Below are 72,089 nucleotides of genomic sequence, written 5' to 3'. Positions count from 1 at the left end.
AAATCCGTTTATTTTGACTCTACACTTTCTATGCTGGAGAAAATTTTTAACAAATTTTTTAATTTTTTGGCCCACTTTCCAAGCGTCAAGTTGTTTCAAAACTATGTGTATGCCGATTCTATCGAATGCTTTTTGAAAGTCTATCGCTAATAAAGACACGTCGTTTTTGGAGGATAAAGCGTTTGAAATAAAGTAGTCTAGATGTAGGAGTGCATCCATGGTGCCAAATCCCTTTCTGTATGCAACTTGATTAGGGCTTATAAGGTTTTTCACTTCAGCATACCACGCTAAGCGATTGACAATAATTTTTTCTAATAATTTTCCAAGACATGATAGGAGCGAAATTGGTCTATAACTGTTTAGATCTGAAGGGGGTTTGTTGGGTTTTAGTATTGGAACAATACATGCAGTTTTCCAAAATTGTGGGTAGGGGCCACTATCAAAAATGGAATTGTAAAGCTTGAGTAGGAGGATGGGGTCATGTGTAGAAGTTCACGCAAGTGAGGAAAGTTCTCTGATCGCCATTCACTTGGGAGTGGCCAGAAACGATTCTTTTACATATGACTCAAGCAGCTCACGACTTCCGGTCTTTGACCAAGTATCCTCTGGGTAGCCTAAGAACATCCGTTCGAAGGTGAGCTAAAGTGAGAAGACGAAACACCCCTGCATAGGGTTGTGCGCTGGGTTTGGGACCCGCCACGTAAAAACCTCACCCCAATGAAAAAAAAAAAAAAAACAGCAGCCTCGGATGAGAGACCCCCCTTTTGATGACGACCATGGCAAACGAAAGAAGGACTACGAATTAAGGGCATGCACCTGGAATGTCCGGTCCCTTAATTGGGAAGGTGCCGCTGCCCAGCTGGTTGATGTCCTCGTAAAAACAAAGGCTGACATCATCGCCGTCCAAGAAATGCGATGGACGGGACAATGACAGAGACGAGTAGGTCCTTGTGACATTTACACAGTTTGGTGGTGGGATTCGTGGTGGGAGAGAGACTCCGTCGCCGAGTACTATCATTCACTCCGGTGAATGAACGTCTAGCCACAATCCGCATCAAAGCGAGGTTCTTCAACTTATCGCTGATCTGCGCCCACGCTCCGACGGATGAGAAGGACGATGTGACCAAAGATGCCTTTTATGAGTGCTTGGAACGCTCTTATGAGAGATGCCCCCGCCACGATGTCAAAATCGTGCTTGGCGACTTCAACGCCAGGGTGGGCAAAGAAGGTATCTTTGGCACTACGGTCGGTAAATTCAGCCTCCACGAGGAAACATCCCCAAATGGGTTGAGGCTGATCGACTTCGCCGGGGCCCGAAATATGGTTATCTGTAGTACTAGATTCCAGCACAAAAAAATTCATCAAGCTACCTGGCTGTCTCCGGATCGAAAAACTACCAACCAGATCGATCATGTTGTGATAGACGGAAGACACGTCTCCAGTGTTTTAGATGGGCGTGCGCCCCGAGGTCCTAACATCGACTCGGACCACTATCTTGTTGCAGCCAAGATTCGCACCCGCCTCTGTGCAGCAAAAAACGCACGCCAACAAACACAAGGAAGGTTCGACGTCGAAAAGCTGCAATCACAACAGACTGCCGAACGATTTTCTACTCGGCTTGCACTCCTGCTCTCTGAGAGCACTCATCAACAACTCTGTATAAGGGAACTGTGGTACGGCATTTCAAACTCCTTACGTACAGCTGCATCCGAAACCATTGGTTTTCGGAAAGTGCAAAAGAACACCTGGTACGACGAGGAGTGCCGCGCCGCAGCGGAGAGAAAACAGGCTGCCTACCTCGCAACGTTACGATCGACCACAACACGTGCGGGATGGGATAGATACCGAGAATTGAAGAAGGAAGCGAGACGCATCTGCAGACAGAAAAAGAAAGAGGCCGAAATGCGTGAGTATGAAGAGCTTGATAAGCTGGCCGACAGGGGTAATGCTCGAAAATTCTACGAAAAAATGCGGCGGCTTACAGAAGGTTTCAAGACCGGAGCATACTCTTGTAGAACCCCCAAAGGTGATCTAGTCACTGATGCCCAGAGTATACTTAAATTATGGAGGGAACACTTCTCCAGCCTGCTGAATGGCAGTGAACGCACAACACCAGGAGAAGGAGAACCCGATTCCCCAATCGATGACGATGGAACAGACGTACCATTACCCGACCATGAAGAAGTTCGAATAGCAATTGCCCGCCTCAAGAACAACAAAGCGGCAGGGGCCGACGGATTGCCGGCCGAGCTATTCAAACACGGCGGCGAAGAACTGATAAAGAGCATGCATCAGCTTCTTTGTAAAATATGGTCGGACGAAAGCATGCCCAACGATTGGAATTTAAGTGTGCTATGCCCAATCCATAAAAAAGGAGACCCCACAATCTGCGCCAACTACCGTGAGATTAGCCTCCTCAACATCGCATATAAGGTTCTATCGAGCGTATTGTGTGAAAGATTAAAGCCCACCGTCAACAAACTGATTGGACCTTATCAGTGTGGCTTTAGACCTGGAAAATCAACAACCGACCAGATATTCACCATGCGCCAAATCTTGGAAAAAACCCGTGAAAGGAGAATCGACACACACCACCTCTTCGTCGATTTCAAAGCTGCTTTCGACAGCACGAAAACGGAGCTGCCTTTATGCCGCGATGTCTGAAATTGGTATCACCGCAAAACTAATACGGCTGTGTAAACTGACGTTGAGCAACACGAAAAGCTCCGTCAGGATCGGGAAGGACCTCTCCGAGCCGTTCGATACCAAACGAGGTTTCAGACAAGGCGACTCCCTATCGTGCGACTTCTTCAACCTGCTTCTGGAGAAAATAGTACGAGCTGCAGAACTAAACAGAGAAGGTACCATCTTCTATAAGAGTGTACAGCTGCTGGCGTATGCCGACGATATTGATATCATCGGCCTCAACACCCGCGCCGTTAGTTCTGCTTTCTCCAGGCTGGACAAGGAAGCACAGAAAATGGGTCTGGCAGTGAACGAGGGCAAGACGAAATATCTCCTGTCATCAAACAAACAGTCGTCGCACTCGCGACTTGGCTCTCACGTCACTGTTGACAGTCATAACTTTGAAGTCGTAGATAATTTCGTCTATCTTGGAACCAGCGTAAACACCACCAACAATGTCAGCCTAGAAATCCAACGCAGGATAACTCATGCCAACAGGTGCTACTTCGGACTGAGTAGGCAATTGAGAAGTAAAGTCCTCTCTCGACGAACAAAAGCCAAACTCTATAAGTCGCTCATAATTCCCGTCCTGCTATATGGTGCAGAGGCTTGGACGTTGTCAACAACTGATGAGTCGACGTTGCGAGTTTTCGAGAGAAAAGTTCTGCGAAAGATTTATGGTCCTTTGCGCGTTGGCCACGGCGAATATCGCATTCGATGGAACGATGAGCTGTACGAGATATACGACGACATTGACATAGTTCAGCGAATTAAAAGACAGCGGCTACGCTGGCTAGGTCATGTTGTCCGAATGGACGAAAACACTCCAGCTCTGAAAGTATTCGACGCTGTACCCGCCGGGGGAAGCAGAGGAAGAGGAAGACCTCCACTCCGTTGGAAGGACCAAGTGGAGAAGGACCTGGCTACGCTTGGAATATCCAATTGGCGCCACGTAGCGAAAAGGAGAAACGACTGGCGCGCTGTTGTTAACTCGGCTATAATCGCGTAAGCGGTGTCTACGCCAATTAAGAAGAAGAAGAAAGCTTGAGTAGTCTACTCCTGACTGAGTTTGGCAGGTTTTGAATTATGGGATATGTAATCTTGTCCAGGCCTGGTGAACTTCCTTTGACTGAGGAGAGGGCAAATTCGAGTTCTGATGCGAGGATTTTGGACTCAAGTTGCTTGGCTGCGATTGATAAAGGGTAAGAGATTGGTGGTTCTTGGTTTAGTCGTCTTGCTTTTCAGTTGCGGAAAGTGTTTGAAAAGGATGTATCGGAGGAGGAAAGGGAGAACTGAGAAGCAAAATTGTTGGCAATAGCTTGTGGGTCAGAGAGTGGTCCATTAGCGGAATTAATGTACGTAAAGGACATTTGTCTTGGGGAGCGAGTAAGTATTCGTATGTCATTCCATATTTTTTTAGGCTTTGTTGATGGGTTTATGCTGGAGGTGAGTTCTTCAAATGCTTTGCGCTTTGCTAATTTGGCGTTTCGCTTAAATTGTGCGTTTGCTTTTTTGTATCTCAATAGATTTTCTATTGAGCGAACGGTTTTGTATTGGTGCCACAAGTTCTGCTTGGTAACTTGGAGTGTGGATAGTTCGGAGCTCCACCAAGGAACGGTTTTATTGAATCTATTTGGTTTAGTTTGTGGTATGGTGAGGTGAGCTGCTGATCGTATAACTCTTAAGATTTTAGCTGATTCTTGGTTTATGTTATTAGCAATTGGAGAGGCTGCACTGATTTCTTCGCACATTTGACCGAATTTCTTCCAGTCGGCTTGGTTAGTTTTAAATCTGGGTGTGAATTTTACCAAGGATTGGTTGCAGACTGAGGTTATTTGGGTAAGGATAGGGAAGTGGTCGCTTCCATGCAATGAGTCAAGGACTTTCCACTGGCAATTTGAGGCTAGAGTTGCGGAACAAAGTGTAATGTCAACTGTAGAAAAGGTGTGGTGAGTCGAAAAGTGGGTGGGAGCACCATTATTTAGTGATATAAAATTGGATGAGATTAACGCGTCTTCAATTTTTTGTCCTCTGGAGTTTGTGTAATCAGATCCCCAGATAGTACTCCAGGCGTTGAAGTCGCCTCCAATGATGCATTGCGTACTGAATTGGTTTAGAAGTAGTGAAATATCAGATGTAGAAAAAGTATCTTTGGGAGGAATGTAGATATATGCAAACAGCCACTATCTTGGTTGTTGTATTGATGTCGATCGCTAGTGCTGAGAAACTTGTTTGAATAGGTGATAGCTTGTGTTGAATATTCCTTTTGACTAATATTGCAATTCCTTGCTTTTTACTAGTGATCTGAGGTAGATTGTAGAAATGCCCTATGTAATTTTTGGGAGTGTAGGCAGTTTGGTTTTGGGGTAAGTGAGTTTCGGTTAAAAGAATGATGGATGGGGAATAGTATTTAATCAGAATTTCAAGTTCGTGATAGTTATTGAGGTAACCATTCATATTCCATTGCAAAATTGATAACATGATGAATAGCAAATGATATGGAGGTAAAACGAAAAGTGATGGGAGAACGAATATATGCATACACACACGCATGTAACTGCTTTTGACACTCTTCGAGCAGAGCGCCGGTAGCCACATGCAGTGAGAGATGCATTACATTTCGAAGTCACTGTTATGATCAGCAACGCTCTTTGGCTCAGCTTGTACTGAGTCGGAGAGCATTAGACCACCACAGTCGTTATTTCTGGGCGAGGGGAAGATATAATTGTTACTTGAGGTGGGGTTGATTGTTGAAGAATTGGTGAGAGAGAAGGGTATGGTCGAAGTAGAATTAAAAGGTGAATTGGTGATTGAAGTTTTGTTGTTTGTTGGCGTGGTCGTGCTAGAAGCCCATGAATGGGCGATAGATTTGTTGGAGTTTGGTAAGCTAGTGTTAGTTGAAGTATTATTTGAAGAGGTGGAAATTTTTTTTGAAGCTTGAGGTGAATTTTTTGTTTTGTCGTTTTCGGAAGGTTTTGATGTTGTGGAGGCTGAAGTGGGAATGTTTGGAGTGGTTATTTGTGCAGGTAGAGAAATTATTGTTGAAAAGGGTGTAAAAGAAGAGGTGGAGGAGTGCTGAGATCTGTATTTAATTGCTGCTTCACGCATGCTGCATTTGTCGATGGTTTTTATTTTTAAAATTTCTTTAGCCTGTATAAACTTGGGACAAGTGTTTGCGGAGGAAGGGTGTTCGCCTGAGCAATTCACACACATGGTTCTTGAGCATTCGCTATCATTGTGAGGGGGGAGACTGCAGTTGACGCATGTAGGAAGGCCTTTGCATTTTTTTATTGTGTGTCCGAGCTTTTGACAGGTTTTGCAGCGCATCGGATTGGGATAGTAGGGACGGACTGAAATTTTTCGCCAGGCTACATCAATTTCCTCAGGTAGCTTGTAGGCATCAAAAGTGAGGAGCATTGCACCTGTTGGGACTATGACACCTTCAAGCTTCTTCTGGAATTTATACACTGCGCTTACTCCATAATCTTCAAGGCCTTCAATAATTTCTTTTTCAGGCAAATGGTTAAGAAATGGCGCGAAAATCGTGCCTTTGCCTTTTACGGAGTTAAGGTGTTCATGGTAATTGGCTGAAATTTTGCAGATGTTCGAAAGTGTTATCGTGTTTGTGAATTTTTCAGCAGTTTTTTTATTTTTCACTAGTAAGAGAAGACTTCCGTCGCGCAATTCTGAAATGGATTTAACATCTTTGCTAATGCCTAAAATGGCTTTATGTACCGCAAAGCATGAAAAACTCGACAGTGGTTTATTGTCTTCTAATGATTTAAGAACTATGTATTTTGGGTCGTCGTTTTTAGAGATGTTAATGGGGGGGAGCTCAGGGAAAGTCTCTTGAGATTTGTTGGCTTTTTTTCGTTTTGTATGAGGACTAGAGGAAAGTAGGGCGAACCTATTTTCCCCTGGATTGTAGGCCCCAGGGGGCATTATGAACACACCTTACTCAACCACTTATAACTATTTATGCACTTTTTTTTTTTTTTTTTGAAGATATCAATTGATACGCAGAGAGCATCACAGAGTAACGAAACGGTATACCGAAAACAGACAAACAAGCGAATACTGATAACACACGAAAAGAGTGAACGTCCGCACGCGTCAGAGGTTAGTCGGTGACTGTCTGGAGAAAATAGTTCGAGCTGCAGAACTAAACAGAGAAGGTACCATCTTCTATAAGAGTGTACAGCTGCTGGCGTATGCCGACGATATTGATATCATCGGCCTCAACACCCGCGCCGTTAGTTCTGCTTTCTCCAGGCCGGACAAGGAAGCACAGAAAATGGGTCTGACAGTGAACGAGGGCAAAACGAAATATCTCCTGTCATCAAACAAACAGTCGTCACACTCGCGACTTGGCTCTCACGTCACTGTTGACAATCGCAACTTTGAAGCTGTAGATAATTTCGTCTATTTAGGAACCAGTATTAATACCACCAAACAATGTCAGCCTAGAAATCCAACGCAGGATTGCTCATGCCAACAGGTGCTACTTCGGACTGAGTAGGCAATTGAAAAGTAAAGTCCTCTCTCGACGAACAAAAACCAAGCTGTATAAGTCACTCATAATTCCCGTCCTGCTATATGGTGCAGAGGCTTGGACGATGACAGCAACCGATGAGTCGCCGTTACGAGTTTTCGAGAGAAAGGTTCTGCGAAAGATTTATTTTGCGCATTTGCCGCGGCGAATATTGCATTCGATGGAACGATGAGCTGTACGAGATATACGACGACATTGAGATAGTTCAGCGAATTAAAAGACAGAGGCTACGCTGGCTAGGTCATGTTGTCCGGATGGACGAAAACACTCCAGCTCTGAAAGTATTTGACGCAGTACCCGCCGGGGGAAGCAGAGGAAGACGAAGACCTCCATTCCGTTGGAAGGACCAAGTGGAGAAGGCCCTGGCTTCGCTTGGAATATCCAATTAGCGCCACGCAGCGAAAAAAAGAAACGACTGGCGCGCTGTTGTTAGCTCGGCTATAATCGCGTAGGCGGTGTCTACGCCTATTAAGAAGAAGAAGAATCAATGAATGAGGATAGATGAAAACTAGATTTTTGTGTACATACGCCATATAGTTATATTTTGTCAGACAACTCAGTTATCATAGAGTTGATAATGTATGGTAACGATCATGCGTAAAACATTATAAGAATACCACCAGTTAGTAAAAGTATAATGCCCATTAGGGAATGGAATTAATTTGCCCATTTTCCTGTTTTCGAAGCGGTAGCCATCCAGCAATACGTCATGCTGTCAAAAACGAGAGAAAGCGACAAACATATTCAAACTCAAAACCACATTAAATGTATGTGTTTATGTAGGTACTCACATCAATAGGACAGGTGTGATTCAGATTACTCCACTTTTCCAAACCCATTACTCGATAAACTAATTCCGCCCAAAGATTTCTCCGCTTATTACGTAAAAATGCGCAAAAATCCACAGTGAATTGCAACATCGGAGTGCCAGTTTCTACGCCCCGTTTTCGTACGCTACTTTTTAGCTGTCGAATTTAATGTTTTACAGTTAGCAAGCAGTCGGTGCATATGCATGTATATAAAAATACTACATCGGAACATACCGAAATATTATTTACGGCCCCTTGCAACAACATAACTTGCACTGTTATTGCAGTGACGTCATTGCGATAAGCTTTCATTTTACACTGTTTTATAAAGATATATTTCGGATCGATTGTTTTACATTCGATATTCGTAAGTTTAGCGATTTTTTCCTGAAAATATTTATAAAGATATTTCAAATATCTGTTTTATGATGTTTTATTAGATACAAACGTTGTTCACTACTTTAGTCTGCATTAGTATAACAAGAAGCCAAATGAAAAATGAAATTCCTAATTTCCGACGTTCATAGTTTTTAGCTAAAAAACTTCCGAATTGTACCCACATTTTGAGATCAATGCAAACTCTAGTCAGGTGGATGTCTAATAAACTAGAAATAGTAAGTTAGATTTATATCTAATATAATTATAATTATAAATATATATATAAGTAGCATTGTTGAGGCCCAATTAATTGAAATTATTGCCATTTATGACTGTTCCCGATATTTTGTCTATTACGATCAGTGGAAATCATTAAATAGTAATTACAAGAAGAAAAAAAGTTAAGTTCGGTTGCGCCGCGGATAGAATACCCTTCACAAATAAAAAAAGTTTACATAACGATCCAAGTAGAGGTACTTTTTTGACAGATCATGCGTGAGTTGTGTCAAGCTGTCACAAGTATCATTTTTGTTAAGTATTGTTTGATATTTCAATATGGAAAGACTTAAGCCTGAACAACATTTACAAATCATTCAACTTTATTACGAAAATGCACATTCTGTTAAGAACGCGCTTCGCTTAACTTATGGAAACACAATCGGATTACTGAGCGTACTTTTTGCAACACCATCACCCATCTTGTGACCCAGCATTAATTATTAGATAACAATCGACCGAGTAGACTAAGTCCAGCACGCAGTGAAGAAAATATAGCAGCCGAAGCTGAGAGCGTACACGAAAACCATGGAGAGTTGATTCGGCCCCGTTCGCAGCACGGACGTATGGAACGAAAGCGAATAAAATACAGCTTGTGCAAGAACTGAAGCCGCTCGACTTTCTCAAACGAGATCGCTACGCTCTAAGAGATCTTGAAAAGTTTCAAGAAGATCCGACTTTTTCGAGCCAAATTTTGTTCAGCGATGAGGTTCATTTCTGGCTCAATGGGTATGTAAAGAAGCATTTGGGATGAGGAGCAACCTAAAGCAATTCAATAGCTGCCATTTCATCCAGAAAAACTAACGGGTTGGTGCGGTTTGTGGGTCGGTGAGATCATTGTTCCATATTTCTTCAAAAATTATGTCAATGAGAACGTAACCATCAATGGCGACCGTTATTGCGTTTTGATAACCGACTATTTGAAGATCGCGATCTCGGCGGCATTTAGTATCAACAAGACTGCAGGGGGCCCACACATCGCATCAATCAATGGATTTATTGAGGGAATACTTCGGTGAGCAGATAAATTCACCTTTTGGGCCGGTCAATTGGCCACCAAGATCGTGTAATATCACACCGTTAGACTTTTTCCGGTGGAGATATGTAAAGTTTAAAGTTTAAGCGGACAATCCCCCTTCGATTCAGACCTTGGAATAAAAATGTTTGCTTGTCATTCGCCAGTTACCAGTCAAAATGCTCGAACGAGAAATATTTATTTTGCAGTGCAGAAGTACGACAGAAACTGTGAAGCAAAACGCCCGACTTACTGCATTCAAAATCTTGGAACAATTCGCAAACCTAAAAAAGGAAACATGTTTTTTTTTGGTCAAGTCGTATTCAAGAAGTCATCCAAATCGCCAGGCAATAGGCAAGAAAGTGAAATAGGCGAAAGCACTAAAACAAGCCCCCGCAGTTTAGGCAGACGGCTATATTTGCCGTTGAAAGCAAGTTTCGAGTATTTGAAATCAATGCTTTAAGATTTTATTGCGAAAACTGAGCAAGGCACTTGATAAGAAAATCTAAATATATACGATGAAGCACGGTGATGAAAAATTAATAAGTAATGAAATGGGGGTATATAGCTAATAATAGTGTGGACCGAATGGAAGTTATAGAGTTCATATATAATTTTCGTATAAATAAATTTGAAGCAAAGAACGAAAGAATTGAGTATTGGAAGGACTAATATTCTTTACTGGATAACAACCGAAGCATACAGCTATAGTTACTCTACAACGTCCTCAAGCAGCTTCAAACACCACCCAAACAACCCGTTGTAAATTATAAATATCACCTTTGGTATTCACTGGAACGTATAATCCACGAACGCACAATTACCTCAAAGGATGCTCTGCACGTGGAATGGGTTCATATCAATTCGACAGATAGCTTTAAGCTTGTCTAGGGGAGATTTAAATCGTTGGGGATATCCGTCCTTTTACTAGATTTTAAAAAGATTTCGCTGAAAATATCTGGCATGTTAGTGTATCTGGTATAGTTTGTTCGATTCGCTGGACAGTAACGAAACGAAGACAGCTTATCCGAGTATATGTAATTGGAGAGTTTAGTTTCTTAAAACATATCGTAGGCTTGGCGTCAAAGCCTTTACATCTTACTAAATGCGATAGTTCTTATTCAACATGTACATGGCTAAATCGACTCATCTCAACATGAAGATAATTTATATATAAGTATATTTGATGGAGTCTCCGACGATTTCGTGGCAAATTTGATATACCCTGTTCGGGGTATAATTGTTGTAATGACGAGATCTATCGATTTTGCATTGATTAGTAATATCTTGCTAAAAGTTAACCCATAGTTACAGCCGGTAATAACTAATAGTTCCATTTTTTCTCATGAATAGTAATTATTTTCGGAAACATGAACTAAAATTCGATTTGTACTATAGAACTATTGGAGAGCTTTTAGCATACTTCCATTAACAAAAACCAATTGTATTCAAAAATACAAATAATTTAATGACTTAATAAATAAATGACTTCAATGTTGGTTAGCAGCCATCTGTCAGATAGGATCTGGTTCTGGTTGACTTAACCAAAACTACTTTTTTTTTACTAGAACTTAACTGACTGGCTGTCAACCAGATATTGGGGAAATTTTATAATGCCAGGAAGCTCAAAATTCATGTGACATATGAAAAGGCATAAACCCCGGTCCGCCTCGTTTAAGTTTCAGATGTTTGAACACTCCATCATTCCGAAGATTGGATCATAAACGTGGTCACTTAAATCCAAACCTTATAAACCTTAAACGAAAAAGTCCCTGAAAGAAAATTCTGTTCAATTGCTGTCAATTATAAACAGTAAATAAAAAGAAGTAAATACCCTGTATGAGTCTTTCTGTCTAATTATCGAGTTTGAAGCCCTTTAATAATTAGACAGATAGATTTTTCTATTCTTTACGTAGCATATTTAAAAAAAGGATCAACTTTTAAATAACTTTAATAATATCAGAACAATTTTCAATAAAAAATTAAATTACAATCGCAACAAAATTATTTTTTATATAAAACAACAAACTTTCGTTATGAATTTTGTTTGCCTAAATTTTTAATGACCACCATGTCCACCGAAATGATGAACCGCAACACCATGTTCCTGTTTGATTGAAAAGCCGCTGGAATGACCATGTCCGTGATCGTGTCCATAACCATGCCCATAATCATGACCGTAGCCAGCATCCCCACCATCTCCACCATCGTGCGATTCAACCTCAGCGTGTCCGCCATGGTAGCTGGTGTGTCCATGATCCGCTACATGATGGTGTGTGGGTTCACGATGTACCACCGCATGGAAACCTCTGTGCTTGTCAGCCGTATAGTTCACAGTTCTCTTGCGACCATCCGCTTCAGTTCATAATGTCCGGACACCTTATCACCATGACGATGTTCACTCTGCTCTTTGATATCACCCGTCTTCGTATCCTTAACGCCGTAATTGAAGTGATACTCAGCGTGTGAGTCATGTCCATCATCGTGTCCATGTCCGTGTCCGTCTCCATGGTGATCGTGATGATCGTCGTGTGAGACTAAATGCAGTGAAGCGTGACTGGAAGCACTGTGACCCCCATGACCATGTCCATGATGGCCGTATGGTAAGGCACTGACCACCACCAGTGCGAAGCACCACTCAAGAGCAGCGAAAACCTACCGAAAAACAGAGATTTTGAAAAATTCTATTGTAATGTTTGTATAAGATTAATAACAATCGAACTCACCTTGGAGCCCATTGCTTATAACTAAATTAGCTGCTTTGATGGATTTGGGTGAACTGTGATTAATTTGCTGTTAACCTGCGCTTTTATACCAAATTTGAGTTCCAAGCATTTTCTTTCACACTATCTTTAGTTCAATTCTGCAGTATTTTCTAATTACCTTACGAACGCACTGCAGATCGCTGACCTTGTTATTGTTTCGTAATAATAAATATGATAACGGTTTTAAATCGAATGTATTTAATTGATTAACTAACAGTTAAATACATTAGATTGCCATATATTTTCTATGTCTACTCGGTCTAACTAGTTTTATATTCTTTTAGGAATTATATTTAACCTATGTGTTGAATTGAATTTTTCCTTTGAAGCAAATATCAGTATCTTGGTCACATTTGAAAATATGGTTCGGTAAACAATCTGCGAATTTCTCTACTCTAGCGTCACAAACAAAACAAAGTGCTATCTAATTTATTAGTAAGTAATTTTTTAGGCTGGAACTTACCAGTGTTTCCATACCAGAACCCATCGTATAAGTCACTCAGTATCAATAGGTTGTTGAACTTCCATACTGACATTTAATCAAATGACCGAAAACATTAGATGCACATTCTGAAGTCGTAATCCTTGAATGTTTAAAAAAAAATTGTGGCGGGTTCTATAGCGAACTGAAAAATTCAGTCGATAATGAATCCATTCTACTCAAATCAGACTTTGTTAGATTTCACAAAACCGTATACCCAATAACGAAAGCTACTTGTTTTCCATCATCTCTTATTTCACATTGATATAAAGTAATAACCAAAGCCAGGGAAATACTTTAAGGTGTAAAACCCATCATATAGAGTAAAGTCAGCGGGATGTTCGAAAATTGTGTAAATTAGTTATACATACATATGTGTGGTGGGTAAGTCAAGTTTTCGCTCAAATTTATTTATTTTAGGCACAAAAATACACTCTTAAGAGCCAAACACGCTCTCTCTTTTTCATCGAGATAACTGACATATTGGCCAATATATGCGGTACAAAGTCACCCGGAAATTCGAAAATCTTTATATATGGGTATATCCCATATTTGGGAGACATACCATTATCAGAGAAGTTATCCTTTAATATTATATATCTCACACATTGACCCGATCCAACTATAGTTACCGGGGTCTAAATATTGGGTATGTACGGGCTTCAACAGTTTTTGTTGGATTTGAACAATTTTTGGTCATTATTCGCGTAAAGTTTTATCCCGTTATATTAATTGCTTCTTAATTTGTGTACTGAAAAGTGAAATAATCTAGTGGAATTTAAAATAGTGGGTTATATGGGAATAAGGCGTGGTTGTAGTCCGTTTTCGCCTAGTTTTGCACTGTGATATAGAAATATGATAGAAATGTTACGTACCAATTTTGTTGAAGTCGGTTGGTGAGGTCTCGAGATATGGGACTTGACTAAAAAGTGGGCGGTGTTCCAATAAAGCCGTCTTATTCACTCTCTGAGGCAAAATTAATTGTCTCTGGCATATTTAGTTATTGCTTTATCGCGGTTTTAGTAGTTTTTAAGTACCGTTATATGGGGAGTGAGCGGGGTTATCCTCCGATTTCATCCATTTTCACACTGTCTGTAGAAGTACTTATAAGATTTGTACTCAGAATATTTGTACATAAAACGTGTTAAAGGGCTGAGCCACGCCCAGTCTTCAAAAAATGTTGCCCACGGGTGCCCCTTGCTACTGAAATCCTCTGTACCAAATTGCAGTTTTTCTTAATCTTTTATCTTAATTTTATCTTAATTTAGCGCTTAGTTATGGCACTATATAGTATATGTTTTTGGTTAATGGAGATTTGTGGGCGTGTCAGTGGTTCGATTATCTACGAACTCGAAATTTTTTTTGTACTAAGGAATCCACGCACCAAGTTTCATCCAGATATCTTAATTTTTACTTAAGTTACAGTTTGCATGGACGGACAGACAGACAGTTAACCGGATTTCAACTTTCCTCGTCTCCTGATCATTTATAATGTATATATATGTATAACCCTATATCTATCTCGATTAGTTTTAGGTGATACGTACAACCGTTAGGTGAGCAACTGGATGCAAGAGTATAAAAACTCAGATTTTTCGGGTTCGGAAACACGTTAGAGATTCCGAAAAAATTATACTTTTGGGTCAAACCACGTCAAGTGGTCCATGAAATTTTCGCAAAATCGACGATTTTGAAAATTAGCAGTTAATTAGAAAGGGGACTAGACACATACCCTGTGATATAAATATTTCGTCAAAGATTTTTTTTGTTAAAGTTATTGAAGGTTGAAATTGAAGATAGATATTTGAAGATAAAATTGTAAAATTATTTTCTCATAAACTGCTGCAGAAAAATCAATGAAATTTTGTGAAGTCAAAGAAGCATGATCGTGCAATATTACATATGTATATGTTTTCACGATCCATTTGTTTAAATAAAATTATTTGTCAAAATTGTTTTTTAAATAATTGAAATTTGTCATGTGTTCTTTACGCGAAAAAAACGAAACGGAAAAAATTCAACTTTAATAATTTGCAAAAAAATGTTTGTTCATTCATGCCATTCCAAAAATATTGCATTTTTTCTTTCCCCTTCCGTTCTTACAATCGTCGTTGCTCAGTGCGCTACGTAGGCTTTCGACATCTGTGCCGCAAGAAAAGCATAAAATTATACAGGAAAATAATCAATAGGTCTTAAAGACTACTTGTTAAATAAATTATTATCCCTTATTATGTGCATATAGACGAATGTGTGACATACAGAATTATAATAATGTATAATTTACATTTATTTGTATTTTTACTGCGCAACGATGGATGTGCCATACGTTTTGAGACCTACATATGTATATACGTCTTATTCGAGGACATTAAGCAAAATGTAGGAACCAAGTCAGTCTATAACCTTTAATATATGTTTCTTATTATTTTAAATGTAATCTATCTAAAAGATCTGTATATATGCCCCCGATTTTGACATTTGAAAATAGCAGGAGTCTACAGCCGATAAGTATTTGTCATATTGGATTGTATTCATCTGTATCTTAATATTACTGATCGATATGGTATATGGTATTAAGTCAAATGTAATAACAGAAATCATTATAATGGTACATGGGGGCTTCGAAAGTACTGAACGGTTGTTGTCAACTATTAGTATCTGATCACAAAAATCAAATGAAAGGATGTTGATTATATTTCTCATAGGCATGACAAGCACGAAAGTCCTCACGGTATGTGTATTATTCTGGGATCTTAATATTCTTGGGAGAAGGAGAAAACTGGAATGGTTAGATCTGCAGTTTGAATCTTTTATCAGGAACAAAAAATCAACTTTTTTCTGAAAATATCTTTATTATACATATATTACTATGTTTTTGAATATTACTTATTATGATGTTCAGGAAATATGCATAATAAATTAACTTTGCCACTTAACCCTAGAGCACGTATTTTAAAGACGTCATACTTAGATTTCAAACAACTGCTGAGGATTATTTTAAGAATATAAGTGTATATTAAGAAGTTCACAAAAAAAACTTGTGGTAGTTCTTAACAGCTTAACTAGCCTTGGATAAATTGAACCCTTCAAATCTCTCTGACCTAAAAATTGTAGAGATGGATTGCGGTTACTTCTAAGTGCGAAATGTGGCTCTATGAAATGGTAGGAATTTAAGCAAATTTATTTAAAGGGATATTCAATTCGAGATAATCAACTGCTGAGGATTATTTTAAGAATATAAGTGTATATTAAGAAGTTCACAAAAAAAACTTGTGGTAGTTCTTAACAGCTTAACTAGCCTTGGATAAATTGAACCCTTCAAATCTCTCTGACCTAAAAATTGTAGAGATGGATTGCGGTTGCTTCTAAGTGCGAAATGTGGCTCTATGAAATGGTAGGAATTTAAGCAAATTTATTTAAAGGGATATTCAATTCGAGATAATCAATTTGCATTCTAAAAACATTTTCAAAACATTTTCAAAATAAGACATTTTCCATATTTGTTAACTTTTAAGTAACTTTAATAATATCAGATCAATTTCAACAGTCATTTCAATTTCAACTAAAGTAAAAATATTCTCTTCATAACAACAATAAAAATCCATCATCAATTGGTACAGAAAAATCATCTAATGGCCACCATGTCCACCGAAATCATGACCACCATGATGATGTACCGCAACACCATGTTCTTGTTTGATTGAGAAGCCACTCGAATGACCATGAGCATGATCATGACCATGCCCATAACCATGTCCATAATGATGACCGTGGCTATGACCACCATCCCCTCCGTCTCCACCATCGTGCGATTCAACCTCGGCGTGTCCGCCATGGTAGCTGGTGTGTCCATGTTCAGCTGCATGATGGTGTGTGGGTTCACGGTGTACCACCGCATGGAAACCACTGTGCTTGTCAGCCGTATAGTGCACAGTTCGCTTGTGACCATCCGCTTCAATCAGTTCATAATGTCCGGTTACCTTATCACAATGACGATGCTCACTCTGCTCTTTGATATCACCCGTCTTCGTATCCTTAACGCCGTAATTGAATTTGTACTCAGCGTGTGAATCATGACCATCATCGTGTCCATGTCCGTGTCCGTGTCCATGGTGACCATGATGATCGTGATGATCGTGATGATCGTCGTGTGAGACTAAATGCACCGAAGCGTGACTGGAAGCACTGTGACCCCCATGACCATGTCCATGATGGCCGTATGGTAAGGCACTGGCCACCACCAGTGCGAAGCAACACACAAGAGCAGCGAAAACCTACCGAAAAATAGAGATTTTTAAAAATTCTATTGTAATGTATGTATAAAATTAATAACAATCGAAATCACCTTGGAGCCCATTGCTTATAACTAAATTAGCTGCTTTGATGGATTTGGGTGAACTGTGATTAATTTGCTGTTAACCTGCGCTTTTATACCAAATATGAGTGCCACGCATTTTCTCTTATATTATCTTTCGTTCAATTTTGCAGCATTTTCTAATTGCCGCACTAATGCACTTCAGACCGCTGACCTTGAAGTAATTTGGCAACACCTGTTTACTGTCATTTTGCGATTGTAATATTAGAGGCTGTTTTTTTTAATTTTGGGTTGCTAAAACAAGACATGATGTTAACATTTCCAAACGTGGGATTTTTTGTGTTGCAGTCAAGGGGTGTAGGGTATGAATCGCCACCATTAACTTAAGTGGCAAAAGCTATTCGTGAACGAAATATTTTTGAACTTAAATATATGTACTCTGAACACCGCAAATACTCCACAGATCTCTTAACACATCAGTAGCACATTTTTCTTATATATTTGTTGAGTAGTGTAATTATAAGTAATGTAACACCTTTTGACCTAATGTACATAATTTTCGAAATAACGATTTGCAGCATTGATTATATTACTTTGACGGAGTGGAACGTTGAATTGTGTATGATTCGGTAAGACAAAGTCCTAGTCTACATTCTCATTAAAATAGGCAACTGTTTACCTATTATAAGGTGACATTGCAACCCATTTCTCCTCTCCTATCTTCTAGTAAATGAACAATTTTCTTTATTAACAACTAAGGAAGAGCTAAGTTCCGGTGACACCGAAAACTTCAGACTCGCAGGGATCAACTTCATTATTCGATAAAATCGTGAATGGATAACTCGAAGCAAAAATTATACTAAATTATCCTCCATCGATTTTATTTATTTTAGCCAATACCACCACATACTAATAATATGCCACATTTTCTTCCATTGGTAAGCCACGTGTGCTTTTACTAATTGTGTATATTTCATAAGCAATAATGCCCCTTGAGGGCCCCCCTCTCGGGCAAAACAGGTTCGCCCTGTTATCAAGCCCAAAAGCAAAAAGAAAAAAGCCTCAATCTATAACTAAAGACTTGTTTCCCGCTTTACCATTAATTAAGAAAGATAACCCAAGATTTTTAGTGGCAAGTGCATCAAACTCAATAAAACCTTTAAACAAGTACTCTTGCTTTGCTGTGCATAAAGCTTTAAAAGCTATTAGTTCAGAAATCATCAATATATCCGAACTAAAAGACGGAAATTTATTAATTTTTGTTAAAAACGATAATATCGCAAACAAGTTTTGTAAAACAACCACTTTACACGGGATATGTAATGTAAAAATTGAGCTGCATTACAACCTGAATTACTCCAAAGGCACAATCTACGCACCATGTCTTAATGATATTTCAGAAAATGAAATTATTGAAAACCTGAAAGCCCAGGGTGTTGCGTCAGTTTACAAATTTCCAAAATATGTTGATGGCAAACAAGTACCTAGCGGAGTAGTTTTACTCACTTTTGATATATATCAATTGCCTGAGAAATTGGAAGTATCATGGTATACAACTAAAGTACGCCCATACTACCCAAATCCCATGAGGTGTAAAAATTGCCAATTGTTCGGCCACACAGCAAAGCGATGTAATAAAACATCCACCTGCGACTCATGCGCTCTCCCTCCTCACTCTCCAGAAGTATGCTCTCGCACTTTGTGCGCAAACTGCTCTGGCAACCACCCCGCTTCCAGTAAATCTTGCCCAAAGTTTGTTCAATTGAAACAAGTAATAAAGATTAAAACAGATAGTAAGTGCTTTATGCGCGAAGCGATCAAAATGCAAAAAATGCAAATACCATCACCTCTTAACGAGACCCCTCTTTCCTTTTCTAATGTATCAAAAAATCAAACAATACACAACCAAATCAAAACAATAATGAAACCCAAGCAGAACAAATACGTTCGAGCAACAACAACCCCGATACTAATATAACGAACGATGAAGCAAAAGAAAACAACGCAAGTCAAACAAACAAAATAAATACCAGTCAAACCACTTTTCCAGTCGATGACTCAACAACAACAACAACTATCGCAAATTTTATTTCCCAACTTACCTCTTCTGATACTCCCGCTTCCATTTTTCCCCCCTTATCCTACCTCCCTACAGACTTCCAAGTACAAATGAAATATGATTAAAATATTACAATGGAATATAAACGGACTATTTAATAATTACCCTGATTTAAATATTTTAATTAATGAATTTTCTCCTGAAATCGTTGCTTTACAAGAGACGCATCTCCCCGCTAATAAGATAGCGTATTCTCCTAAAAACTACACAAGTTACTTTTCTAATAGCAGTCAAAACACTTCCTGTAAGCAAGGCATTGCAATTCTCGTTAAAAACTCCATCAACCATAAACTCATCCTGGTCACTTCTGGCATTTCCTGCTTGGCGTTGGAAATTGACATCGGCTTCAAAATCACTATTGTCAATTTCTACATCCCGTACATCATTGAGGATATAATACTTTCTCACAACCTAGTCGTCCTTAACTATGGATCACCCACTCACTTCTCCACTCATAAACCGTTTACCCATCCCGACATCACCCTTGCCTCCACACCAATTGCACCCAAACTTTCCTCCAATACACTTCAAGACCTCCATAATAGTGACCATTTTCCGATTATAACCTCCATTTCCATCCCTAATTGGTATAAAGTAAGACCCACATCAAAGTTCTTAACGGAGAAGGCAGATTGGGCAAACTTTCATCGTCTTTCTGTTTTATTTTCGGACAGCAAACCCCTGGCAAAAAACATAAACGCTGAAGCTGCCGCCATTAAAACAATCATCCGATCAGCAGCACATTACGCGATACCCCAGTCCAGTACCAAGCATTTCCATGCTAAATTGCCATATTGGTCAAATCTCCTAACAATTTTAAGGAACAATAAACAAAAATTATGGTCCAAATACAAACATTCCAGAACTGACAATAATTTCATAAGCTATAAAAAAGCGAACGCGATGTTTAGAAAAGAATTAAAATCTACCAAACGAAAAGCTTTAGAAACACTCACCGCCAATATCAACCCATTTTCGAGCACAAAAAAAATTTGGTCAGACATTAAAATTCTTACAGGCTCCTCACAACGATCCAGCATACCATTTATACATTCAGCCCAAGGTCCTATTTATAACCCTCAAGACATTGCTCAGAAGTTTGCGGACACATGGTCAGATAATTCCAACAGTCATAATTTTCACAATGATTTCAACACCTTAAAAAGCCAAACAATCTCTGAAAACTACAATAACCCATTTCCCTCACCCAGAGCCGTCCAAGCAGATGCTCCCATCACATTAAGTGAATTCGATGTAACAATTGCATCGATGACTGGTAAAACTCCAGGATTGGACAAAATTTCCTATCCCATCCTTAAAAATCTCCCTCGATCCCTTAAAATACGTATAATTTCTCTTTACAATAAAATCCTCAACGAGGGAATCTATCCACAGGAGTGGAAGACAGCTTCCATCCTTCCCATCCCCAAGCCCAATAAACCTACTTCTCAAATAGAAAATTATAGACCCATATCCTTACTTCCTTGCATGTCCAAAATTCTGGAGAAAATAATATCTGTAAGAGTTATGTGGTTTGCCAAAGCAAACGCTTTTATAAAACCCCAACAATTTGGCTTCCAAAAAGGTTTAGGAGTAACTGACGCTCTGTTATTTTTCGAACACTATGCCTCCACGGCTTTGTCAAACCGAAATCACGTTTCTGTGCTAAGTTTAGACTTTGAAAAAGCATTTGACAGGATTGGACCTCACATGGTACTCAGGGAACTTAAAAAATGGAATGTTGGCGAAAAACTATATCATATAATAAAATCGTTTTTGAACCACCGCAAATTTTTTGTTATTGCCAATAAGCATAAATCCGGTCTACACGATCTGTTTAATGGTATACCACAGGGATCACCTCTTTCTGTCGCGTTATTTACCATTGCGTTCAATGAAATAAGTACAATTATAAGTTCTAGTGGAGCTGTCAAACACTGCATCTATGCCGATGATGTTTTAATATTTTCTCAAACTCAAGATCTAAACCAAGTTAAACACATATTTTTAAATATATTGAATAAAATAAGTAATTGGTCAAAAATTTCAGGCGCTAATATATCGCCTAGCAAATGTAAAACTTTTCACATATGTCGGAAACAAAAGTGCTCCTTTCTAATATATCCTTTTCAAACGTTGATCTCCCACATACTAATAAATTAAGAATCTTAGGACTTATATTCGACAACAAATTAACTTTCAAAGAGCATTGTAAATATGTTAGAGTAAGTCTTTTTTCTAGATTGAATATAATTAAATTCTTATCTTCTAAATACTGCTTAGTACATACAAATACTCTTGTCAATATAACAAAAGCTTTAATATTATCTAAAATTGACTTCGGACTTTGTATTTACGGACATTGCGCTAATACAAACATTAAGCTCTTGAACGCACCCTACCACGCAGCAGTCAGAAGAAGCATTCGCGCCTTCCCAACGTCACCAATTAAGGCAATTCTATCTGAAGCTGGATTACCACATATAAACTACCGGACCATGCGTAACACCATGAAGCTTATACCGAGGCTACTTCACTGCAGAAATGAATTGATTTTTTCGCAAATCAATTGTTCTATACGAAATCTTAAGACTAGTCGTAAGCCGTCTACTATTATGCGTTGCTTAAGTCTAGTTCAACAGCTGAACATCGTAACCACTCCATCACTTCTTAAAACTTCAGAGTATCCTCCAAGTGCGCTTCCAAATTCATCACTCATCAACATCCTACTTAAGTACCCAAAATATTCTACCAGCAGTAATGAATACAAACAAATGTTTAATGCTGTATTAGAGTCCTTAAATGATGATTGGAACTTGTATTATACGGACGGATCCAAGTCAGACACTAGCACAACGTTTGCTGTGACAAACCAGCTAGGTGTTACTATTATGGTCGGTTCCTTGCCATCCTACTGCTCGGTATTTACTGCCGAAGCAGCCGCAATATTTGAGGCAGTACAATTTGCTTCCCGAATGGGAAATAAATGCATTATATGTACCGACAGTAGATCGGCAATTGAAGCTATATTTAATACCAATAATACATCTTTAATATCCAATATTCGTAGCATGCTATTGCAAAGCAATAACTGTATAAAAATAATGTGGGTGCCTAGCCATATCGGAATTCATGGCAACGAAATTGCCGATAAAAAAGCTAAAGAAGCTTCCAAACAACCACTCCACTTCTTTGACTATTTCACCGATAAAGATATACGCAGACTTGTTGAAACATACGTAAATGAAATCCAAGTAAGAGAATGGAGTAATTACGATCACCACTACAAAAAATTTAATCCTGCGGGAACAAAGCCTTTATACCCAGGAAAAGCGACTTGTAAAAATATAAGGACATTTATAAGACTTCGAATAGGACACACAACTGCTACACATGCTCACATCTTAAATGGCGTAAATAAACCAAATTGCGTGTTCTGCGGATCAAATGATGTCACAGTTATACACCTCCTCGATACCTGCCCGGCACTTCAACGAATCAGAGCTAATGTTTTTTCTAACAAAAAACCTTCTTTATATCTAGAACGGACTGATGACAGTAACATAGAAATCATATCTAAATATATTTCGCTTTGCAAATTAAATATTTAGTTTAGTTACATACATGCATCCTTAGTTTAGTTACAAAATTTGCATCCATTTATTTTTGCTTTGAAATTTATCTTTTTATTGTATCTAAATTTACGTTATATAAATCGATACATGCATTTCATTAAGTGGTGAAGGGTGAAGCCATGTGTGGAATTCATTTACTTTTGCTTTGAAATTTATCTTTTTATTGTATCTAAATTTACGTTATATAAATCGATCACAAATGAGAATATAATAGACTAAGATTTTATAACATTAGCTGAAGGCCCTGGCAGCCAGTGCTTTATATCTATAAGTGGTCATATTATTTATAATTATTTCTAGATTCCAGCGTAAGAAAATTCATCAAGCTACTTGGCTGTCTCGGGATCGAAAAGCCACCAGTCAGATCGATCATGTTGTGATAGACGGTCTTAGATTGTAGACGGGTTAGATTGTTGCAGCGAAGATACACACTCACCTCTGTGCAGTAAAACCCACCGTCATCAAACTGATTGGACCTTATCAGTGTGGCTTTAGACCTGGAAAATCAACAACCGACCAGATACTTACCTTGCGCTAAATCTTGGAAAAAACCCGTAAGAAGAGAGTCTCTCTCTCGTCGATTTTAAAGCTGCTTTCGACAGCATGAAAAGGAGCTGCCTTTATGCTGCTATGTCTGAAATTGATATCCCTGCAAAACTAGCATGTCTCTGTAAACTGACTTTGAACAATTCCAGAAGCAATGTCAGGTTTGAGGAGGACCTCTCCGAGCCTTTCGATACCAAAGGCGCTTATGGAAGCTGTTGTAAAAATAGGACAATGGGTGTGGCACCGTTTACTTTTAGATGAAATGCTACAAGTATATCACAGGAAATGGCTGACCAATTTCAACCAAATATGATAAGGTTGGTCAATTATTATATATCTATAGATTTTCAAGGACACATACACCAAAATTTGCACCGAGCATATCGGTGAGCTTATGAGTTCTAGAATTGAAATTCAGAGAGAATATATTTGTGATGACAACATGCCCTTGTGTTTAAAGTGAATAAAATCGAATCAATACATTCCTTATTCCCCTTTACCTATTAGAAAAATGTTCGAACTTTAATTTCCAGTTTTAAGAGTGTAGATCATTGGGTCTATTCATCTACGTTAACCATGCGATGCTGCTTTAACGGGTTACTGAAAGTTCACTACATAGGTGCTTAACTTCCAGACAGAATAACCAAGTGTTAATAGCGATATCAACTAACCCAGCAGACGGTCATCAACAAAGCTCCGGCTAAACCATATAAGCAGAAGTTGGGGTTTTATATGACAGACATTAGAACTTTGTTCCATTGCTCCCTAACACGCGTTCTTCTGTGCTATTCTACTCCTTTCACGCTATTATGCAAAGAGCATATAAACAGTACTTTGTATAGGTGTTAGGCAATTTACACCAATGCAAATTCTATGCTTCTCACTATAAAGATTCCTGATAAAAGGTGTTTGCCTACCTAGAGAACTATGCATTCTTAAAATAATATCCATTTTCTGTACTTAAGCAAAGTGTCTGAGCAGATTCTCGATGCCGACTTTGCCGGAAGTTTTCGTCGCCCACAATACGAACTGAGCCTAATGCTCAAGAGTGGGGGGTATATTCGTTTTATAGCGCCTCTTAAACACCTAAATGAGCAAAGTTTTCTAAAGATATTTATCGTAGACTATGTTTCCACCTTTTGTTGAAAGAAAACAAGCCACTCAAATAGGCGTTTATGTATAGATTATTGTGCATGTTCAAAAAAAAAGGGAAAGAAAACATTTGAAATAAAACAAAAGCAATAAAATCCACACTGAAAAGTAACAATGCCACAACAACAGTGGCGTTTGTATTGCGTAAAAGAAATGAAACCACATACTAAGTGCCGAAGGGAGGAGGAAAGTTCACAGTATATTGTTTGTTGTATTTTCCACCGTTTACTTACGACTTACTTTTTCGCTACATTTAGGCCCACCTCTCGGGGCATAAGACGCATAAGACTTCGATTTCCAGGAAACAACATTTTATTTTTACCTTTCTTCTTTTATTTTGTTTTCATTTCTTGTTTTAACATACATTTTGTGTTTGCCGCTGCTCCCACCGCCCAGTACTCTTACCCTCATCATGAAAGCTAAATCACAGCTAAATCTCAGCGCTTTTATTTTTAAATGTAAGCCGATAAAAACAATCGAACTCAAACAGCCAAATTGGTTGGCAGGCGGTTTGCACACTCTCTTCTGAGAGGATTTACACGTTGCCTACGTGGGTGTACAAATGTGTGCATAAATCGTGTCGATGGAATGGGAGGGCATAATAGGAACGTGCGCGTGTGTGGGAGTAAATATACTCGTATGTATGCCTTTGGTGCAAATAAAGCCATTAATGCGAAAAAGTATTTTAAATGATTTGGCGTTTCTTAGAAATGAAGCCGTTGGCGTGGCGTGTGGCTCTCTTATTTCGCGTACGATTTATAGACTTTCTGAGAAATCCATGTTGCGAGGGATAATAAAAAATGGCAAATAACGTTCGTGGACCGAAAGAGCTTATAGAAATTAATCTAATGTGTTCTAGTGGAATCCAACATATTCTAATAGAATTAAAGGACGGTCTTAACTGGTTTTTCTACTTTGCGCATTAAAGTTTGCTGAAAAAATATTTTACCACAATTTTATTAAGATAAGCAAAAAATTACCAATATATGTTATAAAGAATAACTAGAAAATTACAACATTTAGTATAATGGGGCTAAGCCGGGTTTATGATCTCTTGATTCATTTTCCAGAATAAAATACCCCAAAATATGTTCATTTAATTTTATAAAATGGATAAAAAGGATAAAAAAAGTTTCGCGTGTTGACTTTGGAAGTGAAAATATACTGTTGAAGCAAAAATTTGGTTCGTTGATGAGTTCCGGACACTGCTCAAGGAAAACCAACCACCAAGGATAGGGATGCTAAATTAGACGTGGTGAATTGAGCAGCGCAGGCTTTGAACGCTGTGGACGCCCATAAAAAGGTTGATACCGATGAAAATATCAAAAAAGGAAACAAAATAATATTTTTGTTCGAGATAGCAGGCACTCTATACATATCAAATGAACGTGTACGTCATATCTTTCCCGAATGTTTGGGTAAGAGAAAGCTCTGCGCAAAGTGGATTCCGCTAGTTCACTTTTGACAAAACACCGAAATCGCCAAAAAAGGTCGCATTTGAAGTGATGTTTCACCAAGACAATGCACCGTGTCACAAGTTAATGAAAACCATGGCAAAAAGCCATGAATTCGGCTTCAAATCGCTTCCGCATCCACCACATTCTTCGGATCTGGCGACTATTTCCTGTTCTCAGATCTTAAAAGAATGCTCACTGGGAAGAAATTTTGCACGAATGAAGAGCTAATCGCCGAGCCTTAAGCCTATTTTTAAGCAAAGGACCCTCGAAGGGAACAATGTTGAATAAAAAAACACGAAAAAAAAAAATGTTTTAATACGGTAGACCGGGGATTAACATAATTAATGGAAATTGTAATGAGCCAATTTAGTCCGCTAATGATCTAAACAAAAATAGCTGAAAAAGTTTATGAGTCTGAAGAAGACAATTTTTTATGCTAAAAAATATATTTAACCCCATATGATTCCATACTGCCACTGCAAATCTACCGAAAAAAATAACAACAACAAAAACAAGTCTGCTCTACTTTATCGTCACTTCAATCGGAAGATTGCCAATGTTTCGTGATCCTATACTTTTGACCTAAATTCATTAAAAATCTGAAAATGTCGAAAATCAAAATTTCTTAGGAACTTTTAGTTTAGTTTTTACAATTTTAGTGTTCTCAGTATCCGAAGAATATACTCCTGATCAGTTCAATTTGTTACATGCTACATTGAAGAGAGGTGTTTTTATTTTACGTATCTCACAAAAAAAATGCTATCTAATTTGTAAGTTTGTTCTTTTTTATGGCAGAACTTCGTAGCAACAAACCATGCGACGGGTTCCGCTTAATACCATGTTCGGACTGACATTGCAAATATTTTGAAAATACATTTGCATGTTGTGGAATCTAAGTCGTTCGGACCGACAATGTTTGTTTTCGATGAGATTTCACTGACAACTATCAATAGCGGCATTCTCTTGCTCTTGCAAGATTGCACGATGACACAAAATGAAAAAATCCTATACCGAAATATGCAAGGCCAAGAGACTCACATTGCAGAATCTAGTGATATATGACGGCACGAAAATAAACATGAGTTTTGGTCTGACATATTTTACAGCCATTGCAAATAATTTTCTGCGTGTGTTTGTTGTTGTGCCGTTGCACAAAGAGGAAAATTCTGCAATTTCTGCACCGTGCAAGGTTTTGCAAGAGCAAGAGAATCTCCCTAATATGAGAATATCAAGCGATAGCTGTATTTGTATATGGAATGTAAACCAATATCAAGTGACAATTTAGAGCCGACAAAATATGTCTTCCAATAAAATCGATTAAACTAGAGCAGGCACCGATTATAATTAGTGGAATGTAAGTTTTCAAGTAGTTTTCAGCGAAAACCAGTTTTTCCCACGAAAACATGTTTTCGTTGTCGGTCCGAACATAGTATAAGTCAATTAGCATCAATCGGTTACGGCAGGTCCGTCCGTATGAACTTTCATACTGAAGAGCCAAGTGCTTATAAAGATGTGAACTAATTTACCAGTCGTTCGTCAAATGTCCGAATGTACCAGATGCATTTTCTGAAGTCGTAATCCCAGAAACGTTCATTATAACATGTTTTCTTTGAATTTTTACTCTCGAATGAATTAAAAATGCCAAGATTAGTTATACTGACAAATTACTGATGTGGTTTATTAAAAAACATTATTTAAGTATACAAAGTTAAACGATTTATAAATACAAAGCAAAACGATTTATAGATTTATAAGTATATTAAAGCTACTTCTGCTCAATCTTGCCGCACGTCGTACACCTTCACCTCGCGTTGCTGATCTTCTTCTTCTTCTTATTCTTCTTCTGGCTTTTCTGTGCTGCCATATCGTTTCATTCCCACACATCGGCCATCCTGCGTGATATTCGTCTCGAATAACTAAGTAGAATCGTCGTCATCAAATGTATTAAGCCACTCTTTCATAAATTCTGCGCACGTTGTTGTTGTTTTTGGACCTTCGCCGTTACCCAGTTTTTGGACATCGTAAGTGTTGTTCGGTTTTACGTTAGTAATTCGATAGGGGCCTAAAAACTTTTGTTTGAGCTTTAAACCGCTACCTAATTGTGTGCGTTTTATAGCAACAATATCATTTAGTTTGTAAATATGAGCTTTTTTACGTCGCAGATTGTATGATTTTTTGTTTTCTTCTTGAATCTTAAGGATTTGTTTTTTCCCGTCGTTGCGCATTTCGTCTCTATTTTGATTAAACTGTTGTACTAATTGTTCTTCGATGAGTTCTTTAATATAAATATCTTCTTTAGACCTCATTCGGGTCCCAATCATCATTTCGAACGGTGTCATATTTATGCTTCGATGATATGTGGAATTTAGTACCTGTTGTACTCGGTCGACATAACGATACCACTTTGTTGCATCTTCGATACTTAGTTTCGATAAAACTGCAATTATTGTGCTGTTCAATCTTTCAATTTGGACGTTGGCACGTGGTAGTCCTGTAGTTATCTTAACGTGTTTTATGTTCTCTGATCGACAGTATTCTTTAAATTCGTCGGACGTGAACGCCGAACCTCTATCAGAGATAATTTTAACTGGATTACCAAAATTGATGCTTTGCGTCATTAGCTTACTGATGACCTCTTTTGCTGATGTTGATTTGGTAGGATATAGCCAAGAAAATTTTGTAAATGCGTCGATTACTGCAAATATATACTTATACATTTTGCTTGTGGATTCTAACGGTCCTAAATGATCGACGTGGTACGTATGTAATGGAGTATCTATTTTATGTAATGGATGTAACTCGCCCTCTTGTTTTCCTCTTTTGCGATTGGCAACGATGCATTGAACGCAATTGGAAATACATTTTTGAATTTTTTCATTCAGTTTGGAAAAATAGAATTCTCTGGATATAATATCTTTAGTTTTTGCTAAAGCGAAATGCCCTTTTTCGTGGGCTCGTCGTATAATTTCTTTTTGCATGCATTTGGGTATGACTAATAACTCGCAGTCGTTTACTAATTTATATAAAATGTCACCCTTCATAAAATAATCTTCATAACTTTCCTTCTCTTGCAAAATTTCTTTAATTAGTCGCAGTTCGTCATCTTGTGCTTGTGCATCTTTGATCTTTAAAGTAACGTCATCTATGGCAATTGTTAAAATTGGAAATCTACTCAATGCGTCTACGTGTTTCATACTTGAACCAGAACGGTGTTCGATAGCGTAGTCATACTCTTGCAACAACATTATCCACCTAGCTACTCTCGTACATAAATCTTTTTTGTCTATTGTTTTGGCAAACGCGTTACAATCGGTTACAATGGTAAAATGTAAACCCAATAAATAAACTTTAAACTTTTTAAGAGCCTCTATTACAGCAAGTACTTCGAGTTCGTAGCTGCAAAATTTTCGCTCAGCTTCCATCGTCTTTTTACTCATATAATACACGGGGTGCCATTGACTATCATCTGGAGATTTTTGTAATAAAACAGCGCCGTAACCATTTATGGATGCGTCTGTATGTACTTGCGTTTCATACGTCTGATTGTATATACTTAATACTGGTTTTTGACTTAAAAGTGTTTTTAAAGTATTAAATGATTTCATTTGTTCATCCTCCATGTTAAATACAATGTTTTGCTTCTTCAAATCATTCAGCGGCTTTGCAATTAATGCAAAGTTGCGTATGAACTTTCTAAAGTACCCGGCTAAGCCAAGGAAACTATCTAACTGTTTCAACGTTTTTGGTAATGGATACTTCATAACTGCTTCTATTTTCGCACTTGATGGAGCGACTTGGTTATTTTCTATAACGTGGCCTAAAAATTCCACTCGTCTTTGTAAAAATTGGCATTTCTTCTTGTTAATTTGAAGCCCATAATCTTTGCACAAGTTTAGAACCTTTTCTAATCGAATTAGCGCTTCTTTTTCGTCAGTTGCCGGAATTATAACGTCGTCGATGTAAGGGAGAGCAATTCCCTCTTTTGTAAAATCTCGAAATATAGCATTTACATACCTCTGAAAAACGCCAGGAGAGTTGCACAATCCAAATGGAACCTTAACAAATTGATATTGACCGTTATGTGTTACAAATGATGTATACTTGCGGCTTGCATCAGAAACGTCAACGTGGAAGAACCCGTTTGTTAGATCAATCGTGCTAAATACCTTGGAGCCTTGTAGTCGATCGAGTTGGTCTTCAATTAAAGGCAGTGGGAATCTGTCCTTAATTATTACTTTGTTTATGCGTCGGTAGTCTATACACAACCTGGGTGTGCCATCGCGTTTTTTCACCAATACAACTGGACTGCAGAATTCAGACTCTGAAGTTTCGACAATCCCATCTTCAAGCCATTGTTCAACTTGCTTATCAATTATCTGCCTTTCACTAAAAGGAAGTCTTCTAGGTGCAGAAAAAATTGGCGTATCGTCTTTTAACACTATTGTCATTTTCACATTTGTTGTTTTAGTTTTATTGGGCGTATATAGTTCAATTAAATCAAAAACTTTTTGCTTTGCAGCAGCACTAGCAAGTGGGTCAACGTTTACATCTTCTTTACATTTATCAATTTTCATCAGCGCATGTTCTTCAAATATATTACACGTATTTAATTTTTGTACAAAAATACCACTTGAATTAATTCGCACTTCAGCTTGGGAGTATAATTCTTCACCTATAATAATGTTAACGTCTATGCTGTTTGATGGAACGACGTGAAAATTTAAATTGAAAATGTTATCGTCTATTTCTACACTTTTTTCAAAATGTCCAATCGGTTTCACTTTGTTCTCATTTGATTTTTGTCCAAAACCCACTAAATAAAAGTTTGATTCTACCAACTTCGGTTTCTTCAATAATTCGTACACTCTATATGTAACAACATTAAATTTACTGCCTGTATCAAACAAAGCTAACCACTTCTTATCTGCCATTCCTACTTCTTTCATCATTATATCTTTACTTGTTTTAACAATTTGTAAATTACGTTTGTCACTTAGTATGCTTTTGTTTGGACAATTTTTTGACATATGACCAAAGTTATTACATCCGAAACACTTTACACCTTTCTCTCTGTCTTTACAATCAATACTTTTATGGCCTTTTACACCACAATTATAACAACGAATGTCCACTTTCGCTTCAACATTATTCACTGTTTTTCTGAATTTATTTATACTTCGTTCTTCTGAATTTATTATTTCTTTGTTAAAATCACTATTTACTTTCTTGTTCTTTTCTTTTTCTTCATCTTTTGTTTTTGATCGCACCATTTCGTATATTTTCAGTTTTTGTTTAAATTCCGCCATATCATGAGCGCCGTATAAAATGCTTTTGTTTAAACTTAAATCTTTTATGCCATCGATCACATACTGGATAAAAGCAGCATTCTCCACGTTTCCCCTTGATGCTATTTCTTTCATTTTAAAAAAATAATCTTGTACGTTTTCGTCTTTTTTGATTTTTCTTTCACTTAATTGTTTATGTATGGTAGCACTGTTCGTTGCTGTTTGAAATTCTTTCAACAATGCATATTTTAACTTTTCCCAGGAAACAATTCCCTTTTCGCTGTTCAGAAATAAGTTTGCAGTACCCTTAATAGATTTTTTTGCAAACACATACTTTTGGAAATCATCCCATCCCATAACAGCTGATGTCTCCTCGAATTCGTTTATCCAAACTTCAACTGGTAAATTGTCTGTTCCATCGTATTGTCGTACTGTTTCTTCTACATCGCGAAAATTCATTGCAAATCTAGACAATTGTGATGGTTGCGCTCTTCTGCTTCTCGGTGTTATTGTGTTCTCTTTCTCGGTGCCATAATCGTCGTTTAAAAATGATACAAAGCAATCGTCGTTTTCTCTTTCATGAGTGTTGGTGGTTTTTCTAATTGGATTAGACTGATTAGTACACTTGTCCGCCAATTCGCCGCAATTTCTGCTTCTATCGTCGTTCATGTTGCCTGCTGCTACTTCACCGCTGTAATCACCTTCGCAATCGTCGTCATTTTCTTCGTCGTCATCTTCATCGTCGTCATTATCGTCTTCTTCGTTGTTGTTGCAACCAAGCAAATTCCCTTTTTGTAGATTTCGAAAGATGTGCAACTGTACATTTTCCTGTTTGCAGCTCAATTGTAGCAAGTTGCAAATGGAAATCAATTCTGCTACCGATAAATTTGATGCAATGTATGCGGACTTTTGCGCATACTCGTCGTCATGCTCGTCGTAATTAAAACCTTCGAATTCGCGCAGCCTCTGTCTGTTTCGTCTATCACCTTCGTCTTCGAAAATAAATCTATGCAATGCGTTAATGGCTTCCTTGCGCATTCGTCGTATATTTTCACGTACTTTATCAAAGCTTTGTAGATTCGCCATCTTGAAAAATCCAATCACGCAATTACACACGTATATTACTTTTAGGTTGAGCCCCCAAATTTGTGGGCAAGATTAGTTATACTGACAAATTACTGATGTGGTTTATTAAAAAACATTATTTAAGTATACAAAGTTAAACGATTTATAAATACAAAGCAAAACGATTTATAGATTTATAAGTATATTAAAGCTACTTCTGCTCAATCTTGCCGCACGTCGTACACCTTCACCTCGCGTTGCTGATCTTCTTCTTCTTCTTCTTCTTCTGGCTTTTCTGTGCTGCCATATCGTTTCATTCCCACATTCATGTGGCCTATCGTGAGATTGACATAACTATGAGCATTAGAGGACTAGCATTCATTCAGTACTGCATGAGCATTGACTGTAAAAAAAAATTTTTCACGTTAGATCGCTCACAATTTCTCAATCGCTTAAAAAGAGTGTCGGAAGAAAACTGGACATGTTGCAATCATACTGATACATACAGAACAGCAAATTATGTGTGGTATGCAACCACTTGTTTGCATGTTGTCTTTCAAGGAATCAGGAAAACCAACCACTGAAGAAGTATCACTCTCCGCTACGACAATACGAGCTCTCACACAACGACTGATACAACTGCATTTTTGAGCACTCAAAACATCGATTTGTTGAGTCATCATCCGCATAGTCCCGACTTGGCACCGAATGATTTCTTTTTATTTCCGTTCGTTAAAAATCAACTAAGATTTCAATATTTTTCGATACCTAAATAATCAATAATACAAATATATACTATATGTATCTTATTCGAGTAAATTAGGTTCTTTTTAATATAATTACGCCGGACGTGAAATTAAATGTAGAACCTAAGTAAGTCAATATTAATTTGTCATTTTGAATTAAATTAAGTTAACTTACTGAGCGATGAATATGGTATAAAGTCAAATGTAATAACAGAAATCATTAGGTATATTGGGCTTGGGAAAGTGGTTGGTGCTTCTTGTCAACTACTAATACCACATCACGATCTTTTCGAAACAACCAATTTGCACTCCATAAACATTTTCAAAACAAAACATTTTCCGTTTTTGTTAACTTTTAAGTACCTTTAATAATATCAGATCAATTTTCAACAATCATTTCAATTTCGACTAAAATAAAAATATTCTCTACACAAATTTACATAAGCATCCATTATTACTTTGTACAGATAAATCATCTAATGTCCACCGTGTCCACCGAAATCATGTCCACCATGATGATGTACCGCAACACCATGTTCTTGTTTGATTGAAAAGCCACTAGAATGACCGTGACCATGACCATGACCATGTCCATAATCATGACCGTAGCCATCATCCCCACCATCTCCACCATCGTGCGATTCAACCTCGGCATGTCCACCATGGTAGCTAGTGTGTCCTCCGTGGGCATGTTCGTAACCATGACCACCATCCCCACCATCTCCATCATCGTGCGATTCAACCTCGGCGTGTCCACCATGGTAGCTGGTGTGTCCATGATCAGCTACATGATGGTGTGTGGGTTCACGGTGTACCACCGCATGGAAACCACTGTGCTTGTCAGCCGTATAGTGCACAGTTCTCTTGTGACCATCCGCTTCAATCAGTTCATAATGTCCGGATACCTTATCACCTTTACGGTGTTCACTCTGCTCTTTGATATCACCCGTCTTGGTATCCTTTACGCCATAGCTGAAGTGATACTCAGCGTGTGAGTCATGACCATCGTCGTGTCCGTGTCCGTGTCCGTCTCCATGGTGACCATGATGATCGTGATGATTGTCGTGTGAGACTAAATGCACTGAAGCGTGACTGGAAGCACTGTGACCCCCATGATCATGCCCATGATGACCATGTGGAAAGGCACTGACTACCACTAGTGCGAAGCTACATACGAGTGGAGCGAATATCTACCAAAAAACAGAGAATTTGAGAATTTCTATACTAATGTACATATATGTAAGAGATAAATGTATTAATCGAACTCACCTTGGAGCCCATTGTTTCTATTCAAATTAGCAGCTGTGATGTATCTCGTGGAACTGTGCTTGGTACGCTGTTAATCTACGCTTTTATACCAAATTTGAGTTCCAAGCTTTTTCTTTCACACTACCTTTCGTTCAATTCTGCAGTATTTTCGAATTGCTTTACAAACGCACTGCAGATCGCTGACCTTGTCATTATTTGGTAATTACAAATAAAGTAACGGCTTTATATCTAATGTATTTAATTGACGGACTAAAAATTGCCGAAAATTTTCTATGCCTTCTCAGTTTCGACTATTCTTATATTATTTTAAGAATTATATTTCTAATTCTAATTTGTTGGTATGTAATTTCTTAGGGTGGAACTTTGTACCAGAGATGCTATAGGACGAGTTTCGGTTAAGTCGATCAGTATCAATTGGTCACTGAAGTTAGGGAGGCTGAACTTCCATACTGAAGAGCCAAGCAGTCGTTCGTCAATTGACCGACACTAGACGCATTTTCTGAAATCGTAATCCTTGAAGCTCGTGAAGGAAATTGTTGGTTGTTGGATATTCTCATTAAAGTGAATTTGCAATGAGACGGGTTCTAAAGCGAACTGAAAAATTCAGTACATAATGAATCCATTCTACCCAAAGAAAACTTCTTAAACATCGTAAGTTCCAATATCGAATAGGTTTGAGTGGCTTGACAAAACATACTTGGTTCTAAATCATGATTGGAATGTTTGTTTTTGGTATATTCTACTCATTTCATTTGTGTTTTTCCAAAACTGCGTTTAAACAATGTTCGCTATAAAGCACTCTAAGAAAAGGTGCTTCATTAATTTATTAGTATAACAAGAAGTGAAAACTGAGCCTATTGTTTTCGTTGGACCTCTGTTAGATGAGGATGCAAGCATAGCGATTTCAAACTTCAAAGAAACGCATATCCAAGATATACATACAGGGTTTGTCCGGAAAGTAATAGGACTGAGTCGATTTAAAACAAGTAAGGAAGGGCTAAGTTCGGGTGTCACCGAACATTTTATACTCTCGCATGATAAAGTGATAATCGAGATTTCATTATCCGTCATTTACATATTTTTCAAATACCGTATTTGTGTAAAGTTTTATTCCGCTATCATCATTGGTTCCTAATGTAATGTAATAATACGAGTATAATATTATACAAAGAAGGCATCAGATGGAATTCAAAATAGCTTTATATTGGAAGAAGGCGTGGTTGTGAACCGATTTCAGCCATATTTCGTACATGTCATCAGGGTGTTAAGAAAACATTATATACCGAATTTCATTGAAATCGGTCTAGTAGCTCCTGAGATATGCTTCTTGGTCCATAAGTCGGCGCCACGCCCATTTTCAATTTTTAAAAAAAGCCTGGGGGCAGCTTCCTTCTGCCACTTCTTCCGTAAAATTTAGTGTTTCTGACGTTTTTTGTTAGTCGGTTAACGCACTTTTAGTGATTTTGAACATAACCTTTGTATGGGAGGTGGGCGTGGTTATTATCCGATTTCTTCCATTTTTGAACTGTATATGGAAATACCTGAAGAAAACGACTCTGTAGAGTTTGGTTGACATAGCTATAATAGTTTCCGAGATATGTACAAAAAACTTAGTAGGGGGCGGGGCCACGCCCACTTTTCCAAAAAAATTACTTCCAAATATGTCCCTCCCTAATGCGATCCTTTGTGCCAAATTTCACTTTAATATCTTTATTTATGGCTTAGTTATGACACTTTATAGGTTTTCGGTTTCCGCCATTTTGTGGGCGTGGCAGTTGGCCGATTTTGCCCATCTTCGAACTTAACCTTCTTATGGAGCCAAGGAATACGTGTACCAAGTTTCATCATTACTCAAGTTACAGCTTGCACGGACGGACGGACAGACAGACATCCGGATTTCGACTCTACTCGTCGCCCTGATGACTTTGGTCTATATAACCCTATATCTGACTCTTTTAGTTTTAGGACTTACAAACAACCGTTATGTGAACAAAACTATAATACTCTCGTTAGCAACATTGTTGCGAGAGTATAAAAATTTATTGAACCAATTGTTACAATTATTTAACAACTTTCAAAATAGGCTCCTTCTGCGTCGATGCAGCGCGATTTCCAAGCATTGAAGGCGTCACAAAAAGCATTCTCCGGAATAGCCATGAAAACCGAAGCTTGCTTTTCATCGGCTTTTTCAGGCAAGGAAACAAAAAAGTCCATGGGGCCACATCTGGGTTGTAGGGTGGCTGCGGAAGCGTTGGGATGCCGGCCTTGCTTAGGTAGCTGTTCACAAGAAAGGCGGTGTGAGCCGGGGCGTTGTCCTGATGCAACTTCAAATCGGCAGCGATGTCTTGTTGGACCCGATTGACCTTTCGGTTGAGTCTCTTGAGGATTTCCACGTAAAACTTGGGTTTGTCCAAGGGGAACATGGTGGAAGGTGGCTTTGATATCAAAAAAGACAATGAGCATCGTTTTCACTTTGGATTTGATGATTCTTCCCTTTTTTGGGGGAGGAGACTCCGGCGTGTGCCACTCGGAAGACTGCCTCTTTGCCTCGAGATCATACTCAAAGATCTCTGACTCGTCACCTGTGATTACGTTATTTAAAAATTGGATCACACATGTTGCATTTTCGGCTTACACTACTCACAGAAACACGTCGCGCGAAAATGTGTGTCCTGACTCTCCAGGTGCGCGGAGACAACTGACCAGCCTCTCAACCGAATCCGATCGGTGCTCCTGCGGAGTACAGTCACTGCGGAAGAAATTCAGTCCTATTACTTTTCGGACAAACCCTGTAGGTATATTATGAATAAACAATATTGTGTTCAAGTTGTTTTGTTTGTTCATAACACCAGTATACTGCTATTTGGTCCACGGTTTATATAACAGAGACCTTATTAAAAGATACCGATCATCAATTTGGGCTACATTCTTAAAAGAGACATTTTGAAAACACTCCAAATATTTTAAGTTGATAACTTTTATTTTTACTACCATCTTCTGTTTCTATTTTCTCTTATTAACCTTTAAATATAGTCCCCATAATGGTTTCAGTTTAGTGGGGTTGGTAAAGTCTCTCATATTCCATTATGTCTTCATTAAAGCGTTCTTCTTCTCGTCCAAATAAGCTCTCTTATTATCTTTAAATCTATCTATCTAAATGAGAATGTAAGAAGTACATCTTTAGGGATTTTTAGAGAGATGGAGAATTTCGTAATCATGCCAGTAATCAGCTAATCATAATTGTCAGCTTTATGGTTTCCAAGGAAACCACGAACTATTTCCATAAAACTGGTGTTTAGGTGTTTTTCTCTTCATTGCAAAGTAAATTCGGGAAAATATCACAATCCATATATTTTCTTATTTGATGGCCTACAAATATTCTAGATGTTACTTTCGCCTCTAAATGCTTTGAAAAAAATCTCCAAATATTTGAAAGCTTCGAACTCATGACTAATAGCCTTGACCTAACGTGGTGTGCGGTATTCTCATATCTCGTTCGATTTATAGACTTCTTGAGAATGTAATGATGCCAAGAAAATTTAGAGAATTTTAATTTTATTACCTCCGATTGAGATAAAAATATCTGTTATATTCAACAAAAATCAACCGTTAAGACGAAAGACGATATATAGATAAAACCGATTTTTTTAACTTTAGGTATTAAGTGAGCTTCAGAAAATATTTTTTTCTATAAAGATTCCTCCACTTTGTTCAATATATTCAGCACAAATTCAATGAGATTTTGAAATCACAATTTATGAAATAAGTCGGGCTTGGCCGATAGGTATTTATGTACCAAACTGATCAGAGTGACAAGACTAGCTCAATGTCTGTCTGATTCTGCAAACAAAAACTTGGGTAAAAATTAAGATAGGTTAAAAAACAAATTGGTACAAAATGCGTAAGTTTAAAAAACACAACATTAAGCCACAAATTAACTCAATTTTGATACAGATATTTACAGTTGTGAAGAACAACAATTGAAGTTTAAGTAAAAAAAGTGTCCCCTCGCTCTTATAAGTTTTAAATTATACATCACAAAGCAATCAAGATAATTAGACTCCACATGATGCCAATAAATCTTTCTACCTCCTCCTTATGATTTGACCATCATGAGCGTTACAGCGGAGTTGGTCGGAAAGACTGAATAAGACACAGTACAAAAATTGGATACTGCCCACTCTTAGGACAAATTTAGTATCTTATGAACAATATCAACCGATTTTGGTGAATAATACTCAAGATGCTTATGTAGCAATATGAAAATTGCCTTCAATCCTTATTATTCACATATAACACATTTATAAATCCCGTCTTCACTGTACAATATATTATATAAATCTAGGAACAATGAAGACATATATAGAAACAATACTCTGCATAAATAGTGCCATCTAGATATGCCATTAATCAGTGGTTAACTATGAATGAAATCGGTTTAAACACCAACCCAGAATATAACAGGATTATAAGTTTCGTCCATTTGTATCAGTTCATATTACATTTTCGAAGAAGAAGAAAAAACTGAAACTGTTTTCAGTTCTACCTATGCTTTAGATCTCCATCAGGAATATGAACTCAATTCTTCTTTAAGCCATCATTATTATGTGTTATTGTATGTGTTGCGGCTTACACAAGGTTTCAACACCGGAGCATACTCTTGTAGAACCCCCAATGGTGATCTAGTCACCGATGTCCAGAGCATACTTAAATTATGGAGAGAACACTTCTCCAGCCTGATGAAAAGCACTGAACGTACAACGCCAGGAGATTCCCCAATCAATGACGATCGAGCAGACGTTCCATTGCCCGACCATGAAGAAGTTCGAATAGCAATTACCCGCCTGAAGAACAACAAAGCGGCGGGGCCCGATGGATTGCCGGCCGAGCTATTCAAACACGGCGGCGAAGAACTGATAAGGAGAATGCATCAGCTTCTTTGTAAAATATGGTCTGACGAAAGCATGCTCAACGATTGGAATTTAAGCGTACTCTGCCCAATCCATAAAAAGGGAGACCCCACAATCTGCGCCAACTACCGTGGGATAAGCCTCCTCAACATCGCGTTCAGGTTCAATCGAGCGTATTGTGTGAAAGATTAAAGCACACCGTCAACAAACTGATTGGACCTTATCAGTGTGGCTTTAGACCTGGCAAATCAATAACCGATCAGATATTCACCATGCGCCAAATCTTGGAAAAGATCCGTGAAAGGAGAATCGACATATGTACACCACCTCTTCGTCGATTTCAAAGCTGATTTCGATAGCACGAAAAGGAACTGCCTTTATGCCGCGATGTCTGAATTTGGTATCCCCGCAAAACTAATACGGCTGTGTAAACTGACGCTGTGCAACACTAAAAGCTCCGTCAGGATCGGGAAGGACCTCTCCGAGCCGTTCGATACCAAACGAGGTTTCAGACAAGGCGACTCCCTATCGTGCAACTTCTTCAACCTGCTCAAACTACAGAACTGAATCTGGACAAGGAAGCAAAGCAAATGGGTCTGGCAGTGAACGAGGGCAAGACGAAATATCTCCTGTCATCAAACAAACAGTCGTCGCACTCGCGACTTGGTGTAATAATTTCGTCTATCTTGGAAGCAGTGTAAACACCAACAACATCGGGGGAAGCAGATGAAGAGGAAGACCTCCACTCCGTTGGAAGGACCAAGTGGAGAAGGACCTGGTTTCGCTTGAAATATCCAATTGGCTCCACGTAGCAAAAAGAAAGAACGACTGGAGCGCTCTTGTTAACTAGGCTATAATCGCGTAAGCGGTGTCTACGGCACTAAAGAAGAAGAAGAAGATATGCCATTGCTCTAATTGACGGACTACAAAGTTTAATTAAATAATCAGTGGTTAAATATAAATGAAATCGGTCTAAACACCAACCCAGAATATAACAGTATTATAAGTTTCGTCCATTTGTATCAGTTTATATTACATTTTCGAAGAAGAAGAAAAATTGAAACTGTTTTCAGTTCAACCTATGCTTTAAATCTCCATCAGGAATATGCACTCAATTCTTTCTTAAGGCATCCTTATTATGTATTATTGTATGTGTTTCTTAAACCAAGAGTATGTATTTCAATGATGTCATACTTAGATTTCGAACGATTTCTGTGAATAATGTTAAGATTACGATTGTCACATATTACGAATCCCATGAAAAAACTTGTGTAAATAGTAGAAAATGATTGCGGTTACCTCTGCGTTGGAAAAGTATTTCTATGCATTTAAAATTATATTAGAGATAATTCCATAAACATTTCCAAACGAATACATTATCCGATTTTGTTAACTTTTAAGTAACTTTAATAATATCAGATCAATTTTTAAAAACCATTTAAATTTCCACTAAACATATTCTCTACATAACAAAAATAAGCATCCATTATTACTTTGTACAGATAAATCATCTAATGTCCTCCGTGTCCACCGAAATCATGTCCACCATGATGATGTACCTGTTCTTGTTTGATTGAAAAGCCACTAGAATGATCGTGACCATGATCATGACCATGTCCATAATCATGACCGTAGCCATCATCCCCACCATCTCCACCATCGTGCGATTCAACCTCGGCATGTCCACCATGGTAGCTAGTGTGTCCTCCGTGGGCATGTTCGTAACCATGACCACCATCCCCACCATCTCCATCATCGTGCGATTCAACCTCGGCGTGTCCACCATGGTAGCTGGTGTGTCCATGATCAGCTACATGATGGTGTGTGGGTTCACGGTGTACCACCGCATGGAAACCACTGTGCTTGTCAGCCGTATAGTGCACAGTTCTCTTGTGACCATCCGCTTCAATCAGTTCATAATGTCCGGATACCTTATCACCTTTACGGTGTTCACTCTGCTCTTTGATATCACCCGTCTTGGTATCCTTTACGCCATAGCTGAAGTGATACTCAGCGTGTGAGTCATGTCCATGTCCGTGTTCATCTCCATGATGATCGTGATGATCGTCGTGTGACACTAAATGCACTGAAGCATGACTGGAAGCACTGTGACCCCCATGATCATGCCCATGATGACCATGTGGAAAGGCACTGACTACCACAAGTGCGAAGTAACATACGAGTGGAGCAAATATCTACCAAAACACAGAGAATTTGAGAATTTCTATACTAATGTACATATACATATGTATGAGATAAATGTATTAATCGAACTCACCTTGGAGCCCATTCGGCCCATTCAAATTAGCAGCTGTGATGGATCTCGTGGAACTGTGCTTAGTACGCTTTTATACCAAATTTGAGTGCCGCACATTTTCTTTCACACTATCTTTAGTTCAATTCTGAAGTATTTTCTAATTACCTTACGAACGCACTGCAGATCACTGACCTTGTTATTGTTTCGTAATAATAAATATGATAACGGTTTCAAATCGAATGTATTTAATTGTTGAACTAACATATATTGCCATATATATTCTATGTCTACTCGGTTCAACTAGTCTTATATTCTTTTAGGAATTTTATTTTTACCTATTTGTTGAATTGAATTTTAATTTTTTGAATCAAATATCAGTATCTTGGTCAAATTAAAATGTGATTCGTTAAACAATTTGCGAATATCTCTACTCTATCGTCACAGCAATCGAAGGTTTTATCGTATTCCTCGAATGTTTTGAAAAATAAGTTTGGTTGTTCTCAGTAAAGTGCATTTGCTATGAGGCGGGTTCTATAGCGGACTGAAAAATTCAGTCGATAATGAATCCATTTTACCCAAATCATACTTCGTTAGATTTCACAAAACCGTATATCCAATAATGAAAGCTACTTGTTTTCCATCTTCTCTTATATCACATTGGCATTGATATCTGTGACAAATGTCATATCTACAAAATCATTAGTGTTTAGTATATACTTGTCTTTCTGAAGTAAATATAGTGCTTATAGAATTTACATTTTCTAGTACCGAAGCGTTCAGAATGTGAAAAAAGTATTCGGTGGTAATTGCTTGTCGGTAGCAAATGGTTTTGATTGGTACAAATTACGCAAAGAAGGTTGAAAACGCGTTGACGACGTTGACGTCAAGGACGGTCTTCAACATCAACTAATCACATGTTAAAACTAGCTCCCATATTACCTTTTAAATTTATCTAAATGAAAATGTAACGAATGCATCTATAGATACATTCCACATCCGATGATAGAGGAATTCGCAATTATGTCAGTAATCAGCTGGTCATAATTTCCAGTCTTATGGTTTCCAAGGAAACTCTTCATTGTTAAGAAACTTCGGGGAAATGTCACAGCCCAAATCTTTGTTATTTGAAATATTCAAAATTTTATTTTCACCCCTAAAAGTTTTGGAAATAAATCTTCATATACTTGAAAGTTTCGGACTCATGATTAAGAGATTTTACTAATTATTTAATAAGATCCAATTTAAAATGCAATGTCGGCAGTTTTGAAATGAACTATAGAGATAAGGACATGGACACATGGTTTGGTTCTTTTTATCAATATGAAGGACTCGACTCTAGTTCTGATGCTTGGAATGGGTTAACGTGGTGTGCGGTATTCTCATACCTCGTTCGATTTAAAGACCTATTGAGAATTCAATGATGTCAAGAGAAGTTATAGAATTTAATTCTACATATTACCTTCGACTGTCGTGTCAATGTCTCGTACAGCTCATCGTTCCATCGAATGCGGTATTCGCCGTTGCCAATGCGCAAAAAACCATAAATATTTCGTAGAAAATTTCTCACGAAAACTCGCAACGTCGACTCACCAGTTGTTATCATCGCCCAAGCCTCTGCACCATATAGCAGGACGGGAATTATGAGTGACTTATAGAGTTTGGTTTTTGTTCGTTGAAAGAGGACCTACTCAGTCCGAAGTAGCACCTGTTGCCAAAAGTTACCCTGCGTTGGATTTCCCGGCTGACATTGTTGTTGGTGTTTACACTGCTTCCAAGATAGACGAAATTATTTACAACTTCGAAGTTATGACTGTCAACAGTGACGTGAGAGACAAGTCACGAGTGTGATGACTGTTTGTTTCACTGCCAGACCCATTTGCTTTGCTTCCTTGTCCAGATTCAGTTCTGTAGTTTGAGCAGGTTGAAGAAGTCGCACGATAGGGAGTCGCCTTGTCTGAAACCTCGTTTGGTATCGAACGGCTCGGAGAGGTCCTTCCCGATCCTGACGGAGCTTTTAGTGTTGCACAGCGTCAGTTTACACAGCCGTATTAGTTTTGCGGGGATACCAAATTCAGACATCGCGGCATAAAGGCAGTTCCTTTTCGTGCTATCGAAATCAGCTTTGAAACCGACGAAGAGGTGGTGTACATATGCCGATTCTCCTTTCACGGATCTTTTCCAAGATTTGGCGCATGGTGAATATCTGATCGGTTATTGATTTGCCAGGTCTAAAGCCACACTGATAGGTCCAATCAGTTTGTTGACGGTGTGCTTTAATCTTTCACACAATACGCTCGATAGAACCTTATACGCGATGTTAAGGAGGCTTATCCCACGGTAGTTGGCGCAGATTGTGGGGTCTCACTTTTTGTGGATTGGGCAGAGCACGCTTAAATTCCAATCGTTGGGCATGCTTTCGTCCGACCATATTTCACAAAGAAGCTAATGCATGCTCCTTATCAGTTCTTCGTCTTCATAGCTCGGCCGGCAATCCATCGGCCCCGCGCTTTGTCTTCAGGCGGGTAATTGCTATTCGAACTTCTTCATGGTCGGGCAATGGAACGTCTGCTCAACCGTCATTGATTGGGGAATCTCCTGGCGTTGTACGTTCAGTGCCTTTCATCAGGCTGGAGAAGTGTTCTCTCCATAATTTAAATATACTCGGGGCATCGGTGACTAGATCACCTTTGGGGGTTCTACAAGAGTATGCTCCGGTCTTGAAACCTTCGAGCATTACCCCTGACGGCCAGCCTATCAAGCTCCCCATACCCACGCATTTCGTCCTCTTTCTTTTTCTGTCTGCAAATGCGTCTCCCATCCCGCACGTGTTGTTTTCGATCCTAACGTTGCGATTATACGATATACATATATTTCACAAGCTGCTAAGTATCTTAATGAAACCCAGAGAGTTGTCCTTAAACAGGTTATTTTGATCAACGTGTGAGATATCAATGAAATCGGTCTAAGGATCAATCCATAATAAGCGGTATCCTCGTATTCACCTACTTTTACGTTTGGTTCAATTTATATTACATATCTATATACTTATCTTAGTAGATGTTGAATGTAGAAACTACTGTAGTCAGTCTATAAACTTTAACGTAAATATCTTATTATCTTAAATATAATCTATTGTCAAGATCTGAAAGTATGTCCACTCCTTTGAAACTTGAAAATTGCGAGATTCCACAGCCGATAAGTATTTGTCATTTCGAATTATATTAAGTTCTCTGACATACTGACCGATACGGTATATGATATAAAGTCAAATGTAATAACAGAAATCATATTGGTGAAAGGTTGTTGTCAACTATCGTACTATATATGATCACAATTTTATCAAATGAAAAGATGCTGATTCCATTTCTCATATATACTTATGTATGAAGTCCTCACCTTTGGTATATGGATTATTCTAAGATCTTCATTTTCTTAGAAGAAGGAGACAACTGTTCAATGGTTAAATGGATGCCATGGTTAAAACTGCAGTTTTTGAATCTTTTATCAAGAACACAAAATCAACTTTTTTCTGAAAATATCTTTATTATATATTACTATGTTTTTGAATACTACTTATTATGATGTTAAGGAAATACGCATAATAAACTAACTTTGCCACTTAACCCTAGAGCACGTATTTTAAAGACGTCATACTTAGATTTAAACAACTTCTGTGAATTGTTTTTTATAGTCTCCAAATTTCTCTGACCTATGATTTTAAGAAAAGGATTGTGGTTACATATGAGTTTGAAATGTAGCTCTATGTATTGGCATGGATTTCAACCAATTTATTTAAAGTGAAATTCTATTCGAGTCAATCAATTTGCTTTCTATAAATATTTTCAAAACAACACACCATCTGTTTTCGTTAACTATTAAGTAGCTTTAATAATATCAGATCAGCTTTCAACAATCATTTCAATTTCGACTAAAATAAAAATTTCCTCTACATAACAACAATAAAAATCCATCATAAATTGCTACAGATAAATCATCTAATGGCCACCATGTCCACCGAAATCGTGTACACCATGATGATGAACTGCAACACCATGTTCTTGTTTGATTGAGAAGCCACTCGAATGACCGTGACCATGATCATGACCATGTCCATAACCATGCCCATAATCATGACCGTGGCCATGACCAGCATCCTCACCATCTCCACCATCGTGCGATTCAACCTCGGCGTGTCCACCATGGTAGCTGGTGTGTCCATGATCAGCTACATGATGGTGTGTGGGTTCACGATGTACCACCGCATGGAAACCACTGTGCTTGTCAGCCGTATAGTGCACAGTTCTCTTGTGACCATCCGCTTCAATCAGTTCATAATGTCCGGACACCTTATCACCATGACGATGTTCACTCTGCTCTTTGATATCCCCCGTCTTCGTATCCTTAACGCCGTAATTGAAGTGATACTCAGCGTGTGAATCATGACCGTCATCGTGTCCATGTCCGTGTCCGTCTCCATGGTGACCATGATGATCGTGATGATCGTCGTGTGAGACTAAATGCACTGAAGCGTGACTGGAAGCACTGTGACCTCCATGATCATGTCCATGATGGCCGTATGGTAAGGCACAGACCACCACCAGTGTGAAGCAACATACGAGTGCAGCGAATACCTATCAAAAACACACATAATTTGAGAGTTTTCAATTCTAATATACATATGTAAGTATAAGAGAAATACATATATCAATCAAACTCACCTTAGAGCCCATTGTTTCAAACTAAATTAACAGCCGTGATAGATCTGGGTGAACTGCGATTAGTTTGCTTTTAACCTGTGCTTTTATACTAAAGTGCTAAGCATTTTCTTTCACATTATCTTTCGCTAAATTCTGCAGCATTTCGAACTGCCTTACGAACGCACTTCAGATGGCTGACCGTGAAATTGTTTGGTAATTATTAGTAAAGTGGCGCCTTCAAATCTAATGTTCGCAATTGTGTGACTAGCAACTTGCAACATTTATGTTATACATTTGTCTCATTTTCACCGTTTTCATCCTTTTTTTATATTTGATCGATTTGACTATTATAATAGGAAATTTATTTTTATGTCATCAATCGAAGTTTTGACTTTTCCGTTCAGTAAGTTGAAGCGTGGCTATCGCTAAAAAGTTTTGTTCGTGAAAACCTGATCCATCGTAACATCGGTCGGAATTTTGCCACTTTTAAGTAATTGTATACTGGATTTTTAGCAAAATTTTTTAAAAGCCTTAACATGTCAAAAAATCCATTGTTAATCATATCTTAGAATTTGGAGTCTGTAATTTTGGTATCTAATTTTTTCAATTCAATCTGTTATAAACTTGGATCCGAACGGAGGAGTTTTTATATTCCGCTTCCGACAAGACAGAGTTACAATCCAGATCATTGGAGTTTAAATAGTTAATGTAATTGTATGTATATGGAACTTAGCGCCAGAGCCACCATGCACGGGTTTCGTATAAGTCGACCAGCCTCAATAGGTTACCGAAGGTTCATTAGGACGGCTGAATTTTCAAACTTTTCATAATCAAATCAACTACTCAAAAGATGTTCATCAATAGAAACTAAAATGCCATGTAATCAAAAATTGAGGTTTTTCGTCTCTTTGGATCTCGTGGGTTTGCTAGCAGTCGAGACCTAAGGCCATTATAGATCGCAGCAAGTCATTATTGGAAAGTTTCATATTATACCTCATTACATTCCAATCTACTTTAAGGGAAAAGTTATAATGGCCATATGAAAGCTACTTGTTTTTTTAGTCATGATTCTAGTCTTTACTTAATGAGGTTTCCGCATCTTTTTAAGGTGTGCGAGTATTGGTTTAAGAGCGAGTATTGAAGTGCTGTAGCACAACAAACAAAAGAAACTTTGCGAATTTAACGTGTTTTAACGTTATTTTTCATCGGAGCTCATTTCGTGCCGCCTCTTAAGCCATATTGCCTAACACTTTCGAAAGCATTGTTGGAACGCTGTTCGGGAAAGACCAAATAAAATGAGGAAAAATAGCGTGTTTTAGCCAGTGTTGAATTCGCAAAGTTTGTTTTGTTTGTTGTGCCTTTATACCGACTCTTAAACCGATGGAACAGATTTTGTCGAACAAAACTTTTTAGCGATAGCCACGCTTCAACTTACTGAACGGAAAAAGTCAAAACTTCGATTGATGACATAAAAATAAATTTCCTATTATAATAGTCAAATCGACCAGATAAAAGGCATGAAAACGGTGCAAATGAGACAAATGTATAACATAAATGTTGCAAGTTGCTAGTCACACAATTGCGCACATTAGATTTGAAGGCGCCACTTTACTAATAATTACCAAACAATTTCACGGTCAGCCATCTGAAGTGCGTTCGTAAGGCAGTTCGAAATGCTGCAGAATTTAGCGAAAGATAATGTGAAAGAAAATGCTTAGCACTTTAGTATAAAAGCACAGGTTAAAAGCAAACTAATCACAGTTCACCCAGATCTATCACAGCTGTTAATTTAGTTTGAAACAATGGGCTCTAAGGTGAGTTTGATTGATATATGTATTTCGCATATACTTACATATGTATATTAGAATTGAAAACTCTCAAATTATCTGTGTTTTCGATAGGCATTCGCTGCACTCGTATGTTGCTTCACACTGGTGGTGGTCTGTGCCTTACCATACGGGCATCATGGACATGATCATGGAGGTCACAGTGCTTCCAGTCACGCTTCAGTGCATTTAGTCTCACACGACGATCATCACGATCATCATGGTCACCATGGAGACGGACACGGACATGGACACGATGACGGTCATGATTCACACGCTGAGTATCACTTCAATTACGGCGTTAAGGATACGAAGACGGGTGATATCAAAGAGCAGAGTGAACATCGTCATGGTGATAAGGTGTCCGGACATTATGAACTGATTGAAGCGGATGGTCACAAGAGAACTGTGCACTATACGGCTGACAAGCACAGTGGTTTCCATGCGGTGGTACATCGTGAACCCACACACCATCATGTAGCTGATCATGGACACACCAGATACCATGGTGGACACGCCGAGGTTGAATCGCACGATGGTGGAGATGGTGAGGATGCTGGTCATGGCCACGGTCATGATTATGGGCATGGTTATGGACATGGTCATGATCATGGTCACGGTCATTCGAGTGGCTTCTCAATCAAACAAGAACATGGTGTTGCAGTTCATCATCATGGTGGACACGATTTCGGTGGACATGGTGGCCATTAGATGATTTATCTGTAGCAATTTATGATGGATTTTTACTGTTGTTATGTAGAGGAAATTTTTATTTTAGTCGAAATTGAAATGATTGTTGAAAGCTGATCTGATATTATTAAAGCTACTTAAAAGTTAACAAAAACAGATGGTGTGTTGTTTTGAAAATATTTATAGAAAGCAAATTGATTGACTCGAATAGAATTTCACTTTAAATAAATTGGTTGAAATCCATGCCAATACATAGAGCTACATTTCACACTCATATGTAACCACAATCTTTTTCTTAAAATCATAGGTCAGAGAAATTTGGAGACTATAAAAAACAATTCACAGAAGTTGTTTAAATCTAAGTATGACGTCTTTAAAATACGTGCTCTAGGGTTAAGTGGCAAAGTTAGTTTATTATGCGTATTTCCTTACCATCATAATAAGTAATATTCAAAAACATAGTAATATATAATAAAGATATTTTCAGAAAAAAGTTGATTTTGTGTTCTTGATAAAAGATTCAAAAACTGCCGATTTAACCATGGCATCCATTTAACCATTGAACAGTTGTCTCCTTCTTCTAAGAAAATGAAGATCTTAGAATAAAACATATACCAAAGGTGAGGACTTCATACATAAGTACATATGAGAAATAGAATCAGCATCTTTTCATTTGATAAAATTGTGATCATATATAGTACGATAGTTGACAACAACCTTTCACCAATATAATGATTTCTGTTATTACATTTGATTTTATATCATATACCGTATCGGTCAGTATGTCAGAGACCGTAATATAATTCGAAATGACAAATACTTATCGGCTGTAGAATCTCGCAATTTTCAAATTTCAAAGGAGTGAACATACTTTCAGATCTTGACAATAGATTAAATTTAAGATAATAAGATACTTCCGTTAAAGTTTATAGACGACTACAGTAGAGTCTTCATTCTACATTTTCTAAGATACGAATATAGATATGTAATATAAATTGAACCAAACGTAAAAGTAGGTGAATACGAGGATACCGCTTATTATGGATTGATCCTTAAACCGATTTCATTGATATCGCACATGTCGGTCATAATGCATTAAGATACCTCGCATACCTTGTGAAATATGTATCGCATAAAGTGTACTGGTAGTTTGAAAACCTTTATATTGGCACCCATTTTCAATACTTTCGACACATATATGAACAGTTGTCATGGGAAGACGTTTTTAGTTAAGAAATGGTATACATAGAAGGCAACATTTGGGTGTTGTTCATTAGCTTCATTGGTTATAGTTTTATATAGGTTGGCAAAAAAGTCTTGCGGTATTTTCGCTACTTGGCGCTGAAAGCGCGTAGTTCTAGTTTTGTTCGTCGCATCGGGTCATGCTATACCTTTTTGGAGAGCTCATTTCACGCGCTAACACGTGTTTGATTGATTGTCGTTTCTTTTAAGTCGTTCGTGAGTTATAGCGTCGCAAACATGGAGCAAAATAAAGAGAAAATACGGCATATTTTACAGTACTACTACGATAAAGGCAAAAATGCATCTCAAGCCGCCAATAAAATTTGTACAGTTTATGGACCCGATACAGTTTCCATTTCCACCGCACAACGATGGTTTCAACGTTTTCGTTCTGGTGTAGAGGTGGTCGAAGATGCGCCACGCTCCGGAAGACCTGTTGTCGAAAATTGCGATAAAATCGCTGAATTGGTCGAAAGAGACGGCATAGTAGCGGCCGTAGCATCGGTCAAGAGCTGGGCATGAGTCATCAAAAATTCATTTCAATTTCAATAAAAAAAAAATCAATAAAAGTACCGCAAGACTTTTTTGACAACCCAAAACAAACAGTCCAAAGCCGTGAGAATTGCCGAAACAGCATTATGGAATCATGTGGCAGTCCACGTGAGGTGATGGCAAATAGATTTGATAGGTGTTAGGTATTCAGGTGCAGCACCGAAAAGTTAGTTGTAATAACTCGATCGTCGTGAACGACTGCCCTACATATGTACAGTGAATAATCAGAACAGTCATAAATAAAGCGGGGTTGAGAAGCTTTTTCACAGTGTATCATACGAATCTTAAGTCTTGTGCACCAAATTCAATGAATATTGTTCGAAAAGTTCATAAGATATTAAATTTCTCTTGAAAGTGGCCGGTGTAAAGCTGGAATGTTATCTTCCATCCGGGCAGCACGACTTAACTAGCACAGCAGGTGTATGTTGATTGGCTGACTATGTCAATGCCGTCGTATATCTCTTACAGCTCATCGTTTCAGTCGACTGCGGTACCCGCCGTTGCCATTGCGACCATATATTTCAACCCGCAAAACTTTTCTCTCGATCACTCCAAAGGCCGACTCATCAGATGAGGACATATAGAGTTTCATATTTGTTCGTCGAAAGAGAACTTTAATTCTCAGTTGTTTACTCAGTTCAAAGTTGTACGTGTTGGCAAGAGTGGTACTGCGTTGGATTTCAAAGCTGATATTATTGTTTTTGTTGATTCTGGCTCCAAGATGGCCGATTATCTACGACTTCCAAGTTATGACTGTCAACAGTGATGTGCGTGCCAAGTTGCGAGTGCTACAACTCTTTGTTTGATAACAGGAGATATTTCGTCTTGTCTGTGTTCACTGTCAGACCCATTTGCTTTGTTTCCTTTTCCAGTTTGGAGAAAGAAGAACGAACGGCGCGAATGATAAGGCTAGTGGTATCAATATCATCGCCGTACGCCAGCAGCTGTACAGCTGTGCTATAGTTAGAAGATTCTACCTTCTCTATTTAGCTCTTAAGCTTTAGGTCTCGTATTATTTTCTACAGCAATTGATTGAAGAAGTCACACGATAGGGAGTTCCTTTGTCTGAAACCTCGCTTGGTATAAAACTGCTCGGAGAAGTCGTTCCCGATCCTGACGGAACTTTTGGTGTTGCTCAACGTTACTTACACAACCGTATTAGCTTTGCGGGGATATCAAATTCAGACTTAGCGGCATAAAACCAGCTCCTTTTTGTGCTGTCAAAAGTAGCTTTAAATCGACGAAGAAGTGGAGTGTGTTGATCTTCCTTTCATGAGTCCTTTATAGTATTTGGCGCATGGTGAAAATCTAGTCGATATCAGATTTTGCAGGTCTAAAGCCACACCGATAAGGTTTAATCAGTTTGTTGACGGTGGGCTTTAGTCTTTAATACACTACGCACGATATGAAACGATAATTAGCGCAGATTGTGGTATCCCCATTTGGTGCATTGAGCAGAACACACTTGCTCCAATCGTCGGGCATGCTTTCATTCGACCACATCTGGGAAAGAAGCTGATACATGCACCTTGCCAGTTCTTCATCGCCGTAATTGTATCGCCCATTAATTCATTGATCCTTGCCGCTTTGTTGTTATTTGAATATTTTCATAGTCGGGCAATGGAACATCTATTGCATTGTCATCGATTGTGGACTCGGGCTCGCCATCTCCTGATGATACATTTTCACGGCCGTTTAGCAGGCCAGAGAAGTATTCTCTCTATAACTTCGGTATGCTCTGAACATCGTGTCACAGAAGTACTAGTTCTGTGCGAAGTTGTAGCATAATTTTTGCTACCGAAGTACATAATATTGTTAGATTAAGATTGAGATATTAGCTCAACACAGAAGGAAATAAGGTATTAGAAACATGGTGCTTAGACTGGGGTCCTACTGATTTAGTCATTATTCAGATCTAAGCACATTACTCGTATGCTTAAGGGAACAAATTCAGTTAATTTCCTTTGAATATACACACACTAAGTTTTATTAATATATATTACATTTTACCTCATACGAGTATACATGTGTATATTGTATAAAGCTAACCGGAAGTTTAATATTCTTAACCGTGTCGATTAGCCCTATTTACGCTTTTTGATACTACATTTTTAGTAATAAACGCTTCTCTTCGATTTCCAATAACACTTATACCACAAATATTGAACGATATTTTTAGAAATTATGGTCCGGTTTCTAAAGTATTTAAACGTGGATAGATAGAATTAATAATGTGACATTTGTGAAGAAGGCGTGATTGTAGTACCAATACAGTGGTTACTGAGAAGGATTTTACCTAAAGGTTTTCTTTACACCTATGTATGTCTATGAACCTCGTAAAGTATTACAAATAACTGTTAGGTCAAAAAAATTATTATAAACTGTTCCAACATGTTGCGAGAGCTTAAAAAACAGTCCAAAGCCGTGAGAATTGCCGAAACAGCATTATGGAATCATGCGGCAGTCCACGTGAGGTGATGGCAAGTAGATTTGATAGGTGTTAGGTATTCAGGTGCAGCACCGAAAAGTTAGTTGTAATAACTCGATCGTCGTGAACGACTGCCCTACATATGTAGTAGGGAAATAATAATAAATTAACCCAAACATTGTGTTCTATTTAATTACATACGAGGTGTGTTCAAAAAGTATCGCCACAGTTTGCTGACAGTTTTCTTCAATTGCAGGGGCGTGGTGCATCATGAGTTCTTACCACAGGGAAGAACGGTCAATAAGGAATAAAGACGGCATCGAAGGAGGAGCTGAAGAAGTTAAAAAAAATGATTTTTTGGAGTGCTTCGAAGATTGGAAAAATCGTTGGCACAAGTGTATAATATTTCATGGGGATTACTTTGAAGGGGACAGAATAGATATTCATGAATAAATAAATAATTTTTTAAAAAACACAAAATTCGCGATACTTTTTGAACACACCTCGTATATACCAACAGCCATAAAAACAAAAGCTAAAAAGCAACAATAGCGCAATAAAAGTTATTGTTGTATTGTGTAAGAGAAATGAAATTAAATACCGAAGAGAGGAGGAAGCTACAAGGTATTTTCTTTGTTGTCGTTTACTTATGATTTACATTTTCGCATATTTAGGCCCACCTCCCGAGACATAAGACACATAAGACTTCGATTTCCAGGAAACAGCATTTTGTTTTTAACTTTTTTCTTTAATTTTGTTTTCATTTCTTATTTTAACATACTTTTTGTGATTGCTTTTGCTCCCAACGCCCAGGAACCCCACCAACATTTTGGAAGCTAAGTCTCTGCCCTTTTATTTTTACTTGTAAGCCGATAAAAACAATCGAACTCAAACAGCCAAATTGGTTGGCAGGCGGCTTACACAGTCTCTTCTGAGAGGTCTATGTATGTGGGTGTACACATGTGTGCATAAATCGTGTGGATGGAATGGGAGGGTATAATAAGAACGTGCGCGTGTGTCAGAGTATTTATACGCGTATGTACATATGGCTTTTGAGCAAATAAAGCCATTGATGCGAAAAAGTATTTTAAATGATTTGGCGCTCCTTAGAAATGAAGTCATTGGTGTGGTGTGTGACTCTCTTATTTCACGTACGATTTATAGATTTTATATGGAATATATTGCGAAGGAAATTTAGGCGTAATTTCATTGCCAATATTTAGTATCACATATTAACCTACGTACTCGACAAAGAGTTAACCCGGGGTTCGAAATTCAGAATATTGGATGAATGGGATCTAGAATAAGTACCAAACCGATATATTATATAAAAGTAAAAAGTAAATAAGGAAACCGAAATAAGTTCAGCCATAGACGCTGAGGTTATCATACGAGTATTCCGTATTTAGCGGCTAGAAAATTCATAAATTATTTCGACCAATTTTAGTTCAGAGTTAGGACATATTATAGAATCTATTTGCGCTAAATTAATCACTATCCCTCTGAATTAGTTTTTATGACACATGTTGCCATTATCTAAGAATATTGTTCCAAGATGTTAAAATCCTAACCGAAAGTCTAATTTCTTCATTCAAAGATTTTACCGTTTCCAAAGCAAAAGTAGCAAGCAAAGTGTAGAAATAGTTAATCCAATGTTTTATTTATCAAAAAATCTGCAAACATCTCTGGCAAGAATCTCTTTTTTACTTATTTGAATCCAAATAATTTCCGAACAACTATATTTTAAATTTCAACTAGCTTTATTAACACGATAAAAAATTTCAAAAAGAATTAAATTTCGAATAAAATAATTTTTTTTTATATAAAATCAACAAGCATTCGATATAAATTTGTCTATCTAACTTATTTAGTGACCACCATGTCCACCGAAATCATGACCACCATGATGATGAACCGCAACACCATGCTCTTGTTTGATTGAGAAGCCGCTAGAATGACCGTGACCATGATCATGACCATGTCCATAACCATGCCCATAATCATGACCGTGGCCATGACCAGCATCCTCACCATCTCCACCATCGTGCGATTCAACCTCGGCGTGTCCACCATGGTAGCTGGTGTGTCCATGATCAGCTACATGATGGTGTGTGGGTTCACGGTGTACCACCGCATGGAAACCACTGTGCTTGTCAGCCGTATAATGCACAGTTCTCTTGTGACCATCTGCTTCAATCAGTTCATAATGTCCGGATACCTTATCACCATGACGATGTTCACTCTGCTCTTTGATATCACCCGTCTTCGTATCCTTAACGCCGTAATTGAAGTGATACTCAGCATGTGAGTCATGACCATCGTCGTGTCCATGTCCGTGTCCGTCTCCATGGTGACCATGATGATCGTGATGATCGTCGTGTGAGACTAAATGCACCGAAGCATGACTGGAAGCGCTGTGACCTCCATGACCATGTCCATGATGTCCGTGCGGTAAGGCACTGACCACCACCAGCGCGAAGCAACATACAAGTGCAGCGAAAATCTATCGAAAAGACAGAACGTTTGAGAATTTTCCATTCTAATATATGTATAAGATAAATATACATATCAATCGCACTCACCTTTGAGCCCATTGTTTCAATTCAAATTAACAGCTGTGATAGATCTATGTGAACTGTGCTTACTGCGCTGGTGACCTGTGCTTTTATACCAAATTTAAATGCCAAACAGTTTCTTTCATATTATCTTTAACTAATTTTTGCCGCATTTTCTAATTGTCTTATGAATGCACTTCAGATTGCTAACCTTGTAATTAAGTATTTGGTAATTGCTGGGAAGGTAACGCCTCCTAAGCTGCATACAGTTGAACCGCATTAACCAATTAGAGCTATATTACCAATATTTTATGCGTTTAACATTAGTTTACATACTATTTGTTAAGTACGAGTTGATGACTAAATATTTAATTTAGCAGAATTTGAAAATTTATTTATTACACGTTCAAGTACTTAGTATATAAGTCAGTAGGAAAAAATATGTAGATATTAAAGTGCCTACATTTTGATCATATAAAGCGCAGTGTTTTTACAAATTATTTGTATAAGTATTATATGAAGCCATTAGTTCTGCTATATTTGTTTTTTTAATGCGGTTATTTTCTCTGCTGAGCTACTACCAGCATTAAATATGCTCGAAGAAAGTGAGACTGCGTCCATTAGGAGAACATGTAGTATCATAGAACCACGTTTAGAGTGCGTTAATAGCGTCATGAAATTTTTATAGCTTTTTATTATATCTTGTAAGGTTAATCCAATACCAATGGGTTCGACTACTTATCTGCTGAAAAAACCAATTTTATGCAAAAATACAGTTTGTGCCGTAAAAATGATAATTAGAGCTGTAATGCTCTGTTTAAGTTCTGTAAATCGAAAAATGACACAACTCGATGAATTTTAAGTTGATGTTGATTGGAAAGCTTAGCGATACTCCAGTGGTGTCATAATAAATTCGTATATAAAGTTGAATGTGGAACCAGCATAGCTTACCAGAAAAGGCATATTCGAAACTGGAAATTCTCCTCCTATGCAGAGAATATTGACTAAACGATTACTTTTTTGAGCTGAAGAATATCTATTAAAATAAAACATATAAGCGTTAATGAAATACTGACTACTCTGACTTTAACAGTTCGAACAACATATAGTACTTGTATATGCCATTTAGAGCTTTAACAGAGTACAAACACCAAAAACGAAAACTTAGTGGATCATATACCCCAGAGCGTTAATGACACACTTTTTGGAATGATTATCGAGGAAAGTCAAACGAATCAATTTCATTCACGAGCATCTTCAATTTAAACTGGTAATTTTCAGTTGGCAGCTGATTTAACAACCAATCTCTTAGAGAATTCGATAATGAAACATTTTATACAATTAAGGTATTACATTTCTCAATCCAGCAGTTGCCATCAATCTGAAGTAAGTATTATATTCAGAAAAACTGCCGGCTTCCAGAAAATTATGTTTTATTGAAAACTCTGTGCTTTGATTTTTAAAGAGTTGGGGGGGGGTTAGTTATCTAAACGATTTTATTCCAGCATTACCCATATTCTGCAAATCAAAACTCTAAGCTAGCTTTCTCCTTATGATTTAAATCTCATGTAGAGTTGGAAAGTTTCAGTTCAAACAGTTTGCGAAAAAAACAGTTTTTCAAAGAAATTACTTAAGGGATAAACACTTTCTTTAGTGTCCACTTATTTTCAGTTTCAACTTACATTTATTGTAGTTCTAAGAAAAAGGCCAATTGATGCACTAACTTAGTTACTATACCCTGATCAGGCTATATTAAATATGCCACAAAGATTATAAGTATAAGTCTTGACGAGCTGCGTCGATTTAGCCTCTCTGTTTGTTTGTCCATCCGTCTTACCATCTGTATATAGAGAATTAGTCCCTCTGTTTTGGAGATACAGATCTGAAATTTTGCTAACCTTCTTTTCTCTTCAAAAAGCTATTCATTTGTTGGAACCGTCGAAATCGGATCTGTGCCAAATGTCACATCAAAATAATCTTAGTGGTTAGTATACGCTTGTATTTCTGAAGTACATAACGTGCATTCGACCATTTTTACAATGAGTGAAATTATTTAACATTTCCATTAAATAGAGTGTATTTCTTGTGCTGAAACGTTCAAATTTATTCAACAATTATTTTTCCCGAGCAAGTGTTTTTTATTGCTACAAATTATTCAAAGAGGGACAAGAACGCATTGACGACAAACCACGTCCAGAACGGCCATCAACTTCAACTAATGATCAACACGTCAATACATTAAAGAGTTTGGTGCTTGAGAATCGATAATTAACGGAGAAAGATCTTACTGACATCGTTGGAATAACGGAAGGATCTATTTTGAAGGATCATTTAAGCCTAAAAAAGGGAAGGCCAATTGTGGGTTCCAAAATCACTAAACTTTTTCGAAAAACAGCTTCGCGTTAACGTCTATGAAACAATGCTTTCTGACTGCCAGGACGTCATGAAACATATTATTTCTGGCGATGAGTGTTGGATCTATGCTTACGACTCGGAAACAGATGATCAATCGGCCGAATATCGTGGCAAAGGTGAGCCGAAGCTGAAAAACCATGTCAAAGCAGGTCAAAAATCAAGGTTATGTTGACAGTTTTCTTTTATTACCGAGGTGTGGGGCACTCCGAATTCCATCCGACCGGCCAAACTGTCAACAAGGAATACTATTTGCGTCCCATCCATCTTTAGTGCAAAGTTATTCGTAAAAAGAGACCGGAAGTAAGGATTTCATTGATTCTTTGTGAGTTTTTCGCCAAATTGTCAACACATATCGTACGACGCTCCGGGAAAACCATTTTGGGTCAATTGAAGACATTAAAATTTAGTTTAACAACTGTTTCGAGGATTGGAAAAAACGTTGGCTTAGGTATGTTAGGGCCAAGGGGGAGTATTTTGAGAGAGATTTTGAAGAATAAATTAAGAATTAAAAATTCTTATTTTTTGCTCATAGTAGTAAGCCTTTCTAGGTGAAAAATATCTTCACAAAATTCGGCAAGGATTATTGTCCGAGGCAATGATAGAATCTCTGAACAAACAAAGATCGGACCATACGAATATCTGCCACATAAGCTGTACCATCAAAAAAAAGTTCTTGTGTATAAACCTTTTTATTTGTGGAGGGAATTTTTTTTAATTTGGTATATCTACATGTAGTATATGTACGTATTTAAAGCAAACTAAATATAGAACGATTCTACTGTGGCCGCCCACAAATCAAATGTTGCTATTATCCACCCTTCATAATATAAACAACCAGTCCTTTGAGACGCTACCTTCGTCATTGTTGTTGGTGCGTGTGTAACGCCCATTATGTTTTAATTAATTTTCGTCCCACTAACTAACTGTAGGTCGTTCATAATTTCGTGGTCATTTGTTCGCTACATGGAAGTATGCATTAAAAAACATACTTATGCATGTGTATATGTATGTATATGGGGTAAAATCTGTTGGTTTTGCGTTGCTTTAATCAAACTGGTGAGTGTTTCTTCTATTCACTCGTATGGCATGGTAAATGTGTGACCGCATAATGAGCGCTACTTTTTCAGGGATAGCAAATACCGCCCAGCAGGTGGCTAAATGCTGCCTCACATATATACATATACACATGCATATGGATATGTGTATATATTATATGAAATGCTTCTGCTACTGTTGCTGTTTGTTGTTATTTGATATATGTAAGTTTCATCGTAATGCATAATAAGTATTTCCATTACTCCTTATCTTAAAGCGTATTTGATTTCTCATAAATTTGTATAATTAATTTTTATACTCTCGCAACAATGTTGCTAAGGAGAGTATTATAGTTTTGTTCACATAACGGTTGTTTGTAAGTCCTAAAACTAAAAGAGTTAGATATAGGGTTATATATTCCAAAGTGATCAGGGTGACGAGTAAAGTTGAAATCCGGATGTCTGTATGTCCGTCCGTCCGTCTGTCCGTCCGTCCGTCCGTCCGTCCGTCCGTGCAAGCTGTAACTTGAGTAAAAAATTGAGATATCATGATGAAACTTGGTACACGTATTCCTTGGCTCCATAAGAAGGTTAAGTTCGAAGATGGGCAAAATCGGCCAACTGCCACGCCCACAAAATGGCGGAAACCGAAAATCTATAAAGTGTCATAACTAAGCCATAAATAAAGATATTAAAATGAAATTTGGCACAAAGGATCGCATTAGGGAGGGGCATATTTGGACGTAATTTTTTTGGAAAAGTGAGCGTGGCCCCGCCCCCTACTAAGTTTTTTGTACGTATCTCGAAAACTACTATAGCTATGTCAACCAAACTCTACAGAGTCGTTTTCTTCAGGCATTCCCACATACAGTTCAAAAATGGAAGAAATCGGATAATAACCACGCCCACCTCCCAAACAAAGGTTATGTTGAAAATCACTAAAAGTGCCTTAACGGACTAACAAAAACGTCAGAAACACTAAATTTTACGGAAGAAATTGCAGAAGGAAGCTGCACCCAGGCTTTTTTTAAAAATTGAAAATGGGCGTGGCCTCGCCTACTTATGGACCAAAAACCATATCTCAGGAGCTACTAGACCGATTTCAATGAAATTCGGTATATCATGTTTTCTTAACACCCTGATGACATGTACGAAATATGGGTGAAATCGGTTCACAACCACGCCTTCTTCCAATGTAACGCTATTTTGAATTCCATCTGATGCCTTCTCTGTATAATATATAGTACATTAGGAACCAATGATGATAGCGGAATAAAACTTTACAAAAATACGGTATTTGAAAAATATGTAAATGACGTATAATGAAATCTCGATTATCACTTTATCATGCGAGAGTATAAAATGTTCGGTGACACCCGAACTTAGCCCTTCCTTACTTGTTAGTAGTTAAATTTAAGTGATATGCGTTAGGTTTGCGCATTTCTTGCGCATTTATCAGCAATTGGTCTCTGCATTTCGTTTGATATTTTAAAAAATCTCGTTTTAATTATATTTGGCCTTAAATAATAACTACTAAATATAAGGTATAGTAAAAAGAAATCCATTATTTTTCCTATGGAAAACTTTAGAAATCTGTATATCGCGTTATAAGATAAGATAATATTTCGTACTAAAGGACTTTGAAGATGATTTTGTGATTGCTTAACCAAACATTTTTTCCAGAGTCGCCAACGATGAGTACCACTATTGAGAAAATATGCCATATATTTTTTACAATTTTCTTCGATAAAGACGAAAATGCAAGCCAAGCGCCTGGAGATGTGAGTAGTGTTTACAGTTCTGATCTTCTAGCAGTCGATTCCACGAAATTTCGGGAAAATGTATTGTATTTCAAGAAAGGGCTAAGTTCGGGTGTCACCGAACATTTTATACTCTCGCATGATAAAGTGGTAATCGAGATTTCATTATCCGTCATTTACATATTTTTTAATTTTGCTATAAAATTAATTAGATTAGTAGTTCCTGAGATATGGTTTTTGGTCCATAAGTGGGCGACGCCACACCCTTCTGCCATTTCTTCCGTAAAATTTAGTGTTTCTGACGTTTTTTGTTAGTCGGTTAACGCACTTTTAGTGATTTTCAACAAAACCTTTGTATGGGAGGTGGGCGTGGTTATTATCCGATTTTTTCCATTTTTGAACCGTATGTGGAAATGCCTAAAGAAAACGACTCTGTAGAGTTTGGTTGACATAGCTATAGTAGTTTTCGAGATACGTACAAAAAACTTAGTAGGAGGCGGGGCCACGCTCACTTTTCCAAAAAAATTACGTCCAAATATGTTCCTCCCTAATGCGATCCCTTGTGCCAAATTTCACTTTATAGGTTTTCGGTTTTCGCCATTTTGTGGGCGTGGCAGTTGGCCGATTTTGCCCATCTTCGAACTTAACCTTACTTACAGCTTGCACGGACGGACGGACGGACAGACAGACACACGGATTTCAACTCTACTCGTCACCCTGATCACTTTGGTATATATAACCCTATATCTGACTCTTTTAGTTTTAGGACTTACAAACGACCGTTATGTGAACAAAACTATAATACTCTCCTTAGAAACTTTGTTGCGAGAGTATAAAAATGCTTGAATTTGTCTTGGTATTGCTTACGAATATACGGCAATCCTTGTTTCTGACCCGCACCGACTTTATTTGCTCTCAGACCTCAAAAGGTTAGCGACTGGAAAGAATTCGCCAAGACTGATAGCTATTTTGAAGCAATAAAACAAAAGTACAGCAACAATGGCGAACTTGCTATAATCGATTTAATGTTCTTATGAAACAGTAACAACTAATGCACAACAGACTGTCTGTCCGTCTGTTTACAAATACGTGACCTAGTCCCTTAGATTTTGAAATACCGACCTGAAATTTTGAACACGTTCTTTTCTCATCAAGATGCTGTTCATTTGTTCTTGTTGCTGTTGTAACGCTTATTTAGTCCCTGTTAGGATGGTGAGGTTCAAATAAGTTATCATCGAAGTTATCCCAGGGCCCAGGGAACGTGCTGTTTCTTTGGGGTCGGACCATTGGGAGAGGGGTGTCAGATAAGTAGGGATACCTGGGCATGCAAAGAGGTGATAAGAGTCATGTGGGACATATATTTGCCCGCTGCACATATTTTTGGTGCCCCGGTATCGATTCTGGATAAGTAGGAGTTTAACATACTATAGTATCCAGAAAAAAGCTGCGCAAGATTCACGAAGCAACTCGAGCTAGTCGTCTACTATGGGTGGTGGTTTGAGTCTATGTATGCCATACACTAAGAGAGAGTCGGTGAAATTGTTTATGTCTCCACTGTGAATGGCGGTCAACGCATGCCTGAAATTAGTTACTTCCGAAGTCTGATTGGCGTACTGTTTTATGTTGTCTACGTAGGTGAGGAAAGACCCCTTGATGCTCCCAGGAGGCGGTTCCGTTATAAACAGGTGACTGCAGGAATAGTTACTACGAAAACACCCCAGCGGAAACTGTTTGGAGAGGAGTTCATTATGCGTAGTTATGAACCGACCAATAACGTTTTTTCATATTTTCCATATGTTCTGCCGGTTAGTACTTTGGTAATAAATGCGGTCGTGCGAGGAAAGAAGGAGTACAGGCTGCCGAGTATCACACCTAAAATCTTAGGGATTCTTCCAGTTTGTGAATATGGTCGGGAGAGTGTTAGGTTCAGTGCAGCGAGGAAGCGGGAAAAGTCGGAGATATAGCCGTTTACTTTTGAGCACAAGTCATCGATTCCATTGCCTGACGTTACTATCGTGCTATCAAAAGTGTACGAGGTGATAAAATGACATCTGGTGGTTGAGGAAGTTTCGAAATAGAAGTTAAAGTTAAACTCCCCGTTTAATTCTTCTCAATTTAGAATTTTTACCTCAAAACAGTACAGATGATTTCTGGTCGCTCAAGTATTTTATGGTCCACCTCTTCAACTCTGGAGAGAGTGTAGATTTTTCGATATCCTCAAATAACGTTGTGTGTTTGTCTGTGTCAAAGGATTTTGAAAAGTTCAATACTACGAGAAGCATCATCTCGCAAGGGGGTTTTTGGTTGAGGCTATGAACTATATAGGCGTTTATGACACGATGGAATGAGCTATGATGGTGGTTTGCTAGACTGAGGTGATGAGTGAAGGTCGGAAGTAACAAGGCCTCAGGTGCCTTCACGACTGAGGAGAATAGAGTGACCGGACGATACCATAGGATTCTCCTTTGTAGGCGGGTTTCCCTGGTTTCAGTAGTGGGATCAGTCTTCCGATTTTCCACACATCGGCTTCTTGAAAAGTGGTTAGCGACAGATTGTGAAGAAGCTTTGTGACCTTGTGACCTTTGTGAAGAAGCTTATTCCCGTCGAGCTTAAGTGCTATAGAATGTTTATTCCATCAGTGCCAATGGTTTTGAAGGAGTTTGCTATATTGATGACACTCTGAACCTCCTCATCGGTGAAAATAAGTGGTGTACAGTCTTTTGGCATTTTGCGCAGCCGTCGGGTAACACATCGTCTGGGTTAGCCTACCGAAGTGTGCAGTGTGCAGGCGCTCATTAGCTAAAACAGCTGCTTCGGCTGGGAAATTGGGGCTGCTCATTTACCGGCACTGCCGCCATCGGGCAACTATAGCATACAGCTGACTTACAAACTGACCGATCCAACTTAATGCCTTGTATAGAAAACTTTTTTCGCTTTTTGTATATCGCTACCATCTTCGCACAAATTGCTCATGGACCTGGAGATCGGATCACTATAGCATATAGCTGCCATATAAACTGATCGATCAAAATCGAGAAAAAAGATATTTTTATGTACTTTTATGCTATAAAAAAATTCATTTGGGAAGGGTATTACAGTTTCGGTATAGTCGAAGTCAACATTCTTCTTTTGTTTTTTTTTTTTGTTTATGTTTTAAACGAAATAAACTTTCAGTCCGCCAGTTTAAACTGGTTTTGGCCTCAAAGCAGAATACGAAGAGTATAGTACTTCCGATTAATTCATCTAACTCGGCTACGCTTAAAATTTGTATCAGATTATAAATTAATTATACTTAAACACAATAATTATTTGGTAGTTATATAAATAGTAATTAGCACGCAATAAAAATAACTTTATTTTTTATAAAATATAATTGTACTGTTTTGTGGAAATAGCCATAAAGTTATGAGTAAACAATCGTTAATTGCGTATTCATTGAAAACGCAGCTAGAAAATATTAAGCAAAACTTGTAAATGTTAACGGATTTAGAATGAAAATGCGTTATTTTGTTCTAGTCGCCTTGGTGTCCATATGTCCTGCGAAAGTGAGTAAACGAATAATAATTTATATTACATTAATTTCACTTTATTTCCCATAGGTGCATTTGGTCATACGTTTCACCAAACTATTATGTAACAGTACACATCCTATGACAGTATATGAGAAATGCCATATTGAACGAGTCCATAACATTACAACAATAACAATACGACAAAAGCTACTGCAGCCCATCTACAGAGTACAAGTAAGTGTGAGAAAAAGATTTTGGAAACCTCAAAGTGATTTAGAAATCATAACGGTTCTAATTGCAATTTCCAGGCAAACATTTCAATAATACATCTCTCGAAGAGTCTTAATCGCGTTTTGTATACTTTCAATAATGTAGATGCCTGCGCTTTTATATTGAGACGTCGTAATCCAGTGCTGAGATTACTCTTTGCGCATTTTCAAAAATTCAGCAATATCAACCACAGTTGCCCATTCAAGGTAAGGCTTTTTGAGGGTTCACCAGTAAACATGTACATATATATTTTGCATTTTTTTTTATATCGCATAAGGACCATTTAATAGTCGATCGTTTCGCTATAAGTGATATTCAGGTGGCGCGCTTACCAATTCTAGCGGGAGAATATGCATTGCTGACGGCTTGGAAATTGAACGGTGTCCATGCTGCTTATACCAATGTATTTGTGATTTATAGCTAAAGTTTTGACATTTGAGTTTCCAGACGAAATAAAACGCATATAATTTAGTGTTCTGGACACGTATTTAGATTTATTACGCCGCGACTGGCTCAGATTCCAATCGCGAGGACCAGTTTTCGAATACTTTTTGCAGAAAGTGGTACCGTATGTCTGCAAGAATGCGCCGAATATTATCTTTCAAGCTGTCGACTTCACATAGCCCCACAAAAAATAGTTTTGTGATGTTAAATCGCACAATTTTGGAGGCCACGTCACAGATCCACGACATATACATTGTGATAAAAAAGTACCCGGAAATTATAGTTTAAATTTCCCGGGTAAACGCTATTTCCAAAAAATGTACTAAGCTGTGTTGGTAAAATTACTTTACCAAATACATATGATCGCGATCTGTCTGTCGATCTTGTTTACAGCAGCTGCTTAAGTTGGTACACCTCACTAAAACGTTTTTCAATGGATAAAAATAACGAAAAATGTCAAATTGTGTCAAATTTTGTGGACAACTTTGAATCTCAGACGTCGTTCTCAAGTGTTGGGCATATATGTGACGTCGTTGCTTGGTCAATGGTCAGGTAGCCATCCCCACGTACTCTATAAGTCACCATGGCATTCCGGAAAAATTACGGTTTTATGCGGTTCACGGGCTGGTGACGTCATTGGACCGCACTTCTTCCGTGATGATTAAAACCGGCACGTTACTGTAATATGTATGTATGTAAATAATTTCATTGATATCCCAAACCTTTTTTGTTTTATTCAAACTTTTGTAGCGCTCTTATTGAAAAACCTGTTATTTAAATTTATTATAAACATAAGTGTTTGTCATTATTCCGGGCTAGTGAAAACCCAGTGTCTGACCACTTTATGCAGCAATTGGTACCATATGTCAGCAGCAACGCGGCGAGTATTCTCTTCAAGCTATCAATCGTCTAGTGGTGATCTGCATAGACAAGCGACTTCACATAACTCCACAAAAGTGAGGATAAATCGCACTATCGTGGAGTCCGCGCCAGTCCCACGACTTATATATGTATTGATTTAACTTATGTATATTATAGGTGATATAATCACTTACTATAGTCTTATATTGGGTTTCGTGTTCGAAATCTTTATATTAAAATCAATCTAACTATCTCAAGTAAAATATATGTGTTATAAACTCAATCAAAGCTAAACTCAATATGCGAGTATAATAATAAGTATATGGGAAACATGCATTCGAAAAATCGAGAGTGATTATATTAAGTAGTTCTCGAGAAATTTTGCCAAGCGACTTCAAAAATACAGTTTCGAAAAAAACTCTTTTAAAGACGGCGAAATAATATTATTCAAGAGGAAGAATTTAATAAGTCAATAAAAAAATTCGATATTTTGATTTTCCTTAATTTTGCTAGGAGTAGTATTGGAATGGTTTTATCTATTTTAGGCAGAAAGATACACTGATATATAGGGACGCTCTCTTAATTTCTGAAAGATATCTCATATATTGGCCGGTATAAACCATGTAAGGTCAACCGGGAGTTCAAAAGGCTTTGTATTAGATGTAGAGGATAGGCTGGAGGACATATGGATCTGGTTTCACCCATTATTGACACAACGGCTCATTATTATCAGAAAAACATACTCTCCACATTTCAATAATATTCCTCTCATGTTGACCGATATTCGCGGTAAAACAAACAACTGTGATGTGACATAATAGTAATGAATTTAATATTGTAATATAAGGAAAGTGGGCGTGGTTGTTGTCCGATTCGTTGCCAATTTTCGCACTATAGTATAAGAATGTCGAGCTAATGTTACGCGCCGAACTCTGTTGAAATTTGTTAGACATTTTCTGAGATAAGTGCTTATAGACCCTGTCGGACCCTGTGGGATCATTCCATGTCATGATATATCATCATATTCGGATGTTGTCTTCCGATTTCATCCAGTTTTATACTCTCTTCAATAGGAACGCTACCAAAGTTTTTTTAAATAAACCAAAAACGGTATGCGATTTCATTGATGTTTTTTATTCCGATGAAAGTACATTCGATACCATTATTTAATATATGGAACTCAATTTCTTTTGCATCGCCAGCATGGCCACGCTTGTAGAAGTCCAGATGCTGAACTCAATTTCCAACGGTTTTCAAGCATAAATCGGACGATATTTCTGCAATTTCAATTTCGTAAAAAGTTCTTAAATCGTCGCTGTCTTGTTGACATTGGCCAACTTGACGTAGCCACACAGGAAATAGTCTAACGGCGTCAAATCGCACGACCGCGGCACCCAGTTGACTGGTCCGTTTCGTGAGATAACACGATCACCAAACTTGGTTTTCAATAAATCGATTGTGACATTCGCTGTGTGGCTTGTGGCACCGTCCTGTTGGTACCACATTTCGTCCAAGTCCATTCATCCAAATCGAGTCAAATATGTATATTGGGTTATCATCGAGCGGTAGAGATTCCCATTTACAGAAACGTGCCAGCCTTGACCGATCACAGAAAAAGTACGGCCCCATGACAATGGTGATTCATGGAGTCCGTACAAATGCACTTTCACAGGAATAAAGAATGTCATTGATATCCCATTGTTTGTTTTATAAAAAAGAAAAAAGTTTTGTACCGCTCTTATTGAAAAAACCGCTTCTAAAGATGACGCCAATGACTCCGAATTTCCGTAGTAAATTTCGACTCATTGTTGGATCGCAAATCTTTTCATATTGAAATGTCAAACCTTCTTCTTAATTGGCGTTGACACCGCCTACGTGATTACAGTGATTTCTTCTTTTCGCTACGTGGCGCCAAAGCGTAGCCAGGTCTTTCTCCACCTGATCCTTCCAACGGAGTGGAGGTCTTCTTCTTCCTCTGCTTCCCCCGTAGGGTACTTCGTCGAATACTTTCAGAGCTGGAGTGTTTTCGTCCATTCGGACAACATGACCTAGCCAGCGTAGCCGCTGTCTTTTAATTCGCTGAACTATGTCAATGTCGTCGTATATCTCGTACAGCTCATCGTTCCATCGAATGCGATATTCGCCGTGGCCAACGCGCAAAGGACCATAAATCTTTCGCAGAACTTTTCTCTCGAAAACTCGGAACGTCGACTCATCGGCTGCTGTCATCGTCCTAGCATCTGCACCATATCGCAGGGCTGGAATTATGAGCGACTTATAGAATTTAGTTTTTGTTCGTCGAGAGAGGACTTTGCTTCTCAATTGCCTACTCAGTCCGAATTAGCACCTGTTGGCAAAAGTTACCCTGCGTTGGATTTCCATTGCTTTTGGTGTTTTCACTGGTTCCAAGATAGACGAAATTATCTACAACCTCGAAGTAATGACTGTCAAAAGTGACGGATATCAATATCATCGGCATACGCCAGGCCGATGATATTGATATCCGTCACTTTTGACAGTCATTACTTCGAGGTTGTAGATAATTTCGTCCAGCTTTAAACTCTTATAAAAGATTGTACCTGCTCGATTAAGTTCTGCAGCTCGAATTATTTTCTCCAGCAGCAGGTTGAAGAAGTCGCACGATAGGGAGTCGCCTTATCTGAAACCTCGTTTGGTATCGAATGGCTCGGAGAAGTATTTCCTGCTCCTGACGGAGCTTTTATTGTTGCTCAACGTCTGTTTACACAGCCGCATTAGTTTTGCAGGGATACCAAATTCAGACATCGCGGCATAAAGGAAGAACCTGCCGTCGTGCTGCCGAAAGCAGCTTTGAAATCGACGAAGAGGTGGTGTGTGTCGATTCTCCTTTCACGGGACGGGTCTTTTCGAAGATTTGGCGCATGGTGAATATCTGGTTGGTTGTTGATTTGCCAGGTCTAAAGCCACACTGATAAGGTCCAATCAGTTTGTTGACGGTGGACTTTAATCTTTCACACAATACGCTCGACAGAACCTTATATGCGATGTTGAGGAGGCTTATCCCACTGTAGTTGGCGCAGATTGTGGGGTCTGCTTTTTTATGGATTGGGCAGAGCACACTTAAATTCCACTCGTTGGGCATGCTTTCGTCCGACCATATTTTACAAAGAAGCTGATGCATGCTCCTTATCAGTCCTTCGCCTCCGTGTTTGAATAGCTCGGCCGGCAATCCATCGGCCCCTGCCACTTTGTTGTTCTTCAGGCGGGCAATTGCTATTCGAACTTCTTCATGACCGGGTAATGGAACGTCTGCTCCATCGTCATCGATTGGGGAATCGGGTTCTTCTTCTCCTGGCGTTGCGCGTTCACTGCCATTCAGCAGGCTGGAGAAGTGTTCCCTCCATAATTTAAGTATACTCTGGGCATTGGTGACTAGATCACCTTTGGGGGTTCTACAAGAGTATGCTCCGGTCTTGAAACCTTCTGTAAGCCGCCGCATTTTTTCGTAGAATTTTCGAGCATTACCCCTGTCGGCCAGCTTATCAAGCTCTTCGTATTCACGCATTTCTGCCTCTTTCTTTTTCTGTCTGCAAATGCGTCTCGCTTCCCTCTTCAACTCTCGGTATCTATCACCTTCCGCAATTGTTGTGGTCGATCGTAATGTTGCGAGGTAGGCATTCTGTTTTCTCTCCACTGCGACACGGCACTAATCGTCGTACCAGCTGTTCTTTTGTTCTTTCCGAAAACCAATTGTTTCGGTTGCTGCTATACGTAATGAGTTTGAAAGAGTAGTCACATCGTCCTTCTCTTCCGTCGAGGTGTGGACGCAAATCTGGGATATGTTGAAAAGCCTCGCTTTTTGCGGATTGTGGCTAGACGTTCATTCACCGGAGTGAATGAAAGTACTCGGCGACGGAGTCTCTCTCCCACCACGAATCCAACACCAAACTTGCGCTCCTTTATACGGCCGCTGTAGTAAATGCCACAAGGACCTACTCGTCTCTGCCCTTGTCCCGCCCATCGCATTTCTTGGACGGCGGTGATGTCAGCCTTTATTTTCGTGAGGACATCAACCAGCTGGGCAGTGGCACCTTCCCAATAAAGGGACCGGACATTCCAGGTGCATGCCCTCAACTCGTAGTCCTTATTTCGTTTGCCATAGTCGTCATCAAAACGGGGGTCTCTCATCCAAGGCTGGTTGCTACTGTTCATGGGGGGTGTTTTTTTCTACGTGGTGGGTCCCAAAACCAGCGCACAACCCTATGTAGCAGATGTTTCGCCTTCGCACTTTAGCTCGCCTTCAAACGGATGTTCTTAGGCTCCCAGCGGATACTTGGTCAAAGACCGGAAGTCGTGAGCTGCTTGAGTCATATGTAAAAGAATCGTTTCTGGCCACTCCCAAGTGAATGGCGACCCGAGAACTTTCTTCACTTGCGTGAACTTCTACACATGACTCCATCCTCCGGCAAACCTTAGTGAATAGAAATGTCAAAAAGCGGGTAAAATATGACGTCGTTTGCTGTCCCTATCGGTCTGCTTTTGTAGTGTTCTATTGAAAATCCCTCTATGTGCGAGAGATTAGTTTTTAAGATCCTGATCCGATATTTTGTACACGTCCTTTTCTTTCCAAGAAGCTGTAGAAGCTGCTTATTTTACGAGGTACCATATTTTAACGAAATATACAATGAATTATTACCTTAATTAATAATGCAAGCTCCAAAGAAATTGTTCATATCAGATTTCTATAGTATATAGCTGTCAAACAAATTGACCTATCCAAATCAATTTATTAAATGGAATATTTTTTATTTTTCCTGGTTCCGAAGCTGACGTGTTTTCTTGTTTTATTTTAAATTTTAATTTTCAAACGCCGAGTGCTTCCCTGATCTATAATATAATGGTCTGGTTACGCCTATCTATAAGTCGAAACTTCTCATGTTGAGAAATATATATAAGAAGGTTCATGAATATACTGTCTCTATTACTAAAGTTAACGCTTGCTTAACCGGATATATTGTATATACATATAACTTTACTTGTATATCTAATGTATCAACGATTAGTTGTGGGTGATGCAAACAATCCTTAGGTGAACAAGAGCGAGAAGTTTCGAGAGTAAAATCATTTCTAGAAGAGTACAAAAAATGTTAGAAGGAAGTTTAAGCTGTTCTCGATATTAATACAAACCAAAGCTACAAAAATTCAAAAATACATACGTATATAATTTAATGAGTTCATTTTAGTTTTTCAGTCGTTTGATATCGATATTTATCTCGATAGATCTCAAATATTTACACAAGTGCTATTATGTTGTTATTAGGTGCACGCGGATCTAAAACAGAAATATTTATGCCAATTTTTGTTCATTTATAGAAACTATTCAATATTAAAATATCTTCATTTAAACTATCGCAATTTTTCAGCGAAAATGCGTTATTTAATATGGATTTTGATTTTTGTTGCTTTTCTCATGAACGTAAGCCAAATAAAAATACTAAATACTCACTGATATTTATATTTATTTCTGTTTAATATGTGCAGGTCTCACCAGAAGTTCGTTTCAAGAAGATAATATGCAATAGTACTGATCCACAGATGTTCTATGAAAAATGTTACATTTCAAAGGTGAATAAGTCGACAACAACATTAACAATGCACCAAAAACTGCTGCAGCCCATCTACACTGCTTATGTAAGTAACGGGCAAAATATTGGAGTATATAAAATTATATAACAAATTGTACAAAGATATTGTCTACTTAAAACAGTGCAACATCTCGGTGATACAGCTCTCGAACAGCCTCAATCGTGTGTGGTACAAATTCACCAACATCGATGCTTGCGGTTTCTTCAAGAAGCGCCGTAATCCAGTGCTGAGAATACTTTTTTCAACTTTCCAAGAGTTCAGCAATATCAATCATACCTGCCCGTATAAAGTAAGAGCCTCTGATGAATGTTTTAGAAACCATATTTATTGAAATTAATTATAGGATTACCTAATATTCAATGACTTAGCTATCGATGATCGAAAGCTAGCTCCCATACCAGCTATGCCCGGGGACTATGTGGTACAAACAGATTGGCGGTTGAACGGGATAAATACGGCAC

General features: G+C 38.2%; 8 protein-coding genes and 1 pseudogene across 8 annotated transcripts in view; 3 read left to right on the top strand and 6 right to left on the bottom strand.

The window, feature by feature from the left end:
• Nucleotides 1-11,774: 11,774 nt before the first annotated feature.
• LOC126755709 (histidine-rich glycoprotein-like) lies at nt 11,775-12,453 on the bottom strand (annotated as a pseudogene).
• A 4,137-nt stretch (nt 12,454-16,590) lies between these two features.
• Nucleotides 16,591-17,318, bottom strand: LOC126754614 (histidine-rich glycoprotein-like). The gene is made up of 2 exons (XM_050466720.1): nt 17,307-17,318; nt 16,591-17,235 (listed from the first exon to the last, which is right to left on the bottom strand). Exons 1-2 carry the CDS (start codon nt 17,316-17,318, stop codon nt 16,591-16,593), a joined length of 657 nt encoding a protein of 218 aa, XP_050322677.1.
• Nucleotides 17,319-33,757: 16,439 nt separating this feature from the next.
• Nucleotides 33,758-34,562, bottom strand: LOC126755708 (histidine-rich glycoprotein-like). The gene is made up of 2 exons (XM_050468455.1): nt 34,551-34,562; nt 33,758-34,471 (listed from the first exon to the last, which is right to left on the bottom strand). Exons 1-2 carry the CDS (start codon nt 34,560-34,562, stop codon nt 33,758-33,760), a joined length of 726 nt encoding a protein of 241 aa, XP_050324412.1.
• A 6,409-nt stretch (nt 34,563-40,971) lies between these two features.
• Nucleotides 40,972-41,750, bottom strand: LOC126755706 (histidine-rich glycoprotein-like). Its single transcript, XM_050468454.1, has 2 exons — nt 41,739-41,750; nt 40,972-41,655 (listed from the first exon to the last, which is right to left on the bottom strand). The coding sequence occupies exons 1-2, from the start codon at nt 41,748-41,750 to the stop codon at nt 40,972-40,974; spliced, it is 696 nt and encodes a 231-aa protein (XP_050324411.1).
• A 3,962-nt stretch (nt 41,751-45,712) lies between these two features.
• On the bottom strand, nt 45,713-46,447 carry LOC126754615 (histidine-rich glycoprotein-like). The gene is made up of 2 exons (XM_050466721.1): nt 46,436-46,447; nt 45,713-46,348 (listed from the first exon to the last, which is right to left on the bottom strand). The coding sequence occupies exons 1-2, from the start codon at nt 46,445-46,447 to the stop codon at nt 45,713-45,715; spliced, it is 648 nt and encodes a 215-aa protein (XP_050322678.1).
• A 1,769-nt stretch (nt 46,448-48,216) lies between these two features.
• LOC126754618 (histidine-rich glycoprotein-like) lies at nt 48,217-48,951 on the top strand. The gene is made up of 2 exons (XM_050466723.1): nt 48,217-48,228; nt 48,316-48,951. The coding sequence occupies exons 1-2, from the start codon at nt 48,217-48,219 to the stop codon at nt 48,949-48,951; spliced, it is 648 nt and encodes a 215-aa protein (XP_050322680.1).
• Nucleotides 48,952-55,019: 6,068 nt separating this feature from the next.
• Nucleotides 55,020-55,746, bottom strand: LOC126754616 (histidine-rich glycoprotein-like). The gene is made up of 2 exons (XM_050466722.1): nt 55,735-55,746; nt 55,020-55,655 (listed from the first exon to the last, which is right to left on the bottom strand). The coding sequence occupies exons 1-2, from the start codon at nt 55,744-55,746 to the stop codon at nt 55,020-55,022; spliced, it is 648 nt and encodes a 215-aa protein (XP_050322679.1).
• Nucleotides 55,747-64,407: 8,661 nt separating this feature from the next.
• Nucleotides 64,408-65,122, top strand: LOC126755705 (uncharacterized). Its single transcript, XM_050468453.1, has 4 exons — nt 64,408-64,461; nt 64,516-64,662; nt 64,737-64,904; nt 64,976-65,122. Exons 1-4 carry the CDS (start codon nt 64,408-64,410, stop codon nt 65,120-65,122), a joined length of 516 nt encoding a protein of 171 aa, XP_050324410.1.
• Nucleotides 65,123-71,571: 6,449 nt separating this feature from the next.
• LOC126755704 (uncharacterized) overlaps nt 71,572-72,089 on the top strand; it is a 4,534-nt gene continuing 4,016 nt past the window's right edge. Inside the window, exons 1-3 of the mRNA XM_050468452.1 lie at nt 71,572-71,673; nt 71,750-71,917; nt 71,972-72,089. The exon at nt 71,972-72,089 is cut by the window's right edge and continues 27 nt beyond it. Coding sequence (XP_050324409.1) covers nt 71,578-71,673; nt 71,750-71,917; nt 71,972-72,089 — 382 coding nt within the window. The 5' untranslated portion in view covers nt 71,572-71,577. The remainder of the gene's footprint in view (nt 71,674-71,749; nt 71,918-71,971) is intronic.

This window comes from Bactrocera neohumeralis, chromosome 4, assembly GCF_024586455.1.
Source record: "Bactrocera neohumeralis isolate Rockhampton chromosome 4, APGP_CSIRO_Bneo_wtdbg2-racon-allhic-juicebox.fasta_v2, whole genome shotgun sequence".
In the NCBI taxonomy this organism is placed as follows: Eukaryota; Metazoa; Arthropoda; class Insecta; order Diptera; family Tephritidae; genus Bactrocera; species Bactrocera neohumeralis.
This window is presented reverse-complemented; position numbering and strand designations above follow the sequence as displayed.

What these genes read in the sequence shown, in the direction of transcription:
- LOC126755705 (XM_050468453.1), top strand. Translation starts at nt 64,408, where the DNA reads ATGAAAATGCGTTATTTTGTTCTAGTCGCCTTGGTGTCCATATGTCCT. An exon ending in AGCCCATCTACAGAGTACAA is followed by an intron (nt 64,663 to 64,736) that starts GTAAGTGTGAGA and finishes TGCAATTTCCAG; the next exon opens with GCAAACATTTCAATAATACA. An exon ending in ACCACAGTTGCCCATTCAAG is followed by an intron (nt 64,905 to 64,975) that starts GTAAGGCTTTTT and finishes ATATCGCATAAG; the next exon opens with GACCATTTAATAGTCGATCG.